Genomic DNA, 66,332 nt, shown 5'->3' on the forward strand with positions numbered 1-66,332 from the left:
CTGGCAAAAAATAGCCAGTTTCCTCTGCTTTAGTGTACAAAGAGGAGGAGAAGGAGGACAATGAGGAGGAGGAGTGCATACATTATTCAGGTTGAGCTTCTTTCACCTGGTGGAGAACGAAAATCCGAAGAAATCCAGGCTTTATTCATCTTGATAAGCGTCAGCCTGTCAGCACTGTCAGTCGACAGGCGTGTACGCTTATCGGTGATGATGCCACCAGCTGCACTGAAAACCCGCTCGGACAACACGCTAGCGGCAGGGCAGGCAAGAACCTCCAAGGCGTACAGCGCCAGTTCGTGCCACATGTCCAGCTTTGAAACCCAGTAGTTGTAGGGAGCTGTGTGATCATTTAGGACGATGGAATGGTCAGCTACGTACTCCCTCACCATCTTTCTGTAAAGATCAGCCCTACTCTGCCGAGACTGGGGACAGGTGACAGTGTCTTGCTGGGGTGACATAAAACTGGCAAAGGCCTTGTAAAGCGTACCCCTGCCAGTGCTGGAAAAGCTGCCTGCTCGCCTACTCTCCCTCGCTACTTGTCCCGCAGAAGTACGCCCTCTGCCGCTAGCGCTGTCAGAAGGGAAATACTGTTTCAGCTTGTGCACCAGGGCCTGCTGGTATTCATGCATTCTCACACTCCTTTCCTCTCCAGGGATGAGAGTGGAAAGATTTTGCTTGTACCGTGGGTCCAGGAGAGTGAATACCCAGCAATCGGTGCTGGAATAAATTCTTTGAACGCAAGGGTCACGGGATAGGCAGCCTAGCATGAAATCTGCCATATGCGCCAGAGTCCCAACGCGCAAGAATTCACTCCCCTCACTGGCCTGACTGCCCATTTCCTCCACCTCCAACTCCTCCAACTCCTCTTCTTCTGCCCATACACGCTGAACAGTGAAGGACTGAACAATGGTCCCCTCTTCTGTCTCGCCAACATTCTCCTCCTCTTCCTCCTCATCCTCCTCCACCTCCTCCGATATGCGCTGAGAAACAGACCTAAGGGTGCTTTGGCTACCAAAAAGGGAATTTTCTTCCCCCGTCTCTTGTGACGAGCGCAAAGCTTCCGACTTCATGCTGACCAGAGAGTTTTTCAACAGGCCAAGCAGCGGGATGGTGAGGCTGATGATGGCGGCATCGCCACTGACCATCTGTGTTGACTCCTCAAAGTTACTCAGCACCTGACAGATATCAGGCATCCACGTCCACTCCTCATTGTAGACTTGAGGAAGCTGACTGACCTGACTACCAGTTCTGGTGGAAGTTGACATCTGGCAGTCTACAATCGCTCTGCGCTGCAGGTAAACTCTGGATAACATGGTTAATGTTGAAATCCACCTCGTGGGCACGTCGCACAACAATCGGTGAGCGGGCAGTTGGAGGCGGCGCTGCGCTGCCCTGAGAGTGGCAGCATCTGTGCTGGACTTCCTGAAATGCACATAGATGCGGCGCACCTTCGTGAGCAAATCAGACAGATTGGGGTATGTCTTGAGGAAACGCTGAACTATGAGATTTAACACATGGGCCAGGCATGGCACATGTGTCAGTCTGCCGAGGTGCAGAGCCGCCACCAGATTACGGCCGTTGTCACACACAACCATGCCTGGCTTCTGATGCCCTGTAATAGCTCTTGGGCGGTGTGCCTTTTATCGCCTAGGCTCAGCAGTTTGAGCACCGCCTGCTGTCGCTTAGCGACGGCACTGCTGCTGTGCCTATAGCTACCGACTGATGGCGCCATGCCCACGGATGGTAATTCGGTGGAGGAGGGGTGGGAGGAGGAGGAGGCATAGTAGGCAGTATATGAGCAGCCCCAGGGTCAGACTCGGTCCCAGCCTCCACCAAGTTAACCCAATGTGCCGTCAGCGATATATAGTGGCCCTGCCCGGCAGCACTCGTCCACGTGTCCGTGGTCAGGTGGACCTTGTCAGAAACGGCATTGGTCAGGGCACGGATGATGTTCTCTGACACGTGCTTGTGCAGGGCTGGGACGGCACATCGGGAAAAGTAGTGGCGGCTGGAGACCGAATACCGAGGGGCGGCCGCCGCCATGAGGTTTCAAAAGGCCTCGGTCTCTACCAGCCTATAGGGCAGCATCTCTAGGCTAAGCAACTTGGAGATGTGGACGTTGAGGGCTTGTGGGTGGGTTGCACTATACTTCCTTTTGCGCTCCAGCGCCTGGGGTATGGAGAGCTGAACGCTGGTGGATGCTGTGGAGGATCGTGGAGGCGAAGATGGGGTTTTCGCACGCGAGGTGTTTGGGCCGTGGTCCTGGGCAGGGGGCTGACTATCAGATGACACAGGGGAAGGAGCAGTGGTGTGCCCGGCCGGAGGTGAACGGGCTTGGTGCCATTGAGTGGGGTGTTTAGCATTCATATGCCTGCGCATACTGGTGGTAGTTAAGCTAGTAGTGGTGGAACCCCTGCTGATCCTGGTTTGGCAAAGGTTGCACACCACAGTCCGTCGGTCATCCGGTGTTTCTTTAAAGAACCTCCAGACTTCTGAAAATCTAGCCCTCGCCACGGGAGCTTCACTACGGCAACATTTGGCGCTGATGCACCAGCTCTGGCCCTGCCTCTCCGTCTGGCCCCACCACTGCCTCTTCCAACCTGTTCTGCTCAGAAGCACTGTGTTCACCCGGCCTATCAACCCAGCTTGGGTCTGTCACCTCATCATCCTCTGATCCCTCAGTCTGCTCCCCCCTCGGACTTCCTGCCCTGACAACAACTTCACCACTGTCTGACAACCGTGTCTCCTCATCGTCCGACACCTCTTCACACACTTCTTCCACTACGTCAATAATGTCATCATCACCAACAGACTGCGACCGGTGGAAAACCTGGGCATCGGAAAATTGCTCAGCAGCAACCGGACAAGTGGTTTGTGACTGTGGGAAGGGTCCAGAAAACAGTTCCTCAGAGTATGCCGGTTCAAATGCCAAATTTTGCTGGGAGGGGGCAGACTGGGGGGAAGGAGGCTGAGGTGGAGGAGCTGGAGGAGTGCTGATTTCGGTGACATGGGTGGACTGCGTGGAAGACTGACTGGCGGACAAATGGCTAGAAGCATTGTCCGCAATCCACGACATCACCTCTTCGCACTGTTCTGGCCTCAACAGTGCTCTACCACGAGTCCCAGTAACTTGAGACATGATGAAACTAGGGAGTGTAGCTCTGCGACGTTCCCCTGCTCCCTCATCAGCAGGTGGTGTCTCACCCCGCCCAGGACCACGGCCTCTGACCCCTGCAGTAGTTGGACGCCCACGTCCATGCCCTCGTCCTCTACCCCTAGCCCTCGGGTTAAACATTTTCAAAATTAAAGTGTAAACTTCAATTTTTTTTTTTTTGTGTTTTTTTTTAAACAAAACAATGCTATCCTATTGCTATGGCTAGTTTCTAACCTACACTGACAGCACACAACTGGATTTTGTGCTGTGCCAGATGACTTTGAGTTATAAGAGAAATAAACGTAAAAAATAAATAAATCAGCAGACTCGGCGTAATTCAAATCAAACCCCTAATAAATTTTCCCACTTCGGTGTTTGAGGTGGATATGTGTGTCACTAAGATCTAAACACAACGGTCACAAGTCTCCCTGCAAATTCCTCACAATATGGTACTAGCTGCACTACTAATGCCAGCAAGCCCAGCCACAAGCAAACCAAAAAAAAAGGAAAATATAACGCTATTGTAGGCCTAAATAAGCCGTTGGGGTTCTCCTATGGCTATTTTCTAGCCCACACTCAAAGCACACTGCTTTGGCAGATTACTGTGAGTTCTAAAAAGAAATAAACGTAAAAAAAAAATAAATCAGCAGACTCAGCGTAATTCAAATCAAACCCCTAATAAATTGTCCCACTTCGGTGTTTGAGGTGGATATGTGTGTCACTAAGAGCTAAACACAATGGTCGCAAGTCTCCCTGCAAATTCCTCACAATATGGTACTAGCTGCACTACTAATGCCAGCAAGCCCAGCCACAAGCAAACCAAGAAAAAAGGAAAATATAATGCTATTGTACGCCTAAATAAGCCGTTGGGGTTCTCCTATGGCTATTTTCTAGCCCACACTCAAAGCACACTGCTTTGGCAGATTACTGTGAGTTCTAAAAAGAAATAAACGTAAAAAAAAATAAATCAGCAGATTCGGCGTAATTCAAATCAAACCCCTAATAAATTGTCCCACTTCGGTGTTTGAGGTGGATATGTGTGTCACTAAGAGCTAAACACAACGGTCGCAAGTCTCCCTGCAAATTCCTCACAATATGGTACTAGCTGCACTACTAGTGGCAGCAAGCCCAGCCACAAGCAAACCAAAAAAAGGAAAATATAACGCTATTGTAGGCCTAAATAAGCCGTTGGGGTTCTCCTATGGCTATTTTCTAGCCCACACTCAAAGCACACTGCTTTGGCAGATTACTGTGAGTTCTAAAAAGAAATAAATGTAAAAAAAAATAAATCAGCAGACTCTGCCTAATTCAAATCAAACCCCTAATAAATTGTCCCACTTCGGTGTTTGAGGTGGATATGTGTGTCACTAAGAGCTAAACACAAGTCTCCCAGCAAATTACTCACAATATGGTACTAGCTGCACTACTAATAGCAGCAAGCCCAGCCACAAGCAAACCATAAAAAAGGAAAAATAAAACGTTATTGTAGCCCTAAGAAGGGCTGTTGGGTTCTTGTAGAATCACTCCTGCCTAACACTATTCTAATAGAACACCCTAACGCTTTCCCTGACCAGCAGAAGCTCTCTCCCTAGCGGCATCCAGACAGAGAATGATCCGAGCAGCGCAGGCAGGGGCTAGTCTATTCCAGGGTCACCTGATCTGGCCAGCCAACCACTGCTATCGATGTGTAAGGGTACCACGTCATGCTGGGTGGAGTGCAGAGTCTCCTGGCTTGTGATTGGCTCTGTTTCTGGCCACCAAAAAGCAAAACGGCGGGAGATGCCATTTTCTCGAGCGGGCGAAGTATTCGTCCGAGCAACGAGCAGTTTCGAGTACGCTAATGCTCGAACGAGTATGTTCGCTCATCTCTATTGCTGACCATGTCCATCTCTTTAAGCAGCATAATGCGCCATGTTATAAAGCTGGAATCATCTCAGACTGGTTTCTTGAACATGACAATGAGTTCACTGTACTCAAATGGCCTCCACAGTCACCAGATCTCAATCCAATAGAGCATCTTTGGGATGTGGTGGAACGGGAGATTCGCATCATGGATGTGCAGCCGACAAATCTGCGGCAACTGTGTGATGCCATCATGTCAATATGGAGCAAAATCTCTGCGGAATCATTCCAGCACCTTGTTGAATCTATGCCACAAAGAATTGAGGCAGTTCTGAAGGCAAAAGGGGGTCCAACCCGTTACTAGCATGATGTACCTAATAAAGTGGCTGGTGAGTGTATATGTATAATGAAGGGATGTTTTATATGTGAGGAGAGTAAGGTCTGTTGTGTTGTTGTGTGCTGGAGAGGAGGAGGAGGCAGCCCCTCCTCCCTCCATAGAGAATAGCGGCGCATGGCCGCACACACGCCAAAAGATGTGTGGCACCGCATCTGCGCCGCGCCGCTATTGCCGTCTATGGGGACGTACATGCGGCCGCAAATATGCGGCCGCATGTACGTCCCCGCAGACGGCCATGTGAATGTGCCCTTAGGGAGCGGCCTGTGGGGATGTTAATTGTTAGTAAAGTTTTTAGAATTTACTGAACAGGAAGTGGCAGGGGGGGGTAGCATTTTAATATTCGACTCAGACAGCAAATATGCTAGAATCGGCCCTGGCTATCGGTTGCCATCACTTACTCGTGTCTTCCAAAGAGCCGAGTCTCGTTTTGAATCCCCATGTATTGCCACACTGTAGTATGGCATTATTTTGTTGGACCCATCAGACAACCTAGGGTTAAAGTCACATAAACAGTGAATATCATAAACACATTGGGGGTCATTTACTAAAGGCCCGATTCGCGTTTTCCCGACGTGTTACGCGAATATTTCCGATTTGCGCCGATTGTACCTGAATTGCCCCTGGATTGTGGCGCACGCGATCGGATTGTGGCGCATCGGCGCCGGCATGCGCGCGACGGAAATCGGGGGGCGTGGCCGAACGAAAACCCGACGTATTCGGAAAAACCGCCGCATTTAAAAACCGAAAAAGTGTCGCTTGGGGACCGCTTACCTTCACTTGGTCCGAGGTGGTGAATTCCGGCGCGATGAGATGACTTTCAGCGCAGCAGCGCCACCTGGTGGACGGCGGAAGAACTACATTCATAAATCCCGGCCGGACCCGAATGCAGAGCAGAGAACGCGCCGCTGGATCGCGACTGGACCGGGTAAGTAAATGTGCCCCATTAGGTAACACCGCGTCCGAAAATGTTTTTGTCCGAAAAAGTTTTTGTATAGTTGGTTTTAATTTTAGTAAATGTATGAAAACATTATAAAACCTATACAAATTTGTTATCCACGTGATCACACCGACCCAAAGAATAAGCTAAACATGTCATTTGAGTCACACAGTGAAAGCCGTAAAATCCAAGCCCACAAGAAATGTTGCAAATGTGTTTTTTCACCAATCTCACTGCATTTGGAATTTTTTCCTGCCTCCCAGTACACCAATTAAATACCGTCACTATGAAGCTCTTTACATGTAAAAGTAAAAAAAGTTATAGATTTTTGATGGTGGGGAATGAAAAGGGCCAGCTCGTTAAGGGGTTAAAACACATCACCTAACTATCTTGTATAACTTGATGCAATCTAGATACCAGGATTTTCACGTATATACACTAAAAATATTATAAAATCATTAAAATACAATCCAGCACAATACAATGCAAAACCAGGCTGGGATAATAGTGGCCGGTATATAAACATTCTTTGGGCCCCGGCTCACAGGACATAATACTCATATACTCGGCACATATACTCATATACTCATATTGGACCACAGTACAGGCAGTCCCCAGGTTACGTACAAAATAGGGTCCATAGGTTTGTTCTTAAGTTGAATTTGTATGTAAGTCGAAACAGTATATTTTAAAATTGTAGATCTAGACAAAATTTTTTTTTGTCCCAGTGACAATTGGAGTTTCAAATTTTTTTGCTGTAACGGGACCAAGGATTATCAATAAAACTTCATTACAGACACCTTACAGCTGATCATTGCAGTCTGGGACTATAGTAAAGCATCCAGAGAGCTTCACCAGAGGTCACAGGGGACAGAGGAGTCCGTCTGTAACTAGGGGTCGTCTGTAAGTCGGGTTGCGCATCCACTGCCTGTTGTCTCTGTTTTGTTTCTGCTTTGCTTCCACTTTTTGTCTGTGTCTACAAAAAAAATTAAGGTTTATCATTGGAAAAAAAATAGAAGTTTAAATTTTTTTTTCACAGATAAGATCAGTGGAAAACAACTGAAATATGAAAACACCTATTGAAAACAATGGGGCAAATTCACTTACCCGGTACTGTCGCGATCCCCAATTCAGACGGTCCGACGAAGATGAAGTCCTGCACGATTCACGTCCCAGTTCCTGCATCTGTCGCTTTCCCCGCTGTCGTCCGCCGGAGTTCACCTTCTTTTTCCCAGTGCTTGTAAGTGCACGTCTTGCGATACAAATTGCTACGTTAAATCCCGCGCGTAGTCCGAATCCGTCAGATCATCCGACGGCCCGCCACCGATTTGTGTTGCGTGAAAGCCGGCGCCGATGAGACAAAATCCGATCACGTGTGCCAAAAACCCTTTCTTAATGCAGTGCAACTGGGAAATCGCCGGGTATTCCGATGATAGTGCAATCCACGGATTGCGGATTAGTAAATGATCCCCAATATCTAAGCAAGGCATCCATGAAAGTCACTAAATCATGGACATGTAAAACACCAGTAAGAAAGGGCCTTTGAGTGTTACCAGATCTATGCAAGTATTTGATATGTTAGCTAGTACATAATAAATGTAGTCAGTTTTTGCCTGTGTTTACTGCAAGTTACATGGGTAATTCCAGAAAAGTATTAATGTCATTACACTCATTGGCCTACAAGTGTTTGCACCAGTTTTCTGTCTGACGTGGAATAAGAAACTACTTGCACACGTATTTATAAAGTGTCTGCGCCAGTTTTGTGTGGCGCCTGCACTGTGTCCGACAAGACAGAAAAAATGTGCACCTAAAGGGATGTGTTAGTGCTTCGTCGGAGTCTGTAGCACATTTATTGCCAAAATTCTGCATCATGAACAACGTGCACAAAAAAAATGGTGCACACTTCCAGAGCAGTGCAGGGGACACCAGATGAATTTGGTGCACTTCACACACTTCACTATTTTTGATAAATGCGGACCATTGGCTCCAATATATCATGCTCTGTGTGACAGTTTTCTGGTGTACAAGGCATGGAAAAAATTCCTTTTTTTACACTGTTTTGTGAAAAAACAGTCTAATTAGATCTGTTGCACTCCTGGGCTTGCATGCCATAGTTATCAGCTGTACTACAAATTGTTTAGTGTCATCCTAGCCTATAACACTTGCCATGTGAAGGGCAAAAACTAGTGTTCTGGAAATCTGCTCTTCACTATTAATTAGGACGGTCATCATAATTGCATCCAATTAGTTCAGCGTGAAGTGGATAACGAGCAGAACAAGCAGCAATGTACATCTTGTCACTCTGAAGGAGGATGAGCCAATTCACACACCCACCCCCTGTCCATTGGGCAACACACCTGGGCGAATATGACCTCTGTTGTCATACACACAACACTTTTATTTTACATTTGCAAATAGCCAATAAACATTCATTCAGTAGTTAAACAAATGTGCTCTTATGTGGCCTTCAGACTTACTGTTCTTCTTTCCCATCTGCTCTGGTGCTGTTACACACAACAGTTGGACTATGAGGAGCTACTTAATAGGTGAAATGTAAAAATAATAAATGCTGCTATTTATATATTTTTTTTAAGTTAATGGTATTTTCACTTAGAGTTCTCATAGAGATGAACAGATAAACAGAACAAAAAGTGGACTCCATGCATACTGGGAAGACATATTTGTCTAAACATCATAATGTTTTGGTACATTTGTTAGATTACTTTGACTGTATTGAAAATGTTAAAAGCTATAGAATTTATATTTTTACATGTATCAGCCCCCTCAAGTAGGGTATGAAATCTCCTTTCTAGATTTCACTCTTTTATGTGAAGTTTACCGATAAAAAAAAATCTCCTCCAAAGTCAATTGCCCAGATTTACCAAAACTAGTGCAATCTGTACTATGTGCAGTTTTCCTGTGGATTGTGTGAAGTGCGTCAGATTAATCAAACTGGTGCACGTTCTTCATAAATTTGGTGCACTGTGCCCTGCTCTGGAAGTGTGCACCATTTTTATGGTGCACTTTGTTCAAGCTGCAGAATTGTGCGCACATTAATAATCAATGTGGCGCAGACTCCGCTTATGCACTAATACGACCCTTCAGGTGCACATATTTCAGTCTTGTCGGACACAGTGCATCTTCAACACAAAACTGGCACAGACACTTCATAAATACATGTGCAAGCAGTTTGCACGTTCTTTCTTGTGCAAAGTCAGACAGAAAACTGTAGCAAACACTTAATAGATGTGGGCCCATGTACAGAGAAGATTAATTTTTGTCTAAGATGAGTCAAGTTTAGAGGCTGCAGGGGGGTGTAACTTCAGATGTCCCTATCTTCTGCTTGAAATGTCATCTTTCATATCACATCAGGCTTGTGGTTCTGTTTGCTCAACACCTTAAAGGGGTATTCCCGTTTGGGCATTCACATTCAGTTTCATTAATCTTCCATATATAAACATTTCTTCAATTAGATGTTATTAAAAAAAAATGTTCATGTGTGAAGATAATTTCTCATAAATGTCATGTCATGTTGTCCCTTAGAAACAAGATAGCTTCCTCGGATATGACCACCTCTGCTGGAGTGAGTGCACAAAGAAACAAAAAGTTTTTCTATATGAAATGTCTGGGAGTTAATGCAGATGCCACAGCCGTCCTGTGGTAATGATCGCTGAATCCTGGTGGTCCGCCAGGACTCAATACTGCATGTCTGGCCACCGCTGCCAAAATGTGACGTGGTCATATCCGAGGAAGATATCTCGTTTCTAAGGGACAACATGGCTACATTTATAGGAAATTATCTTCACACAGGAACATTTTTTTTATTAACATTTAATTGAAGAAATGTTTACATATGGCAAATGAATTTAATTAAATGTAAATCCTCTGATGGGACTACCCCTTTAACACTCTGCACCGTACATGTATGACGCAGAGGTGCAAGAGGTGCATGAAGAGGGCTCACAGTCTGAGCCCTCTTCATACAGAGGTGGGGTTGACCGTTCTGCTCCATTAATCTCTATGAAACTGATGGAAATTACCGAACACCAAGCTCACCGATCTCCGTCAGCTCCATAGAGAATAATGGAGTATAGCGGTCATGCGTGGCCGTCTGCTCCATTACTCTGACAGACCGATGAAGGGTCCAACGGAGGTACGTGGGACCCCATCGGACCTCTACTTTTCGTGATCTGAGGGGGTCTCATCACTGAGACACACGTGCGGCACCGTACCATTCCGTGCCCGGAAAAAGATAGAACATGTCCTATCTTTTCCTGGAATACGGCTCCGCGTGCCATATATCTCTATGGAGAGGGGCGAGCAGCGCTCACCCTCTTCTCCTCTACCGTGCGACGAAGTGTGCCAACCGTGCTACATTACAGCAGGCACACATTAGTGTGAATTCACCTTAAAGTTATGTGGAAATTGACAGGGGATTATTCCTCACCCCTACCCTTTCCATAGAAAGTCGTCTCGTTCACTTGTGTGCTGCTGCTTTATAGGAAGCCTACTGGATTTGCAAGAAATTTCAATTTCCAGCTTTCTCTGGCAATACTGTAGGGTTTTAAGTAAATCTATCATTTGATTTCATGCATTATGACCCAAACATACCTTGAGAATGCTGTAGCTACACTGATGCAGAAGCATATCTTGGTCAATCCCCGAGCTAAGTAGTTTTGATGAAAAAACAATTATAACATTCAGGATCTTGGATTCAGCCTGCCACATTACACAGAGTTTCCTGTACTGTCCAGACAGGACTATTCAACCTGAGCTGGATCTCTCATTCACAGCAGCTGGGTGATGGTGCAATGATTGATTACTTCTGACTGTCAGGCACAACACAGTGATTACATCATTCTCTCGTGCAGTGCATACTTAATGTGAGAGGAGAAGCGCTGAGCCCCATCACAGAAACGACAGAGCTTCATTATCATAATTTTATAATTGTTTTTACAGCAAACCCACTCAGCTCAGGGATTAAACAAGATATGTTTCTACATCGGTGTACCTACAGGTTTGTTTGGTTTGGTTCACAATGTATAAAATCAAATGGTAAATTTCCTTTAAATGAAATAGTGTAATATGTATGGCTACCCTAACCACTGCAATGGGAAGAATTTACAATATTTGCATACAAAACCAACATCAAGTAAATTATTATTCGCCTTGTGTGGTAGAAACAGAACATGCATAAAGATACAAGAACATAAGAAAGTCAATGCATTAATAAATAATTAAATAAAAGTTTTCTCCTTGTATTTACACCATACAATACAAATCCATTGATAACAATAAATAAGCAAAATAAATGCAGGAAGTTGTTCAGGTGAATGATGTCACCTTGTTTTTATTCCTTGGATTTACAAGCATATAGTCAATTATATTAACCTAGGGATGACTGTAAAAGTTCTACATATGGGTACAATCTCCAGGAACAGAAGTCATATAAAATTGATTGTAGAAATAAATTAAATTAAATCAAAAATTAAATTAAATTAAAATAAAAAATCATTTGGAACTTGGTAGTTAAGTTGTTAACCATACATGTATGCTGTTCACTGCTGAGTGAATATGTAATCTGTAAATAACAAATAAAACAGCTACAATGGCTACCATATTTGAGATTTTTTTAACTCTTTCATACACCTCAATTGTCATAAAAAGTGTAGCAGTCTTGATATGGCCAGTCCAGCTTGAATAAATTGTACAAGGCTGAATTTTACAAGTCACTGAGGAGTTTTCTAAGGATATAACATCATTCTGGCAAATGCACTGCATTAAATATTTACAATAGATGCTGCCTTTCCATTCACATTGTACACAGTAGATGTCAGGGTGCCACCACTTCTGATTAACCCCTTAAGGACAAGGCCCTTTTTCGTTTTTGCATATTTATTTTTCACTCCCCACCTTCAGAAATCTATATAAAACTATCTGAATACTTTTCTTTAGTCCCAGGCTGTAATGATTAGCAGTGAAAGGTCTGTAATGACATTTTATTTATAAACATCCTTCCCATGACAACACACAATTGGGAAAATCCAATTGTCACAAGGACAAAAAAGAATTTGTTTGGAGTTACAATTATAAAATATACAAGGTCCAACTCGCATACAAATTCAACTTAAGAACAAACCTAGGAAACCTATTTTGGGGGTTTAGGTACCAGTCCTGATAATATTGCTGACATATTTCTGCAGTCTTTAGAAAATGTATTATACAACTTTTTGGACTTATCTCCATAATTTTGGATGAGTACAGTATTTTTCGAACTATAAGGCGCACTGGAGTATAAGGCGCACCATCAATAAATGCCTGCTAAAATGTCTAGGTTCATATATAAGGCGCACTGGACTATAAGGCGCACTTTTGATTTCTGAGAAAATCAAAGGATTTTTTGTGCGCCTTATAGTCCGAAAAATACGGTAATGGATATGTTGCAGAAATAAAATATGCAGCAGATAAAAAGGTGAAGGTTTATCCTTCAACATGTGGGTGGGATTTGAGTACATTCCAACCACTAGGATGTGAGTGTGAGCTAGTCTCTGGTGATTTCACTTTGGAAAACACTCATGCTGTAATTATACCATGTGTGCCCCTGGCCTGAGAGGATTTTCCAACTCATACACATTGCTTCTTAACCCTACTGGACTTAAATGTCCAAGTACTTTCCTAGATTTTTTCACACTGACCTTCCAAAAATGTACTCTTGCTCTTTAACTCTTAGATGCCATATTTGCTGTGACCATGTATATAAGAGTTAACCATTTTCCCCAATCTCCTATGCAGCTTTCAGCTTGGACAAGGTGAGACCTCATTAAAATATGAAAATACCTGAATGGCCAATACAGGGATCTTTCAAATATCTAGGCTTGTGACTTAGATAAAAGACCTAAATAGACCTAGGCTTGTGACCAGGACAATGTGGAAACCTCTAGGTCTACAGGAGAGGTTCTACCATCGCCATAGACAGGGATTCTTTACTGTAAGAGCAGTGAGACGGTGGAACTTTCTGTCGCAGGAGGTTGATATGGCGGATACTTTGTACTTGTTGTAGAGAGGCCTGGATGCCTTTCCTTAGAACAAAAATATCATGTGTTATGGGAGCAAAACATTTAACGTTTAATTGTATAGGTTGGACTTGATGGACTTGTATCTTTTTCCAACCTTATCTACCATTATACTATGATTGTATGAGTTAGGAGGGCGCTAGGTAGGAGTGGGTTTACCGCAATATGGTAGATCGGGGTTTAATTCTGAATTCTTTTTATGTCCTGAATGGTTTCTGGCTCTCCAAGTAGGACATAATTGGCAGTGCAGCATGGAGTAACTATTAAGTGCACAATAGTGCCAATGTATTAAGACAGCCAAGTTTCACACCATTCTTAAACATCGGTCCATCAAGCATGCGACATGCCAGAATTGAGGTTTCGACCTTCACTCTGGATGAGATTTTAGCTTTAAACTGCATAAATTATTGTGTATTTGCCAAGCTAGTAGGCACAAAGGGGCAAAAAACATTTTCACGACTTGTATACCAGAAAATTGGCGCCCAAGGCCTGATGCATAAGGGGCAATATGTTACAGTTTAGAAAACCTTAATTCATCTATCCTTTTTCCCCCCAGGTCCACTGGTAATACCGTCTGCAGCTCATATGCTTCCGTCGTTAAGCGGTACATCATCCAGGGCAGGTTACCAATAAAGGAATCATTTGCCTTGTCAAATCAAATTGGTAAGAGTCCAACTACTGGTTTCTCCATTGATTAGTTATTTGGGACCCCTCTCCATTGTTAACCAGGCACAGAGCTGTAAATTCTGTGAATGGAAAGGGTAAAGATGCAGTAATCAGATAACTACCAATCTGATGTTGATTATCTATCCTAAGATAGGCCATCAATATAAAAGTACCCGAAAGTCCCTTTAATCATTTGGTTAAAAATTTAAGAATTTAATGCAGTGCTTGTCAGCTGTGTGAACTATAAGCCAAATTTTTCTTACACAACCCAAGTCTCGGCCCACTGACCAATCAAGCAAGTAAGATCAGGAGATGTAGTATTCTATCTTATTACATTAAAAAGTGGCTTATAATCCCATATTTTAGTCCCAATACCCCTGAGCATGCATTGGTGGGAAAAACATGTTGGATGGGTTACTTCTCAGCACTTAGTTTTTAATTCATCAACATCTGTGTGTGCTTGTGCTAATATGGTGTACTGCATAAACCATGAGAGTAAATAAGCAACTACTAGCCATTTAGAAGATAGCCAGAGTGACTGATAAAAGGGACACTACCACTAGGTTATCCACAGCTTACTCAGATAGGGGGCAATACAATATACCCCCCAGGGGGAAATACCAGAGATAGCAACGACCTACTATAAGGTGTATTGATAGTTGATCAAGCTCGGGCCTGAATACAGGTTATTAGGCTCCACCGGTTCCTATTGCAGCTAATTGTTATTAGACACACTCGGTGCCACAAGTTTTGAACTCAGCTTCCTGATTATTAATACTTTTGTAAGTAACACTGTGTATACAGTTTGCACATAACAGGCGGTACGTTAACTGGGAATAATTATTATTTTGTACTTGCAGAAATCTGTCTGATACTGATCCTCTATACTAAGAAAGGATATTTATTTAAGTGCATGTAGTTTTTAGCATGTCCCCTATGTACAATCATAGGCCCTGTTGATTATAAGACTTATTTCTTATTACACAACCCAAGTCTCAGCTCATTGACAAAACTAGCAAGTAGGATCGTAAGATGTATTATTCTTTCTTGTAACATTTAAAAGAAGTTTATAAACCCTATTTTAGGATCTGAAGTATAAAACCTAAACATTCAAATCCTCATGTAGTACTATTAAACCATATTTTGATTTCCACATAATTTATGATCATTTCAAACTGTCTCAAATACCAAATAGACACTGTCCCAAAGTAGTCCATGTAGACTCTCAGACTTTGGACTGTAAGCTGCATCATTGGGTTAACAATTTAGGAATTCAATCCAGTACTTAATATTTTTTAGCTTGTTCCCTGTGTACAATTGCCAACTCAACCCAAGACTTAACCCACTGGTAAGTAGCATTGCAGTATATTTTATTCTTTCCTGCATACTACAGAATTCCGAATTTTTGTATTAAACTGATACACACAGGCATATATCAATATAGACTATGATTATAAAATAAATCATAATCACAGGATGAATATCAGTGTAATGGCATTTTACTGCCTCACCACAATAAGGTTTATACGTGTATGAGTTGTATAGACTTAAAAGGGTTAGGTCTAATAAACCCTTAGCGTAGACTGAAATGAATCTGAGAGAGAAACATTAGCACTTAGATCAGGCTATTGACCATCCGAAGGCTCTAACTCTTCATTGTCATTGAAGTTAAATTGGCTACTAAGCACAACATTTACATTGAAATTCATTTTTAACTGTGTGTCTGAATAGTGTGCAAGTGTAAACGTGTATATAACATATATAGGAAATTGCATTGTTCACTTGTGTATATATAATTATGTGGGATTATACATCTCAGTTGGGGCCATACTGATTGAGGCTCTAATGGGATCGAAGTTCAGGTGTGTTGTGAGATCACTTCCTGATGAATAGGCAAAGATATTCTGTTAGCAAAGCCTAACACTAGTAAACAATACAAAATAGTGTATAGTAATTCAGACCAATCCAACCAAGTGAGTGAAGGCAATACACACAGGCATATATCAATATAGGCATGGATTTCAAGCGTCAATTAATAATAATAATAATCTATGACTCAATATCATCGTATTATGACCATGCAGTGGATGCATTGGACACTTCTTATAACTAGATTGAACCCCTGGAGAACGCAGCCAATGTTTGGTTTTAATATTCACATACCAAAAGCCTTAACAGAGCTGTATTAGGGATTGTTTTCTTTGGGACAAATAAGATACATACATTATACACAAAAGATGCACCCCTTCTTATAGTAAGGAAGAACACTCATATTGCTTAGGGTTTGTGATATGAACATGGCAGATAGTATAGATACTCAACTCCTCAGGCGGCATATCTAAAGTTGGGGGTGCTTTTTATGTATGGTATAAGATACCAATGACCCTAATTGACTACATATACCATAAACACAATGCAGGATCTGGTAAAGCCAATTTTCTGAATGATCCATTCCCTTTAGCAGAGAATGACCATAAATGTCATAAATGAGTATACATCTCAACATTTCAGAAATGAGGACTTGGTACCCCTTTCTTTGGCCCAGTGAGTGTTCTTGGCTAGTTAGTCAAGGAGCATGTAAAGCATACACCCTTGTTCGATTTATTGACAGATCTATAGTTAATAGGATTTATACTTTAGATTACTGTAATAAAATTCAGTCTATATAGTGCATTTTGTTTCCAATCCGCCTAAGTAAATTCATATATTTGGTATATATAGCAGTAATATTTTACAGTGTATAGCCTGAACGAATATTGTAAATGATGCGTGAACAAAGCTTTAGCTGAATATAGGGTAAAAAACTTATCAATCTGATGGATATTGTGCACAGCTAACAAATGTGGTTTAGACTGATGTAGTAATACATATTCCAAAATATTACAGTTTATGTTGGCAAGATTCCCAATATTACAACACATAGGGGTCCAATGCAACAGGATCATTATGAGTCAGAACCAATAAAAGATGATCACAGCAGCTCTGCCTGTCTCTTTATGTAGAATTTTGAGCCAAAAATAACATGTTTAATATTGACCTAAGGAGTTCTCACTGCTGCAATTTTACAATTAGGGCAGGATTTGTTGGGAATGGCCTGTTTCATAGACAGGACAGTACACCTCAAAATTTAGGAAACTTAAGGGAAAGATTCAGATTATTTTTTGTGAATACAGATATAGCATAGGCATGGGTTCAAAGCTTTCGGAAAGGATGAGTCTGTGTCCCTCAGTGGAATGACACTACAAAGAGCTGGGTCTCAGTGTGACCATTGCTATGTTAATGTGTGATAATGGACTTATTGTGTGGAGGTGTGCATCATTGACAGTGTGATTAGTGCTATTTCAGATGAGTGAATGATGGGGTGTGTATTGCTCAATGTGTTCCACAATGTATTCAGATGTATGTGAAAGTGCGTGTAACGGTGCTAAGTAACAGCAATTTGTGATAGAACTTGTGTTATTGTGTGATAATCAGAGTGATAATCAGCAATCAATCAGCAATCCACAATGACTGCTTAAGGTATTATTTGGTTATTGGAGATCTAAGTGTTTGATTGGTAAATTTTGATGATAGCATAATTATAATAATAAATAAATATAAAGTAACAATAAAATAACAATAGCTGCATAGCAACATCAATAAGGGGGGCATTTTAACTCAGACATAGGGAGTAGTTAGTGATGAAATTGCCATTCAAAATTTAACTTGGCTTAGCTAATTTCACTTTATAATGGATTGTGCATTAGTTATGTTAACAAATAATTTAGTTATGTTAACAGTATCATTAATTTTCTTAGATTACTTCTGATATCGCAGTATACTTTAACCATGATATCACATCTAGTGTTATTGCTATTATAATATGTTCTGTGACATCGCTGTGTGTATTATCCCTGTATTGTGACATCACTGTGTATATTATCCCTGTACTGTGACATCAATGTGTGTACTTGTAATGTGACATCACAGTGTATCCATGTATTGTGACATCACTGTGTGTATTATCCCTGTAATGAGACATCACTGTGTGTAGTATCCCTGTATTGTGACATCACTGTATGTGATTAGTCTTGTATTGTGACATCACTGTGTGTATTATTCCTGCACTGTGACATTACTGTGTATCTCTATACTGTGGCATTACGTTGTGTACCCCTATACTCTGGCATTAAGTTGTGTATTATCTCTGTACTGTGACATTATTTGTTTGTTTTATCCATTTATTGTGACATCCCTGTGTTTGTTACCCCTGTAATGTGATATTTTTCGTTATCCTTGTACTTTGACATCTCTATGTAGTATCCCTGTAGAATGGCATTACTGTGTGTATTAGCCATGTCCTGAGACATCAGCGTGGATCATCAAGGCCTTTTGAAAAGCAAAATTTGTTGTGTTGTGATGTGGCCCTCATTCTACATTATGCTATCGAAACCTTATGATTACTAGCTAGGTCCTACTATGACATATCCCTCATCTGCAAACCAGTTTGCTCTTATTCTACAGTTCATCTATGAATTCAAATACAATAATATGCCTTTCTTTCAACAGAAATTATTTTTATGCTCTTCACTCTGATATTATGAACATCCATAGAAAAATTCTTGGGAAAGTCAAGAAATGTATAATTGTATAATTATGGAAATCATTAAAAATAAAATAACAGAAAACCTTTTACTCCATTGTTAGTTCATTAGAGTATTGTCTAATAAACCTAATATCACAAAGTATCTATATAAATGTGTATGTATATATTCCTTACAAGATTAGAAACTGCAGCCAAAGTAATAGTTCCCAAAGCGATTGTGATTCCATTGTAACTAGAGGAATTTGAAGATCTCTGTTTCTGTGGATTTACAATTTAGATTCTGTAATTGGAAACATACAGATACATCTCTTAAGTACATGATGGAGTTTAGGTTGTATAGAATGTTTTTGTGTAGATTATGTTTTGTAACATACATGTTAATATTATACATTTTTAATAATAAGCTTACAAAGTAATGTTAGAATCATATTCCTCATTTTAGTATATAGACAGATATAGATATACAAAAATCCTACCTACAGAGGGTTACCATATCTGTCTTATTGATCCATGAGTAAGTCGGCATATGGATCACAGATTTCACTGAAAATCCATGGTGGAATCCTGACAGTGTGTATGCTGCCATAGACATATATTTTATGTAGCACATACAAAAGTGATTTACATGAAAATGGTTACTTCTCTACCTGGAAGTGACTACAGCACATGTACTCTTCTCTAAGTCATGTAACTTCCAGACAAGTCTGCCACCATAATTGCACTAATCCTTTATCCAAACACTTCCATATGTTTGTCACTATATAAAAGTCATGTTCTCATGCTACCATATAATTTATCACCCTATCTGTAGGTAATGTGGTTTCTTAATGTTTTACTGCCGCTACTTATATGAGATAATGTTTACATTATGCTTATACGAATTATTACTAGGAAACAATAAAAAATAAGAACGCAGATGAGAAATACAGAAACCAGTTCAGAAGATGCGGCCATGGACAGGGGGCAGTTAAAAAAGTTATTTAGTTCAATCCTGCCAGTTTTATGGCTCTAGACATTGAAGAATGTATTTAGAAAAATAAAGAGTCAAAAGTATATCAAAATAGTAAAAGTGTATGGGAAAAATTTGGTAGTTACTTTTAATTTATTATTATTGGAGGCTCGATTTTTTACGTTTACTCAATATCCGATTTATGGAGATTTAACTAATGGAAGCCATAGAACTTGAATTTATAAGGGTAGAATAAAATGAGCTCTGACGTTTTATGTCATAAATAATAATGTAGAAACACTTCTTATGGGCAAATAGTGATACTTATGTCACGTAGCAATGCAGAATATGTTGGGGCTATATACACATTATTAAAAAGATGTATGTCTCCATTATTATATTGTGCCCTTGTCATTTTCCCTGCTGCACGTGTAAGTCTGTATAGTTTGATGACTATTTTCACATACATGTGAACTCCCCAGTCTATTTATTTCCTCTCTCTGTCTCTAAGTATCCCTCTTTTCCCTCTGTGCTCATCCTCTTCCCTCTCTCCTGGGTGGGTCCAGGCTGAGTCAGGATGCTGTGTCTGAGTGTGTCAGCTTGGGGGGGAGCCCAGAGTCCCCGCTGGGCTATTCAGTGTTGTTAACAGACACTTTCCTCAGGCTGAGACCCTGCTGAGCGACTCATCAACTCTGAGAGTGAGTGCAATATACAGTACTTCAACAAGATTGCAAAGGGGGCCGGGGCTGGCGGGGGGCTTTGTTTGCTAGCTGTGTCCTCCCCTATAAATCCAGCTCTTGACCCTCTCAGCTATTAGAAGATACTTCAGCAACTGGACTGAACTGTGCCCTCTGGATAGTGACCTGGCACAGAAAGAGTGATAAGGGCACAGGCATAGCTGGATCACAGATTACAAAGAGAAGACGTGTCCCATACATTGCTGACTGGGTACAGGGTGCTGGACACTGGAGGGGCACCTCCACTGATTGTAGTGGGGGAAAATGGAGATATTTTACGCACGCCTCCTGCCACTACTCATTTTCTGGATACTGGCTGCTGATGCTTCACGGCGTAAAGTTTTTTTGCCTATTAAACCCGAGCAGGATCCTCTACCATTCAAGTCAGACATTGGTGAGTAGCAATACAAGCTCCTATCATGCTAAGTATATAGTGTCTACATGGCAAAGCAGGTGATTTTGGTTCCTTTTTGATTCAGATTTATTGTACAGGAAAAAAGCTATCCACTGAGTTTAGCAGAGCTACATTTTTTATGTGCAAAATTCTTTCTAATGTCGTGCTGCTCTAGATATGGTTTTACATCGCACTGCAGGAAAACCTAATAAGTTATGTTACCTCACACACAATGCACATGGGGAACATTCAGCTCAGCTCTATCTATAGTACGGTAGTTTTGCTATTATCATTATGATTGTTGGGGAATGATTATTATTCCTATTCTATACTGCTGTGGATCGAGGGAAATTTTCTGTTACAGTAATAGTATGAAAAGAGCACTGCTTATTAGTTGCTATGAGGGAATGTTTATGTAACTAAGCCCCATTACACAGAGCTTTCCAGTTGCCAGAGCTTCATTCAGTCATGTCCCAGTCGGATATTTGGGGTTCTGCACCTTGTGATACATTTTTCCCTTAAATTTCACACAATCTTTTGTAACATAACTACAGACAAAGAATTATACTCGATATCTGTCACAAACTGCAACAACTCTGCACTTTCTCGTTTAGCAGCAATTTTAGCTGTATATATTGTGGAACTACAAGTCTCATCTTACTGTTCCAACTTAGGGAGACTTATAGGATACATATAGAGAAACTATTAACCCCCTGTTTTAAAAAAGAATCTATGTTGATGTTAATTTTGGTGAATTTTTGTAGGGTTTTGCAGGGGATAGCATACATTGTTTGTGGGTTGCAGTAGGAGCAGAATTGTGTTTTGTTTTATTTGGTTACGGACCCTCAGAGGCAGAGCCTGGTTCCGGCATGTTCTTTCACATATCTGCAAACTCTGCCAGGAATAAGTGTGCGCAGAGCAGCCAATATTAATATATTCCAGAAGAGGGAAGAGGAAAGCTACTTATTCTCTGGAATTGCATTGTGTGCAACTATCCTATTGTGATCAAGCCAGCGATTGAAATGATTAATCACTGTGAAACATATTTAATTCTTTATTTCCTTAGGCTGTAGTCTTGGTGAAAGATTATACTCCCCCGAAGATACATGGCACCCAGACCTGGGAAAACCATTTGGAATTGCCTACTGTGTAGTATGTCGTTGCGAAGTGGTAAGGAATGGTTTACTGGGAAGATTTCCTACAAGCTGCATGTCAAATAAAAAAAAAATCATAGTAGCATGAGGTGGAATATAAAAATCTAAGGGTTTATTTGTTTAGAGGAGATCCTTAGCATGAATGGCCAAAGGTAGTTATAGGTAAAGACATAAGTAGCCACTCCGAAAGTTGTAACTAACATCCATTAGCTGGAATGATGCAGTAATGTGTTGTGAAAGTCGTTTTAAGTTGTATTTTGGAAGGCTCAGTTTGCTGCAATTAGTGAGTAGTAATAGGAAGATGTAGTTGGCCATTATTCTGTGGCAGAATTTGGTGTCAATTTGCATCTAGTTTTTAGGCATTTTTGTTAGTGGTGCGTAGTGGTCTCGGTGAAAAGGAAGGGGCCCCAATTTAACGGGACGTGGTCTAAATTGTGACAAAAAATTAGACTAGTTAGACTACATTGTCTTAAACCTAACCAGGCTAAACATCTAGCATCAGGCACTGAAGAAGTGGAGCAGTAAATGACTTTGAGACACTTTTGATAAATCCGCCCCTTTATCTCCCAAAGGTATTCTGGAAGACATTTAGTAATGCTTTAGGGCAAAAGACAACTCTACAACACTATTCTTTCAGGTCTCAGTTTGTGTCAAAAGCATATACATTGGTACTCCTGTAAACCTTTGTCCAATTAATGTTCATTTTTATTTTTAAATTGAAGAATCGAAACCAGAAGGAAAAATCCAAACATTCTGGAAAGATCAGCTGCAATAGTATTAAGCCCCACTGCCCTACACCCACCTGTGCTCATCCCATTGAAATTCCTGGGCAGTGCTGTCGTGTTTGTCCTAAAAGTAAGTCAATTTTTGGCATTCTCTCCTCGTACTTTTTTCTTCCCACTCTATCTTTTGAGTTTATGTCCCACATTCTTGTTTTTTTTCTCCAAAACTATGTACTAGTCTCTTCCTAAACCAGTGTTAACCTTATTTTCCTGTTTTTATGCAGCTCTTCCTCCCCTGCCTTCTCTGAAAAAATCTGAATTTATTTTCGATGAATTTGAGTATTTCCAAGAGAAAGATGATGATCTTTATAATGATCGCTCCTACCTAAGCTCTGATGATGTCAGTGTGGAAGACAGCCGCACAGGTAATTGCTGGATAGATATATAAGCGATTTCAGTTCAGTTTGATAGGAAACGTATAGCTATCAATGTGCTCTTGAATACTTGAATACATATTTAATACAGCTTTAGCTTATTAAGAAATGCAGTGTGGCCTAGGGAGAACAGCCAAATGTGCACAATGGTTTGTGAATAGAGATCAGATCTCCAATATTAACTCTATCAGTACTTTTTAAGAAAACAATTTCCAGCTTTTTTAGGATTTCATTTTATGTATGAGTTTTTACATTACAGGAAATCTACCTCCAAAATCAAGCATGATAGACTCATAGATACAAGCACCGTGACTATGGTTGTCTTCTTTTATTTCTTTTCCATGGCCTACTTTCTTTTAAAATCCCCTGTTATAATTATGCTAGTGAGTCTGAAGGCCTCTTGTGGGTGTTTCCAGAGCCCCTCAGTGATGTATCTTCACAGGCTGTTACAATGATCTCCCCTTCCCCTGCACTTTCTGCTGCTGCTAGTTTACACAGGCAGAGGGAGGAAGGAGAGAGCAGGGAGAGGGTGGGACATGTTCTACTTATTGTAACAGCATGTGAATCTGCAGCACTAAGGGGCTCTAGTAACACCCCCAGAGTCCTTCTTGCTCATTAGCATAATTGTAATAGTTGATTTCAGAAGGAAGGAGGCCACGGATAACAAACATAAGAAGATTACTATAGTCAGGATGCCTGGATATATGAGTATGCATCCCTAGTTTATCATGATGGGTTTCAGTGGTAGATTTTCTTCATTGTGTATACATTTTATATACAATTAATATATTTTTGACAGCTTCAGCATGCACCTCTGTAATGCTTCTTAGATTTTTCCAGTTATCTAGTAACACAATACCAACCTATTTATTCAGTTGTTCTAAGCTATTAGCAGTTGTGTTGAATTCATGCCTGTGTTTATTTTGACAGAGTATGTGGCATTTTTGACTGCCTCCAGTCGTGTGTGGCCTCCGGTTAACAGTGGTCTTGCTAAGGCTAAATTTAATTTACAGCGTGCCAATTTACTCTTCTCCATCACCTATAAAGGGTATGTGCTAGTATATCCATCCTGTATATATTTGTATTTTTATGGTTTCCATTATTTGGATGTTACTTGTCATGTTTATTGGCCAAATCTCAATAGTAAGGAAATTCTCCACCTTTAGTTATTCAAAAATAATACTTAGGTGACTGTAAGAGAAAAACCTGAGTTTTGTTATACTGTACCTGCATAATATGAGACTGATTGCTAGGTGCATGCTACTTGACAACCTTATGAAGAGGGTTCTGGTCGTTTGGGAGTGCATCCTTACCACCTGGCCGTCAGCTAGAATTTAAGATACTTTTACATTTCTATGACTTGTGTTGCTAACAAGCACTGACTGAAGATATAGCCTACTGATCGGTGCTTGTTTAGCAAGCAAGGAAATATGTCTTGCAAAAACCAATGATTTTTAGCTGACTAAAATTGAGGAAACTCATTGTTATTTTTATTAAACTTTTGTTTAGGATGGATAGTCTTTCCCGTGTTCGTTTCTCTGATTCTGATGGTAATGTGCTGTTTGAGCATCCTGTACATAGAGTAGGATACCCAAAAAGTGATACAGTAAGTATTAAGCTTTTTATTTTTGTTTCATTTCATTTTTTTCTCTACCCTGCATCACTTTGAGTAATAATATTGTTTTTAACTAGATCTGCGGTATATGGAGGTCAATTTCTCGATCTTCCCTACATCTTCTGCGTTTGGGACAGATGCATGTTTCTTTAGTGACAGCGACTCTTTCTGATTCTGAAATTTCTGGCAAGATTATTCGTCATAAGGCTTTGTTTACAGGTAATTTGCCATTATGCAGTCTCATATGATAAAATAAATTACAGGTTATAAAATATTGACCCAATAGTCCAGTTTGGAAATGGATCTCTACAAAGTTCTTTTTGCTTTCTCCAAAGATCTTTTTATACGATCTCTACAAAGATCTGTTTATACCCAGGCCTGTGAGCAGGACAAGGGGGCATCCTCTACGCCTAGTAGTGAGGTGCTTCTACCATCAACCTAGACAAAGGTTCTTTACTGTACGAGCAGTGAGATTATGGAACTCTCTGCCGCAGGAGGTTGTTATGGCAGACTCTATGTACATGTTCAAGAGAGGCCTGGATGACTTTCTGGAGAGCAAAAATATCACGGGTTATGGGGAAAAAACATTTATTCAATTCTTAAAGGTTGGACTTGATGGACTTGTGTCTTTTTCCAACCTTATATACTATGATACTAAAATGTTTTTGGATAAAGACAAAAGGAGAAAGTATATTTATGTTAATTAAACTTACTTATTTCTAACAGAGTCTTTTAGCGCCCTCTTAACACCAGACTCCCCAGTGGAAGCAAATGAAAGAGGTCTTGCTATGCTGACACTTAGTGATGTGGATGATAATTTGCACTTTATTCTTATGCTCAGAGGAATACAAGGAGGAGAACGAGGTGAGAACTTCTATGTATTATGCATTAGACATGTAAAGAGGAGTTAAAGGCAGATGCCAGCAATGTACTTGGGTTTAAATATTCTTCTTGATTTAACCAGGAGCTTCTAAAATAATAAGCTGTACTGTCAATCCTATACATAACAATGAACTAAATTATGAAGCATTTTGATATTTTACATGGAACTCAAAATAAGTACTGTGATGGACTGTGTGCAGGGTGCGGGCCTTTGAGGGAGAAAATGTGTATTGTTCTGAAGCTTCATGATTTTTCTTTTCCATTTCAGAGAGGATTCCTATAACTGTGCAAATCATTCATCAGAATCATGTCATACGAGAGCTCTATGCTAATATTACTTCACAAGTAAGACACATGCAATGTCTATTTAGAAAATGCATATAATATATGTATAAAAGTCACATATATGTAGTATATAATATAAATAAGACCACTATATATTGTTGATCACATAAATATTATAATTGATTTAATGTTTTCATCAATGACCACTCTAGGAGCCAGACTTTGCAGAGATTTTACCAGATCTCTCCAGCCGTGAAATGCAGTGGCTTGCCCAGGGTCATTTAAAGATTGCTGTACAGACAGAGAGAAGACATGGACACCGAATATCAGGCCCTATCACTGTCAGAAAGTCATGTGACAGTAAGTAAAGTAGCCTCAAATGATAATTTCTTGTTTTTATCGTAAAAGTGAAACATTAGGTTTCACAGACTTGGAGATATTTTTCAATCTTTTCAAATGAAACAACCACAATTTTTCATGCATAACAATCACAATTCTGAAGGTGATATCCTTCACCCTTTGGTACAGGAACTAATTTGATTAGTGCAGGATTCACTTTCAGAAGACCATCTAATTTCTGGACTTGTTTTATACTGATGATGTTATAAATATTATCTTATTGTACACGCATGATCTTCTCTCACAGCGCTGCAGAGCGTATTATCAGGAGGGGATGCATTGAATCCTACAAAGACAGGATCGGTAGGCTCAGCAACCATTACATTGCATGAAAATGGGACACTAGAATATCAGGTAAGCTGTATAGATATGTCAATGAGGAGTTATTTAACTGTACTTAAATTTATGTTCTAATCTTAAAAAATAAGTGTTTCAAACAGTATTATCCATTTTTTACATTGTCAATGTACAGCTTCAAGTTGCTGGCATCATGAGTGTGGTGACAGCAGTGACCTTGGAGACTAAACCTCGAAGAAAGATTAAAAGAAACATTCTACACGACCTGACAAGGGACTTCCATGAAGGAAAGGTAAAATGAATGATCATATGACAATTATTATTATTGTTTTAATATTATTATAAATTTGTAATGTGTTTAATTATCACAAAACACATACGTTTAGGATAATTAAAGGAAACATTAATTCAGAACAACTATGCATACGTTTCTTTTCTTTACAAACAGGCTTGGGGATACTGGACAGAAGCCAATGCCAGGGATCTGCATATGCTGCTTCAAAGTGAGCTATTCCTTAATATAGCCACAAAGGATTTCCCAGAGGGTGAACTAAGGGGGCAGATTACACCATTGATGTACAGCGGATTGTGGGCAAGACATGAAGGTGAGTTTAATATTTGTCAGTTTTTCCCTTCCTTGTTCATTTTATCTCAAGATGGGCAAACCAACTAGTGCACCAATTTTCTTTTTTATATTCTATTTAACACAAAGATTGCCATTCCCAAAGAAAGAAGTCAAAGAAAGAAGAAACCAGTGCACTAGTAGTTATGACGAAACCCCTGGTGCACTGATAGAAATAGATTATTATTTTAAGTGACAGATCATTGAAAAAATTGAAAGGTTATGTGCTATACACAATCTGGTTACAGCTGGGATGAAACATCCAACTTATTAAATTTTCGCAGATTGCACCACCTGTCTGTGATATGAGTCAGCCTATTGTTGATTATAAGCTCTTACAAGCATGACTCAACCTATTGTTTTAATTGTTAATAAGTTTGTTACTCTTTAAAGTTTGCTACAATTAAAATATATTTAATTTTATTTATTTGTAGTGTACCATGTTGGTACATTAGTAAAGGTAACCTGTCAGAGGCTTTTAGGACACTATACCACTCATAATTCGTGATGGACCAATGGTTTAGCATCTCGAATAACCCTATCCTCACTCTATGGAAAATAAAATTTAAAAATCCTTTCCTTATCTTCTCAGATAATGAGAGTGATAATATATTTTAATATTGTTTGTTGATAATATATTGCATGTTTTTGTTACTGCAGAGCTACCAATACCTTTGGCTGGTCAATTTGTGTCACCACCTCTAAAGACAGGATCAGCAGGCCATGCATGGGTATCTCTGGATGAGCACTGCCACCTGCATTATCAGATTGTAGTGACTGGCCTGGGGCGTGCAGAGGATGCAGCACTAAATGCACACCTACATGGATTTGCTGAACTGGGTGAGGTCAGCGAGAGCTCCCACGGTCACAAGAGACTACTCAAAGGCTTCTATGGTTCAGAGGTGAGATTAAAGGGGTTAATTTCAGCTATGACAATTGTTAATTATTTGTCAAATTTTACAAATGCAAACAAAGTCATAGAGGAACATTTATTATACACCAACACTTATGATATATCCGGAGGGGAGGCTGCGCCAATCATGAAAGTTTGCAGGCTGTAGATAGTACTCAGGCATGGTGCAGAAATGCCCTACTCCGGCCCTCTCCACCGCCAGCCATACCCCTCCACGTCCTTACATGCCCACTTGATGTGGAGGTGGCATGGAGGGGATAATAATCGCTATTAGTGGCATTTCTCAAGTAATTGTGATTATTTCAGGACTTGTACGCCAAAAAAACTGGAATATAAGTTCTAATAAATGTTCCCTATAGTTTCTAGAAACTCTCTACTTTAAAATAATTCATTATAACATATGGATTAAAAGGAATGGCAAGAACAAATGTTGTGAACTAGAATCTTTTATGTGTTATAGCTAACAACAAAAAAATATAAACAAATTCCAACATTTCCCCTTTCTAGGCACAGGGTAGTGTTAAAGACCTTGATCTACAGCTATTTAGACACCTGAATGACGGAACAGCTTTTATTCAAGTCAGCACAAAACTAAACCCACGTGGAGAAATTCGGGGTCGGGTGAGTAGCACATATATATATACAGCTCTGCAGTAACTAACATTAGAGAAGTAGACTTCATAAGCATTTGAGTTTATTTAAATACGTTCCCTCTTTTAACAACAGGTGCATATTCCAAACAGTTGTGAATCAGGAGGTGTAACACAGACTCCAGAGGACATTGAGCATGAGTTATCTGAGAAGGAGAATATTCGTGACCCTGAAGAATTACGTAAAGACCCACGATCTTGCTACTTTGAAGGAAAATTAAGGGCACATGGAAGTCGTTGGGCCCCTGACTATGATAGGAAGTGCTCTGTGTGCAGCTGTCAGGTGAGGATATCTAAGAATTGTATACAGGCAGTCCCCGGGTTACGTACAAGATAGGGTCTGGAGGTTTGTTCTTAAGTTGAATTTGTATGCAAGTCGAAACTGTATATTTTATTATTGTAGATCCAGACTAAAAAAAATTTTGGCCCCAGTGACAATTGGAGTTAAAACATTTTTTGCTGTAATGGGACCAAGGATTATCAATAAAGCTGCATTACAGACACCTTACAGCTGATCATTACAGTCTGGGACTATAGTAAAGCATTCAGAGAGCTTCACCAGAGGTCAGAGGGGTCTGTCTGCAACTATGGGTTGTCTGTAAGTCGAGTGTTCTTAAGTAGGGGACCGTCTTTATTATATAAGCAAGTCTGCTATGTTGTGAATGTAAACACAAGTCTTGTATTTTAATACATTTGTGGTATACATCTATAATTTACTGTTATGATTTATAGTTCAATGTATTCAAAAGTCATATTCAGTGAACTAGACAGTATCCTGAGGGAACCCTGTCAAATGTTTGCAAAACAAGTATTCTGTATGCTTGATGGATGGGCCAAACATGCTAGTAGGAATTTGAGTGCGAACATCTGGTTGTGAAGTCCATGTGATTATATATTTTAGCCACCTTATTTCACCACGCCAGATTACAGTTACGGTTATGGTTATTACAGTTATGGTATAGCCATAAGGTATCTATGTTCCTTGTCTAAATATGTAGATGAAATCTGCAACTTTTTTGAAAGGTAACTTGGTGTCTTTTTATTGCATGCTGTTATTAGAAATGAGCTGTGTGATCTACAACATCTTTGTTATTCATTTTTCTACATGCCCAATCACTTAGGTCAGCAGAGCCATCTGGCTTACATTAAACTTGCTGTACTGTAATTAAATAATATTTGCCCTGTCTTAATATAAATATATAATATTATATAGGACCAGTCCCAAAAGAAGAGAGAATATGTGTATACTTGTCCATTCCTGTAGATGCTAAATTAGAAACTTAGATCATATGTAATGCAATGTGTAAGCTTAACTTTTATTATACATTATTCTAACTTCCTATGACATGTCACAACCTTATTAAATGTATTTTTGTACTTTTTCAGAAACGCACAGTTATTTGTGACCCCATTGTTTGTCAACCAGCAAACTGCACTCAGCCAATTCAGCTGCCTGATCAGTGCTGTCCAGTGTGTGAAGGTAAGTGATCGCATTAATAAAAGACATTAGGTGAAAAGCAGTATATTCACAATAAACAATTTTGTTAAACGTTTACGTCACCTGAGCACCACCAGGCTCTGGGGGCTGATAATATATTCACGCCCCCCTTCTCCTAAATACAGCCGGGTCCCCCTTCTGCTCACACAGACTGCTGGTAACGTCAGCCGGCAGTATGAAAATCTTGCGGAGGCTGACCTTGCATGCAGCCAGCATGCAGCAATGGCTGACATGACCGGCAGTCTGTGTGAGCGGAAATTGGGACCCGGCTGTATTTAGAAGAATGGGAGCATGAATATATTATCAGCCCCCAGAGCCTGGTGGTGCTCAGGTGACGTAAACCTAAGCACCTCTGGTACAACAGCATATTTGATCAAACTCTTTTTTTAGGGAAATCGCCCTGTCGTTATAGGAGCCTACCATTAGTATTTATGATGGTAGATGTCTTTAAATAAATATCCATATTCTTAGCCCATTTTTTAAATCAAATTATCTTTTTCTTTCTGTTTTACATCACAGTGTATTTGGTTTTACAACATATCTTCTTTATATTTTACAGAGAAAAAAGAAAACAAAGAAGTGAAGAAAGCAGGAAGACCTCAAAATGAAGGTGGGACTTTTCTGCAATTACTTTTCCCCTCTTTTTTCGCATATTTAATAAATTAAATTGCCTCACCTGCTCATCCCACATTTAATTTATTACCTTTCAGGTTGCTATTTTAATGGTGTGTGGAGGGCAGCTGGCACACGTTGGCATCCTGTTGTTGAACCTTTTGGCCTAGTATTATGTGCAACATGTTCTTGCAAGGTATGATTTTATATCTTATCACTCTATCACATTGTCACCAGTCTCTTTCACGCATCCACTAACTATTTCTGTTCTTTATAACAGAGCTCCTCACAAGACTTGCACTGTGTACGAGAAACTTGTCCACGTCTGACTTGTGCCAATCCTATCCGTGCCAATCCAATGGACTGCTGCAAGAAATGTCCAGGTTAGAATAAAATGAAAAACAGATCTTTATTGTAATCACTGTTTGTGGGGGGAAGAGAGAAAATTACAACAAGGAATACAGGTAGTATAGTCGGGATTACATACTATGATACCTACTGTAAGCCCTTCTAACAGCTACAGAACAAGTTCTGATAATTTTTCATCAAAGATTCTTACTTTATGAAGGCGATCGGTAATGTATACCTATTCTGAATATGTGGGACTAATGTACTGTTTTCTCACATAGTTGAAGAGAAAAACCCCTTGGATTTGGCTGACAGAATGCAATCTGATGAGCCGCGACAGTGCAAAGTTATGGGTCAACTCTATTCAAATAATGAAAAGTGGCATCCCACAGTGCCTACATATGGAGTGGTGAAGTGTGTCACCTGCGTTTGTGTGGTAAGTGGGCTAAATGACAGAAACTTTATAACATAAAAGAAAAAGTGAAGGCAGGGGAAAGGATATCCCTGATATGATAAAAATGTGTGCATGCAGTCAAGTAGCAATGTACAGGATTCAATCTTGTATTATCTTTATAGGATGGGGTTCCACAATGTGAAAAACAGAAGCTGAACTGCACCGATGCTGAATGTAGTGAAAATCCAGACAGCATTTGCTGCAATGACTGCCAAGGTTAGTCTTTTTTACTTAAGGAATTGCTGTTCTTTCACTAGCGCAATCTTTAATGAGATTTATTAGTTACTTGAAGGGCACATTGTTGTTTTTGCCAATAGCAATATTATTTAATGAAGGTTTGGGTTGCCATTCTTAACAAATTGCATTCATCAAATGGTTTAATATGTTTCTTCTACAGTTGACAGTGTGAATGAAGAAGTGCCTGTGAGTACATGGAGCTTCTAGATCCTGTAAATAAGAAGATTACCATTTTGAGTTCGATGAGGAAATCTCTAGCTGGACTTCGATGCTCATGGATAGAAGAACAATGTAAAGTAGTGATGTGTAATGCCATATCTACCCAACCTTTACAGAACTCTGAGATTGTAACAAATTTGCCATGACAATTGAAGAAGTAGCCTACCTTTGGTAAACCTCAAGACAATTTCCAGACTGTGAAGTCAGTGGTTACTGTGTGTCATGGTATCTCCATGGAATCTAGGACACAACTTGATTCAACTTTTGGTATTTTGTGCCAAGACTACTACATGGCTGAGGTGATATCTGACAGTGGCAATGTTCTTCAGATAAAAAAAACTCTGTGAAAGCGTCTCAAGACAACTACAGATTTTGTGGAAACTTTCAAGACTATTTCTGATGCCAAAGACTTTGACAATTCCATTTCCAGACAACTGCGGGACTGTAATATTATAACTATAACTATGGCTTTTCTGGGCGATTTTGTGCTATAATAACTGCAGAACTAGAGGACTTTATAACCCCCAGTATTGTGTTATGCTTATCATTGTGAAGACACGGGATGCATAAGATGCCTTCCAAGAACAAGATAGGTTAATTCCTAAACTTAGCCGGGAAGTAGCACACACTTTTTTTGAGACACTGCATATGTGCAATGCTCAACATGCCTAGTTTCAGAGACATTAACAATTGTGCAGACCTGGATGAGAATATGTGTGATACTAATGTGGATGCAGGATAAAAAATATGTACATATGTACATACATAGTGTGGGTATATATGGTGAATGTATGATCATACACATGTATCTATTCTATTTACCCACGTCTTTTGAGGAATATGTATTATTTATAAGTGCTTCTGGTGGATGCAACCACCGTGCAATTTAATTATTAATGTTCAATGTATTTATTAAACTGAAATAAACAGCGGGAATTGTTTCATCCATAATTCAGCGTCTTTTTAAGTTTATTAAATGCTACAAGGAGCATCAGAATAGTTTTATACAGATTTTCCAGGTTTACCATAATATCCAGCTTTGTTGAAACTTTTATCTATATATAGAGATTGTAAATTTTCCCTATAGTGATATAAAAAAACACAATTGTGATAAAGTAGTATTAAACAAAATACTACACTAATACTTTAATAGCAATTTTGATGAGATTTTACACCATGTTCCAAACTATTATGCAAATTATATTATCTCTGGTTCTCCTAAATGGTCCATGCAAATGAGTATGAATTGAATTTTACTGAACAAACCTCCCAATGATAACAGTATATTCTTTAAAATTAAAAAAAACCTTAAAGTGCACAGTTCCAAATTATTAAGCATAGCAAAGTTTCAAAACATTTAATATGTTGTAAAGAACTGAAAATGGTCATTTGTTGAATTTGCAGCATTAGGAGGTACAAATTCACTGAAATCAATAGCTAATTCAATCCAAATCATCCTAACAGCATTTACTGAAACTGTAAATCCATAGCATATAAATTCTGCTGCAGAGTTTCTATAGATTGCACCCCTCTTGTAAAGGTGCGGTCACATGTACCACTAGTGCTGCATTTACAAACGATAGTGTACAGCAGCATGTTTTTTTAATGCAAGACCCTGGGTTCCGGTTAACAATCTTGTTGCTTCCATAGAAACGCATATGGAACAGGCCGAGGCCCGTCCCCTTCTGCTAGCGTTGCGTTTGTAAATCAGTTGGATAATGCGGTTATTGGTGGCAATTTGGTTTGAAACCATATTCAAATTAAGAGTTTTATTTGCACACTTAAGCAAAACAACAAAAATTGAGCCTTAGCAAAGGTAAAATAAAACATGCTGGGCTGAGCACTGAATATTACAATGCAAGTCCCTATCAATATGTGTACCTGGATGCCAGGCACACATACTTGAAACACAAGATATGGTGACACTCAGTTACCTTGTTGCTGTATGTTACACACTGCAGCCGTCAGATCTCCAGGTGGTGCCACACTTACTATTTACACTTACTCACCTGTGGGCTATACAAAACCAAAGCCCGGAAGGACTAGTCCCTCTACCAGTCTACCCCTACTCCATAGTAAGCAGGCAAGGGACTATGCTGGCTAAGCCAACATGAACAATAAGACTACTTCTGCTTTAACCCTTATGTTCCTGCAGACCAATCCAGGGCTTTTATAAACATACTTAAAATACCGGTATGGCAAATACCTGTCCTCCTAGACTACACCTTTCACTTATTCACAATTTAAGTTTTATTCAATCAGTGCTGTAGTTAACTCTGTTGTAGCTTTGTACTACAATATGTGAAGAAACCATACCTGCTCTCCATTCTAGCTCTAGCTATGTGATGCCACATCTGTTGCAGCCTCTTTTCTGGTGTTGTCTTATGATGTGCTGTTTGAGGGTTGTTTTCTACCAAAATCCATTTCCAAAATATATCACATCCCCTGATTCTCACTTTGCAATGACTAAACAAGTGTGAACATTTATGTAGGCTTGTTATTTTCTTGGCCACAGTGTGTCCTGCAACACAGAAAACTCAGACCAAGGCAATATTCCAGACATCTTCTGAAAATATTTCAACACCCAGAGACTAGAAATCTGAGATGTTGCAACTGCATGTAAGTAATCCAGAAGCCTTCCCATGAGTTATGTAATCTAGCAGAAGTTCTTGAACTCAGAAAAAGTCAGAAAAATAATAGCTTTTATGGAACCTGTAAATGGTGAATTTATGAGAAAATTATAATTATTATTATATAAACCTTTCTTTTTTTATTAACACTTATTTCTACTAGTTATCTTTTTTAAGAAAAGAAAATGTAACTGAAGGAATATCAGACAAGAGACTCACAACTCAGAAGCAGTACTCACACCTGTGATAACCTACCAACAATATCACTTCTACTTAAGTTGCCAGATAAATCTTAAGAGTGTGCCCACAACCAGATCAAAAATGCTGACAACTTGTAAATGTAACCATAGGTATCATTGAAATCCAACCGCTGCAGGTTGTTTGTTTTAGCCCTGAGGCTGCAGTCATGCGACCGTTGGGGGACGTAAATACGGCCATAAGCTTACCATATGTCCCACCTAGGTCGGCAGTGGCTGCATGGAGCTGTATTGTACAGCACACGTGCAGCACTGTACCGCTCCATACATGTCCTATCTTTCCCTGTGTTACGGCGCCGTGGGCCATGCATCACTATGGAGGGGGTCATCCCTCCTCCTCTCCATCGCAGCAAACATGCGCCCACCCGGCTACAGCCTAATACTGTGAAAAACACTCAGATTTACTTACCCGGTCCAGTGGTGATCCAGTGGCGCATTCTCCGACGCTGTTTCGGGTTCTGCCGGGATTCACTAAGGTCGTGCGCCCAATTTCCACTAGGTGTCGCTGCTGCGCAAATCGGAAAAATTCGGGAAACCTGGTGGAAAAACGTGATTCGGACCCTTATTAAATGCCTTATTTACCCCACATAACTACCTACACCAGGGTAGGATTATAAGGAGGCTCCAGGGGTGCACACCCTGGGGCACCCACCACTTTACTCATAAGGGGGTCCCCACCAACAATGTCTGACAGTCAGCTCACAGCTGTCTTTGGGAGTGATACGCAGCAGCAGTAGCACCCCACCACACATACGCCTACCTCCAAGCTGTGACAGTGACTCACTGGCTCTGTCAGTGAGAGCATGCCCGTCCAGGTAAAGTCAAGGGAGTTGCGCTGCATGCATAGTGATACCTGATTCCCCTACTTTTTCGTATCTAACACTGGTTGGCTGAACTGGTTGGCAGCCAAGTCTTAGCCAATCAGTGTAAGATTTACTTCCTCACAGTTCACCCGCCGCTATCTATGAGAGAAGAAAGAACTTTTAAGGAAAGCAATGGCATGTGGGACTGGTGTGGCGACTAGGACTAGTAGTCAATACTACTGCCACTGTGCCTGCTCAGCCAACAGCTACGCTAACACCCCTGCCACTTTGCCAGATAAGCCAGCGGCTAGGCTAACATGTAAGTAGAAAAACATTTTTGAATATTAAAGGAAACCTACCATTTGATTTGATGCATTATGAAGCAAACATACCTTGAGAATGCTGTAGCTACACTGATGCAGGATCATATCTTGTTCAATCCCTGTGCTGAGTGGTTTTGCTGATAAAACAGATATAGCATTATGATAATGATGCTCTGTCGCTTCTATGGCTGGTTCAGCGTTTCTCCTAGCATGTGAGTTTTTCACTGCAGGAGAGAATAATGTAATCCCTGGGTTGTGCCTGATGGCAGAATAATCAATTGCTGCACCATCCCCAAGCTGCTGTGTATTAGTGATCCAGCTCAGGTTGATTAATCATGTCTTGACTAACCTTCATTTGTCTGACATGCATGTCTGACATGCATACAATTGATTCACATCACCTCTTCACAGTCTACGGACCCTCGTCCATCGCTGGACTTGGCCACCGTCGCACCTGCTGCAACCATGATCATTACGCCACTGGTAATAAGTGCTTCCCATGAAAGAGGTCATGGAAAGCAGAAGGCTTTTACTTTTTTCCTGTCTTGGCTTGTCTAACCCAGATAGTTTCTGGTTCTGTATCTATATAGTAAGCTTGCATCTCGTGTTGTTTCTATGAAGTCAGCTTGGACTGAGGTGTCTAAGTGGGTGCACAGGAGTAAGCTCGGCATTCAGCAGCAGCAACAATTGCAGGGTGCCAATCATGTCACAGGCAGCTCGGGTGTCCTTTGAGGGTCACCCTTGGCTGCCTGTAGCAGCTTTCTATTTGGCCAAGCCAGAGGTATGGCCAAATAGAAACCATATCAGTAATAAAAAAAAGTTTATGTTAAAGAAAAGTTAAAGAAAAAAGTTTTAACAAACTCCAAAAGCACACCAAAATTGCCCGCCCTTCTAAAATACAAATTTAAAATCAAACATATTGGGGCACATTTACTTACCCAGTCCTGTCACGATCCCCGATCCGGACTGTCCGACGAGGATGAAGTCCAGCGCGATTCACCAAGATCGTGTGCCTGATATCCTGCATGTGTAGCTTCCCCACTGAGGTCCGCCGGAGTTCACCTTCTTCTTCCTGGTGAATGTGCATGTCTTGCATCATAATTTGGATTTTAAATCTCGTGCTTAGTCCGAATCAGTTGGTTTGTCCGATGGACATGCCCCCCCCCCCCCGATTTGTGTCACATGACACTCGGCGCAATTGCGCCAAAATCCGATTGCGTGCGCCAAAAACCCCTGTTAAATGCGACACAAATCAGAAATAGCTAGGAAAACCGACGGAAATGCGGTCTGCGGACCCTTAGTAAATGTGCCCCATTTTGTACTTCCACATCCATATCAACCCTGACTAAAAATCCATAATAGTATTTAAGTAAATTAAGGAAAAATTATTCCCACTTTTTTTAATCACCCATGACACAATTATTTTAAAAGCAATCAAAATGCTTTAAGCTTTATGAAATGCGAACAAATAAAAACTATAGGTCTTTACGCAAAATAAGCCCTCATACAGCCACATTGACAAAAAATTTCAAAAAGTCATGGCAGTTGGAAAGTGATGATGGATATTTTTTTTAGTCCAAAAGGTTTTCATTATACAAGTGAAGGTAAATTAAAACTTTTTTTTAATAAATTTGGTATTTCTGTGTGTATTGACGATTTTATGTTATTTAGCTTCCACAATAAATGCAGAGACTTTACATTACAAAAATATATATATATATACATTTGCATTCTATTTTAAATATGCTGCACAGAAAGGGTTGATAAAAGTTCAACATGAAATCCCAAACTGTTTTATTAAAAACTATATTTCATCCCCCAAAGCACACTAAACCCCCAGCTATGGTGACCAGAAAATACCATGGTTAAAAATACCAGATTCTCGGACAGTGGTGGCATACCTATGGCACTGCTGCCTGAAGTGTTACTCAGAGCCCTCTCTAACCACACCTGAGAAGTCAGGTGTGGATAGCGCTGGATTATCATTGGAGCCCTTGCTTTGGGCCTGCAATTCTACCTGTTAAAATGACCCTAGACAGAAGCTGCAATGATAATCCAAAATTATCCTTCCTTGTACTGTATTGGTGTTCTTTGGCCACCAATATGATTGAAAGCTGTGACAGAGCAAGGAGCAGTAAGTTGCTGCTTCTTAAATTGTCGTGTGGACACATTAAGAAAAATAATTGGGTTTTGGTTGTAGTTTTGGCACCCGGTCTCTAAAAGGGTCACCATCACAGCTCTAGGACATAAACAGATAATTTTCCTTTTCTACAACATCACTAACAGCAATTTTATAATGAATACCAAAGAATGCCTGCGTTGCCTTTCTGCCTTTATGTGTAAACAACATAAAATACATTTTTGTAAGCAATAAAAATTAAAAACCACAATAGACAATGCCAGACCAGGGGAAAGGTATTAAACCAAATGTACTGGAAAAACACATATATAAAAGTGTTAGGTTATCAATATGAATAATCAAATACAAAATACATATGGAATAAAGATATAAAAATACAATTGCAGATTTAAAAGTATGGAGGCTAACAACACCGAGGGCTGTAAACAGCGGATCTGTAGTCCAGATCTCCCTGAACAAGCGTGGAACCATAGCCCTGTGTGTTAGACCATAGAAATGAATTTTTCTTTGGGCTATACATTCATCAATATCAACCGATAGTATACAGATAACAACAACATTTGTTTGCATGAGGACTCCGACATGAAGTGGCCTTATGAGGCAGTTTGATAATTAGAGGGTTATTACAAGTCTCTGGCGATTGGTCCGGCTGACCCCACCAATCTGACATTGATGAACCATTCTCAGAATATATATTGTAGTTTTCTAGTCCATATGTACTACAATGTTATACAGTATACATGGTATTAGGTATGACAATAACACCACCTAATGGATGAGAATGTTACTACATAACACATTTTACACAGGAAATTAAATGTTCAGTATGGTAGAATCTGCAATAGTACGTTAATCTGCAATGTTACCTTGCAATAAAAAGATATACCCTGTGCAGGGCTAGGTAAAAAATGAAGAGAGATTCTGCAAGTGTTCTTTAAATGTTGACTTTTTCCTTACCCAGCACTTTTCAATTTTTACTCCCATTTTTCCACAAGAAACATGTTTTCAGTTTACAGAAACACCATTTTATAGTTTATTCATTGTACTGGGAAGCTGGAAAAAAAATGTTGTAGAATTGCCAAAAAAAACACAGTTGCGCGATATTCCTAGACACTTTGGGGCAGATTTACTTACCCAGTCCATTCGCGATCCAGCGGTGCATTCTCTGCGCTGGATTCGGGTTCGGCCGGGATTCAATAAGGTAGTTCCTCCGCCGTCCACCAGGTGGCGCTGCTGCGCTGAAAATCATCTGAATGCGCTGGAGTTCACCGGCTCGGGCTGAGTGAAGGTGAGCGCGTCCCGAGCGACACATTTTCCGTTCTTAAATGCAGCGGTTTTTCCGAATCCGTCGGGTTTTCGTTCGGCCACGCCCCCCGATTTCCGTCGCGCATACCGGCGCCAATGCGCCACAATCCGATCGCGTGCGCCAAAATCCCGGGGCAATTCAGGTACAGTCGGCCTGAATTCAGGTAACACGTCGGGAAAACGCGAATCGGCCCCTTAGTAAATGACCCCCTTTGTTTTTACATCTTTTCCTGTGTGGTCCAAAAAACACCTCACCTTTGCTCATTGTGTTGGTACGATCAAAGAAATACAGAATTTATGTAGGTTTTATTATGTTTATTATTTATTTATTCCGCCTCTGAGCCCTCTGTCACAGCTACTAGCTTTCTCTTTGATTTGGAGGGGATGTCTTGGCTAGAGTTTGTGTGAAACGCGCATTGGAGTGCTGCAGTGAGGTGACAAAGAGCGGGTACATGGGTACAAGATACTATGGCAGTTCAGCATCTTGAAGAATCAGTATGCTTATATTAACTTCTGGTAGGGAGTAACACCTGACTGATTTTAAAGAAGAGGCCGAACCACCGAAGGGAGGGAACGTAGTCAGGGGGTGTCAGGGCTTTGTCAAGGGGAGTTGTCGGGAGTTGTCAAGGGGAGGGACAGTGAATTACGTTGGTTAGGAGAGGGCAGTTAGCCATTTTAAGCCAACAGGAAAAGTCCCGCCCTAAGTTATTCCGGGGGTAGGGGGTTGTCAGCTGGAGGGGCGCTAAGGGAAGAACAAGGTCCTTGTAGTTGGAGTGGTGGTAAAAGGATGCTTGGTGGATAGGGTTTACCTATTTAATTTAGGAGGCGCTTGGGTATTGCGGTTTCAGGCTCCTGCTGGGTGGTGGAGTTTGCCTTTGCAGAAATTAAAACAGTCCCCTGTTCCCTAAAATATTTCCTAGTTTATCATACCAAACAGCCCCCTCATGGTTATTTTATATACAGCCCCCCTCACCCCCTATGGAGTTATTAGATACAGTACCCTCACCCCATGGTTTCCTTATGTACAGCCTCATGTGGGCCCTGGCATTTGCTCAGGTTTGCCCAGTGCTGGCGCCGGCCCTGAGTGGTGATTTAAGGTAAAGATAGTAAGTGGAGGTTTAGTCGTTTCGGTGGTCCAAGGAGCTTACTTCCCTTAGAAAAGAGGGTTGTTTTCACGTGGCTGTTTTGATGTTGTATTGATTAATAAAAGGCGGCTGTGGCCAATTTTATCCAAGCAAGTGTGTGTGAGAAATGTTTGTGATTTGTTACTAACATTACCCTATGAACCATTTAACCCCTGTTAAAGATATTACACTGGACTCAGGCGCCATCTTACATACTGTCAGACATTTTAAAGACTCAGCATTCATTTCATATAACTTTGTGTAGTGATAACTAAATTTGGGTGTTTCCCTCTGCACACAAAGACTTAGTGCTCACTAGCACCACCTAGAGGAAGGTATCCAGGCGAGCACCTGGGAAGTTTCAGTATTTGCATGTAGCCAATAGTATTAGACTCCTTTGTGTGCTTACATCCAATAGTGTTACATTTCCTGGGTGAGAGCACCCAATTATAGTTGCTGCTTTCCTAATTACACGCCGTATGTAAAGTGCCTTATGGTTTTCTATAAATGTCGGTCCCTCAATAAACTTATCAGTCTTGTTTGCTAACTTCCTGCAAGGACAGGTCTTGTCTTTTCTTTCAAGTTAGTCAAATTCCAGCGCTGGACACAGACTCATTTAATTTGAAAGTCACCTTACAATGATTAGGGGTTTGAGCCCCAGATAAAAATCTATAAGAATTGGCGTCCCTTAGGGTGGCCATACTTTTATGGACATCTAACCATCGAGGTGACCTCCGCAAGAGTCCAGGCGGCCAGTGACCAGAACTGACAATGAGCGCTCGTCGAGGTAAGTCAAGTCTATTTTTGTCTACCTTGACTGTAGTTCTGTTTCACTGGCTGAAAGGGACTGGGTAAGGTCATCTCCTTGTGTGATAATATGTACTTTGCCTTACATGTCCATATATAATAGTATGTTCACTATAATTTCGGCAAAGGATATCTTGTAAGGTGATTGACAGAGACTGGACGTGACAATGTATGTTGTAGAAAAAGGTCTGCAGTGCCCTCTTGTGAATTGTTGATGTAGTTCAGAAAGTTTGCGATGGTGGAGATTTTTGTTCATGTAAGCGCGGATAGAATCTGGAAGTTTGCAGAGACAAATTCTGGCCAAATTTATGTATCGTTCCTTCGGGATTGATGCGGCCCCGTGATGCGGAAAGGACAGTAGAGGCAGGAAGGACACTGACGGGAATTTTACAGTTGAGCGTTCTCCTTGATTTCTGAAATATTGTGTGAAGGTCTCAAATTTGTACTTAATGATAGTTAGCGGGTAGTCTGGAGCTGTATGTACGGAGGATATCTATAGCCCTTGAACAAAATCAGGTAATCCACAGATTCCACAAAATGGGTAGTGAGCAAAGTAAGACTGTAGCTGGACACTGCAGACCTTAAAAGGCGACTGACATAGTGTCACACAGGAAAGGTAAAGAGGAAGTTATGAGGTATTGAAGTTTTTGGGTATGTTAGATGATCCCCTGAGTGTGCAAAGGTAGGAGACAGCACTTGATGAAAATGGTGGCTGGCTCAAGGACAAAAAGTGGCACACCCAGGCAGAAGGTTGTTTTGATGTAAGTAGAGAGTTAATGACAAAGGAAAGTGGCTGGGGTTGATTACTGGAGACTTAGACCAGTGACTACGGACGGACCAGGACAGAGGGACAGGAATCCTAGAGAGTGCTCATTTAAAAAAAAAAAAAAGAAAGAAAAATCTTTTGGAATGCAGACCAGCACCCTCTTAGACTCCACCCCCGTATCTGGGGGTTAGAGAAGATGACACGCCCTACCATTTTTCAGTGGCGGCCATCTTAATTCTTTTCAAGTCCCTGAAAGTTAATTGCCTATGATTCTACACTGTAGGCTGGTTGTAGGATAGCAGCTGAGTCACCCTTGAGGCATCCTGGCGGACGTTTGAAATAAAATGCCGGCAGGTGAATATTTTCACCAATTTCAAACATTTGCTAGGGGTCTTGAGTGTGCAACGCTGTTTGTTTATTTTATTTTAAAACTTATTTGATCTTGACAATTGCAGAAAAATTACTAGAAAAAGTGTTGCAATGTCTCAGGTACCTGCTTTCTGGAGTTGAAAGAGCTAATCGGGATGGAGATCTGTGGGCAGCTGTGCAGCTGGGCTTTGCTTTGTCTTATGTGTGTCTGTGAGAAGTGGCCTTGAAGCACACAGAAAGCATCTGTGTTGAGTGGGGGAGACAGAGCTGACAGCCTAAAAAATTTAGAGGAATTTGCTTGTGATAAGAATACAAAAAGACAGTATGATGTGACGTCCTCCTGTGTACGCCACGAACAGACTAAGCAAGAACAAGCCCCTAACTGTATTACAGAGCCTATGACTGACTTTTGTTCCTTTTTGATTAAAAACCAACACAATTGTACCTGACTTCTGTTTGAGACTTGGAGTCTGGCCAGAACTTTATAGAGAGCACAGTACACTGAACTAGAGATGGTTGAGAGAATCTTAGATGTCTAGATGAGATAAAACGGAGACCGGTGTTAGCAGACTAGAGACGTCTCTGCCAGACTTGTGACAGAAAGCCAGGAAGAACAGAGACTAGTTTCACAGACCGCGCCAAAGAGAGACTGAGAGAAAGTTGGGTTCCGACGACACCCCGACCCAAGTGGGCGTTACGGGGAGGAGACATTACTGAAGTGACTTCCCACACTCTAGGAAACGTAGACGGCCCCAACAGGGCGGGACAAGGGGGGTGGTAATGGACAAGGATGTCAGCAAGAACAGTCCCCCTCTTCTGAAGCCCCCACCCCCAAATAGAGTTAGTGCCTTTCATTGTAGAACTTTTCCCTGTTGGCAAATGTTTTTCTCTCTGTGCCCCTACATGAGGATTACCAGGACCTATTTGCCTTTACCAGTGTAGTATTCCAGTATACCTGATGCAGATTCCCACAAGGGGGGTAAAACTCCCCCAGCCAGTAGTCCATACTACACGGCCCTACAGGGAGTAGACTGGCAGACTAGCCCCTTACTGGATGTTCTCCTTTTCAGTATGCGGAGGACCTACTGTTTTTGTTTGCCAGGATGCATTTATTGACCTTATGTGTTTTCTGTTCCAGAAGGGTTGCAAGGTTTCCAGAGACAAGCTCCAGTACTGCCAGGAGAAGGTGGTCTTCCTAGGCCACTGCTTCTCAGCCACAGGGAGATACCAGGAAGAAAGCTGGCAGTCCAGAATATGCCCCTGCCCTGAGGCCCTAAACCTCTGCACATGTTTCTAGGACTGGCCAGTTCCTACAGGCCTGGGATAAGGTCTGCTGCCTGCAGTCTGATGTTGCCCCTCTGACTGCATTGCCTCTTCCCCATTTGCCCTTAGTCAGGAGGCAATTGATGCATTTCATAGCCTTAAGCTGAGAAATCCTGTCTGCCCCGGCCCTAGGCACATCCCACTGGATCAAACTTTTGTTTTATTTTGCACTGAGTATCTAGGTCACGCCACAGGTGTCTAGTCCAGGAACGTGGTGGCCTTACCAGTGGCCCACTATTAGGCCCGGTTAGACTCAGTCGGGAGGGGAGCCCCTCATGTGTCACTAGCTACAGCAGCAAGGCCAGTGAGTTGATCCTAGATTACTCAGTTACTGTGTAAACCCCACATACCTTGCACAGTGTCCTCACCCAAGTACAGCCCAAGCATCTGAGCAAAGGCCAGACAGTTCAGACTCCAGTGTGCACTCCTGATCCCCCATCACACTGATAAGGTGCACAGCTCTGAATCCTTCATTCTATCGCCAGTCTTCCAGGATTCAGAGAGGGGGGAGAGAAGGGTGAGTAACGCAGATGTTGAGTTTTTTCTCATAGGTGGCTCCAGGTCTGCAGGAGAAGACAGACGGTTCTACACTGGATATGCAGTGGTCAGTGGCGCACATGAGGTAGTACAAGCAGAACCACTCCCTCCACACAGGTCAGCACAGGAGGTGAAGTGATGGCACTCAGGGAAGTGCTACAGCTGGTGGAAGGTAAAAGGGCAAACATCTATACTCAAGGTATAGTTCTGGGGTCTAAACACGACTATGAACCCATATGGAAGGCTAGAGATTTCCTCACCTCTGCAGGGGCCCCCTTTAAGCATGGCACGCTGGTTAAAGAGTTCATGGATGCTCTCTTACTTCCAAAAGAGGTGGGGATAGTAAAAGTAAAAGCACACACAATTTGGTAACTCCACAAGCCAAGGGCAAGTATGTGGCTGACGGGATGGCGAAGGCAGCTGCACAGATGGAGCCCGGAGACTGTCCTGAAGTCTCAGCGGTGAGTTCTGAGCTAAAAGTTTGATCCACAGGTGTTCCAGTCCCTGGTGGCCCGAGAGTCATCAGAAGTGAAGGGAGTGTGGAGGAAAGCTGGAGCCCAGATGCCGATGGGACCTGGATGCTGGGAGAGAGGGTGTGCCTGCCCAGAGCCCTGCACCCAACAGTAAGTCAAGTAGCCTACGGACACATACACATCCAAAATGGCCATGCTAGTGCTCATAAACCATAAGTGGTTTGCCCCGGGCATTACTACCCCTGTCACTAGACTAGTGAAAGCCTGTATAGTCTGTGCCCGCCACAACCCGGGTAAGGTGGTAAAGACCCCACGGAAGGTGACACCAAAGCCGCTGTATCCCTTCCAAAGACTGCAGATGGATTTTATCCAGCTACCAAAAGTGGCACGTAGGAGTACGTGCTTGTGTGCATTGATCTCTTTCCAGGGTGGCCAGAAGCTTCTCCCATGACCAAGGCTACTGCCAGAGCTGCAGCCAAGAAGTTGGTGAGTGAGATTTTTCTGCAGGTTTGGACTTCCAGAGACCATAGAGTCCGGTCGCAGAACCCACTTCACTGGACAGGTAAAAACCTAAAGCCTTGTCCCTCCTGGGTGTAGAAGAGGCCCTGCACACCCCTTCCCGAATTAGTTGTGGGTTTGAGAGAATAAACGGCACTCTTAAGTTAGAGATCCGGGAGACCATGGAAGTAACAGGGAAACCATGGAGCGAATGCTTTCCTGCTGCCCACTATTCAGTTGATGGGATTGTTCCCCTTTGAAGTATTTTTTGGCTGTGCACCCAGACTAGACCCCTACTAGGAAACCAAGTGGAATATGCCATGCAGTTGAGCCAGGCCTTGGAAAAGGTCCGCAAAAGTGTTTCTGATTACTTTTTTAGATCCAGTCAGAGACCTCAGGACGCATAACCTGAAGCCCGGAGACTACGTGGTGGTAAAGAGACACCAGAGAGAGAGTCTGAAGCCTTGCTAAGATGGTCCTTTCCAAGTCCTGCTGACCAGTGCCACGTCTGTGAAGCTAGAGGGAAGTCAGCACGCTTCCCACACTTACTGTTGCAAACTTACTTATTCTTCTTGCTAGCTGGTCTCTTCTGACTGACTGTCTGCTCAGGGACACCCCAACCATCACTGTAACTATAGGGCTGACCAGGATGCACCCAGGGTAGGAGACTTTACCTACGGTTGGTGCAACAAGACAATGACCTTCTAGAACACTGACAGCACAGATAACCCTGTATTAGCAGTGTCTGATGTGTACAGGATTTGTGGGGATAGGAGAGTGAGGTCAGGCCTAGAGGTTGGGAAGGTGAGTGTACAGTGATAAGGTTTGTGCATTCCTTCCCCGTGATCCCCAGGGATAAGTTTGATCAGACACATAAAGTAAAGATAGAGAATCCCAAAGGATTCTGAAGGTCTGGGAGAGAAGCACCTAGATGACAACATTTATATAGATACAGTGGGGGCACCAAGGGGGGGGGGTCCCAGATGAGTACAAGGCCCATAATCAGATATGGGCAGGTCTAGAGTCCATTATTCCCCAGATAGCTATGAGCAAAGATGTTGGTTGGGTTAACTGGTTGTATTGTAATCAACAGAGATTTGTGATTGTATCCGAGATGCTTCCCAGAACCGCGCGGCTTTGGACATGATCCTTGCTGAGAAGGGAGGAGTCTGTAAGATGGTGGGAGTGGCTTGTCGTGTATACATCCCAGATGACATCGCCCCCTATGGATCCATTACCCTTGCACTTGAAGAGATTGAAGGACTGTCCAGGGAACTCGAGAGTAACTCTGGGGTGGACACTTTGTCCTTCACTTTGTCGTTGGGGGATTGGAAGGGTTTCCTTTAAGTGGGGGTGATATTGGGGATTGTGATTTTGCTCTCGTCACTTATTGTGTGTTGTGTGGTCCCCCTCATCAAGTCCACCATGTCCCAGATGGCCGTCCAGGTGGTAAGAACCATGACAGGAGAAGTCCCGGTGTGGAGGATACCGTCTTGTTGAAGAACCAGCTTGTTAATAAACCCATAAACTATGGAAACACAATTATGTAATTTGAGTATGCAGGCCTGTAACCCCCGAGTGACTGGCCTCCAGGAGATCTGGTGAAGAGTTAACAAGTCCAGCAGGTAAGGGTTTAGCCTACCTGTGGGTACCTGGAGTTTGAGGAGGTCACCCTGGACAAAGTTACAGGCCATGCAAAGCTCAAAAGGGGGGAAATGTTAAAGATATTACACTGGACTCAGACGCCATCTTACATACTGTCAGACATTTTAAAGACTCAGCATTCATTTCATATAACTTTGTGTAGTGATAACTAAGTTTGGGTGTTTTCCTCTGCACACAAAGACTTAGTGCTCACTAGCACCACCTAGAGGAAGGTATCCAGGCGAGCATCTGGGAAGTTTCAGTATTTGCATGTAGCTAATAGTATTAGACTCCTTTGTGTGCTTACATCCAATAGTGTTACATTTCCTGGGTGAGAACACCCAATTATAGTTGCTGCTTTCCTAATTACACGCCTTATGTAAAGTGCCTTATGGTTTTCTATAAATGTCGGTCCCTCAATAAACTTATCAGTCTTTTTTGCTAACTTCCTGCAAGGACAGGTCTTGTCTTTTCTTTCAAGTTAGTCAAATTCCAGCGCTGGACACAGACTCATTTAATTTGAAAGTCACCTTACAATGATTAGGGGTTTGAGCCCCAGATAAAAATCTATAAGACCCCTTATGAGTGTAAGATCTCAGGACAACATATTGTAAAAGGGTTACTTGCATACTTACCGGCATACATGTATTTAATATTTGCCCCCCAGCATATAAGTTCAGTAAATCAGATCATAACTCTTTGTGCTGCGTCCCCTCACAGTCATCTTATTTTAAAGTTGTCTTTTGTGTACATATTATTTAATATGTGTGCCAATTGGATTCCATTCATGTAATAATAAAGGTTGTTCTATTTTTGCATATAGAATTGTTTTTATCTAATTGACTTCAATGATATCTTCAACTCTATCTGTGCCTGGAGAAAGTGTTGAAAACAATCATTGTCTCCCTGTATTATCATTGTTCCTTTGCCACTACTGTGTGCCAGCATAGACTGCCAGACACAATGGAAGAGATTTATCGATGTGCCTATACCAGAAAACTCAAGTAATTTGCACTTGAAATGCTGTGTGCCACATTTACAGAAGGTTTTAGACCAGTTTTAGGCTCCAACTCCTATTAAAAAGAGGTGTGTCCTTGGTAAGAGAAGGTGTCCGCTCCAGAAATAACCTGTGCGCCCGAAAATTCAGTCTTGTACATTCAATATTGTTATGTACAAAACTAGACCAACTAAAAGGAGGTGCAAAGTGCGACTTGCCAGTCTTATACGGCACCAGATTAATCATCCAGCATAAGACACAATGATAAATCTGGTGCAGCAGAGAAATGTCTAGTTGTGCTCTGCACTGGTTTAAAGACCGATACATTAATACATCTGCCCCACTGTAATGATGCATAGTTGTGGCAAGGCGGAAGCAATACTGCTGTGTTGGAATGGAGAGAGGTAAGTATCTGGTGTTTTCACTGATGACAGATGCCCAGCACTTATGCTGGGAGCTAGGAGCGGCCGGTGACGTCACGGAGTGGGGTGGAAGCAGGTGGTACAGTGCGGGTCATACACAAATTAAAACCCAGCGATGCAGAGAGGTGCTCAGGTGACATCGCCCTGAATGCCTCTGTCTAATTTACATATTTTTAAATAGTCTTTAATAGTCAATAAAACCGATGGTATACACTTAATATACTTTCACCGGCCACTGTGCGTTCAGAGATGCTCTTCTGCCAGCCTTGGTTGTAACGGGTTGCGATTTGAGTCACTGTTACCTTTCTATCAGCTCGAACCAGTCTGCCCATTCTCCTCTGACCTCTGGCCTCAACAAGGCATTTCCGCCCACAGAACTGCCGCTCACTGGATGTTTTTTCTTTTTCGGACCATTCTCTGTAAACCCTAGAGATGGTTGTGCGTGAAAATCCCAGTAGATCAGCAGTTTCTGAAATACTCAGACCAGCCCTTCTGGCACCAACAACCATGCCACGTTCAAAGGCACTCAAATCACCTTTCTTCCCCATACTGATGCTCGGTTTGAACTGCAGGAGATTGTCTTGACTATGCCTACATGCACTGAGTTGCCGCCATGTGATTGGCTGATTAGAAATTAAGTGTTAACAAGCAGTTGGACAGGTGTACCTAATAAAGTGGCCGGTGAGGGTATAAGTGCAGGAGGGGGTCCCAACGTGCGAAGGACAGAGGCTACATTGTGATGGGGAGAAGAAGAGGGTCAGCAATGTGATGGAGAAGGAAAACAATGTGATAGGGAAGAGTAGAGGTGAATGTTGAATAAACAATTTAAAAAACCTGGAATTATTCAGATGCATCACAAAAGTATAATATAAATCAACATACCAGAGGCTTTTGGAATCTGTCATAATATAAAAATGACCTATATCAGGTAAGGAATGAATTCCTTCTTTTATGTTAAAACTAACCTGCCTACCCATAAAAAGCTGCAAAGTCAAATGAGATGAAAAGAGCTGTAGGGAGCACGGTCAGTCTTAGGGTATCTGCACATGGTGCTACAGGGCATTGTTGTGCAGCAACTCTGCTGTGTACTACATTAGGATTGTAGACTTGGAAATCATGTGATCAAAATGACCTGAATTTACTATAATGCAATAACAACAGTCTGGCCACTAGATGGTAGCGCATCACCACAAAAGTATACATCTTTAAAGAGACAATGTCACCAGATTATATCCCATAAAAATACTACACACCTTTTGGTTGGATATAAAATGATTTTTCTAGAATCTCCTTTGGTGCTAATTCGTTTACTTAAAAAAAAAAAAAGGTTAGAGAGGCATGAGAAAGAAGGTGCAATGGGGCTTTATTAGTGAAGACTACAGGAAAGGGGACATTTAAGATTCTGGACCAAATTAGGGGATCATCATATGTGAAAGGGGCAGTGAGGGAGTTGTGGGGGCCCACAGGACACAAGGCATTCGGCCATGAAGTTGCTAATACACTAAATTATTAGGTATTAGGTATTATTTCACACTATGATAGTGGTTAGGGGCTGGAGTTACGGGGCATGGCTAAGAACATGAAAATTCTCAGGAGCAACCACATTTGTCCCTCTTTCAACATTACAGAAGTTTGATCAGAAGTTTGAATATTTGTTTTGAGAAGTAATTCTCTTCAGGGATGTCCAGAACTTAGTTGTGTAGAATAGTCAACATTTATAACGTGGCTAATTATTCTAAGTGGACAAGTCATTGCTTCCATTGAACCTTTATTTCTCCACTTCAGAAAGGATGCTTAAACAGGATTGTGTCATAATGACAGCTATGTTCCACACTGTGCTCCTAAATGAAGTAATGCACTGTTTCCCTGCATGGATGAAATAACACACTGTGACCTTCTCTGTTTATCCTAATATATACTTTACTACCCAAATATAATATATATTTAATATGATATATATTTAACCTTAAAAAAGGCAAAATAGCATTCTAGTGCCCATAGTGTTTGGAGCATTGGTGTGCATTCCTAATCCTTTTCCCATACAAACAATCTCTTGTCACCCAAGGGCAATGCTCTTAGTGTATGTTTGTGATGTTGATTGGTCTTGGAACTTTCATTGTATCACAATAGATAAGGTTGAAAAAAGACGTTGGTCCTTCATGTTCCAAGAGGCATGTAAGGCTAAAGCAAATTGGCCTGTAGTAAGGAAAAAATCCTATGGCAGTGAGAGTAACTCCCTAGATCAACATCGACTATTAAAAAAAAATTTTCCTACCATATCCTTTGATTTTGCCCTCAAGAAAGGCATCAAAATTAGAGATGAGCGAACATGCTCGTCCGAGCTTGATGCTCGGTCGAGCATTAGGGTACTCGAAACTGCTCGTTGCTCGGACGAATACTTCGCCCGCTCGAGAAAATGGCAGCTCCCGCCGTTTTGCTTTTTGGCGGCCAGAAACAGAGCCAATCACAAGCCAGGAGACTCTGCACTCCACCCAGCATGACGTGGTACCCTTACACGTCGATAGCAGTGGTTGGCTGGCCAGATCAGGTGACCCTGGGATAGACTAGCCGCTGCCCGCGCTGCTCGGATCATTCTGTGTCTGGATGCCGCTAGGGAGAGAGCTGCTGCTGGTCAGGGAAAGCGTTAGGGTGTTCTATTAGCTTACTGTTAGGCAGGAGTGATTCTCAAAGAACCCAACAGCCCTTCTTAGGGCTACAATAACGTTCTACTTTTTTTATTTTAATTTGCATCTAGTACCATTTTGTGAGGAATTAGCAGGGGGACTTGCTACCGTTGTGTTTAGCTCTTAGTGGCACACATATCCATAGCAAAGACCGAAGTGGGAAAATTTAGTAGGGGTTGGATTTCAATTAGGCACTAACTCAGTGTCATCTCATCTGGCATAGTAGTGTGCTTTGATACTTGGCTAGAAAATAGCCATAGGAGAATACAAAGAGCTTACTTACGCCTACAGTAGCGTTCTATATATTTGATTTCTGGTTGATCTGCTGGTGGCTGTACTTTCTGCAGTGCATGTACTAGCCAATTCTGAGCAATTTGTAGTGAGACTTGCGACCGCTGTGTTCTGCGCTTAGTGACGCACATATCCATAGCAAAGACCGAAGTGGGAAAATTTAGTAGGGGTTGGATTTCAATTAGGCACTAACTCAGTGTCATCTCATCTGGCATAGTAGTGTGCTTTGATACTTGGCTAGAAAATAGCCATAGGAGAATACAAAGAGCTTACTTACGCCTACAGTAGCGTTCTATATATTTGATTTCTGGTTGATCTGCTGGTGGCTGTACTTTCTGCAGTGCATGTACTAGCCAATTCTGAGCAATTTGTAGTGAGACTTGCGACCGCTGTGTTCTGCGCTTAGTGACGCACATATCCATAGCAAAGACCGAAGTGGGAAAATTTAGTAGGGGTTGGATTTCAATTAGGCACTAACTCAGTGTCATCTCATCTGGCATAGTAGTGTGCTTTGATACTTGGCTAGAAAATAGCCATAGGAGAATACAAAGAGCTTACTTACGCCTACAGTAGCGTTCTATATATTTGATTTCTGGTTGATCTGCTGGTGGCTGTACTTTCTGCAGTGCATGTACTAGCCAATTCTGAGCAATTTGTAGTGAGACTTGCGACCGCTGTGTTCTGCGCTTAGTGACGCACATATCCATAGCAAAGACCGAAGTGGGAAAATTTAGTAGGGGTTGGATTTCAATTAGGCACTAACTCAGTGTCATCTCATCTGGCATAGTAGTGTGCTTTGATACTTGGCTAGAAAATAGCCATAGCAATAGGATAGCATTGTTTGGTTTTAAAAACTCAAAAAAAAACAAAAAACACAAAAAAAAACAAAAAACACAAAAAAAAACAAAAAACACAAAAAAAAAACCAAAAAAAGTTAAAAAAAAAAAAAAGTTATAACTCTCATTTTAAAAATGTTTAACCCGAGGGCTAGGGGTAGAGGACGAGGGCGGGGACGTGGGCGTCCAACTACTGCAGGGGTCAGAGGCCGTGGTCCTGGGCGGGGTGAGACACCACCTGCTGATGAGGGAGCAGGGGAACGCCGCAGAGCTACACTCCCTAGGTTCATGTCTGAAGTTACTGGGACTCGTGGTAGAGCACTGTTGAGGCCAGAACAGTGCGAACAGGTGATGTCGTGGATTGCTGACAATGCTTCGAGCAATTTGTCCACCACCAGTCAGTCTTCCACGCAGTCCACCCATGTCACCGAAATCGCCACTCCTCCAGCTCCTGCACCTCAGCCTCCTCCCCCCCAGTCTGCCCCCTCCCAGGAAAATTTGGCATTTGAACCGGCATACTCTGAGGAACTGTTTTCTGGACCCTTCCCACAGTCACAAACCACTTGTCCGGTTGCTGCTGAGCAATTTTCCGATGCCCAGGTTTTCCACCAGTCACAGTCTGTGGGTGATGATGACCTTCTTGACGTAGTGGAAGTGTGTAAAGAGGTGTCCGACGATGAGGAGACACGGTTGTCAGACAGTGGGGAAGTTGTTGTCAGGGCAGGAAGTCCGAGGGGGGAGCAGACTGAGGGCTCGGAGGATGATGAGGTGACAGACCCAAGCTGGGTTGAGAGGCCGGGTGAACACAGTGCTTCTGAGACGGAGGAGAGTCCTCGACCAGAACAGGTTGGAAGAGGCAGTGGTGGGGCCAGACGGAGAGGCAGGGCCAGAGCTGGTGCATCAGCGCCAAATGTGTCAACTAGTGAAGCTCCCGTGGCGAGGGCTCTTGCGGCGAGGGCTAGATCTTCAGAAGTCTGGAGGTTCTTTAAGGAAACACCGGATGACCGACGGACTGTGGTGTGCAACATTTGCCAAACCAGGCTCAGCAGGGGTTCCACCACTACTAGCTTAACTACCACCAGTATGCGCAGGCATATGAATGCTAAACACCCCACTCAGTGGCAACAAGCCCGTTCACCTCCGGCCGTGCACACCACTGCTCCTTCCCCTGTGTCAGCTGCTAGTCAGCCCCCTGCCCAGGACCCTGCCACAAAAACCCCATCGTCGCCTCCACGATCCTCCACAGCATCCACCAGCGTTCAGCTCTCCATACCCCAGACGCTGGAGCGGAAACGCAAATATAGTGCAACCCACCCGCACGCCCAAGCCCTTAATGTGCACATCTCCAGATTGCTTAGCCTGGAGATGCTGCCCTATAGGCTAGTAGAGACCGAGGCCTTTCGCAACCTCATGGCGGCGGCCGCCCCTCGGTATTCGGTCCCCAGCCGCCACTACTTTTCCCGATGTGCCGTCCCAGCCCTGCACCAGCACGTGTCAGACAACATCATCCGTGCCCTGACCAACGCCGTTTCTGACAAGGTCCCCCTGACCACGGACACGTGGACGAGTGCTGCCGGGCAGGGCCACTATATATCGCTGACGGCACATTGGGTTAACTTGGTGGAGGCTGGGACCGAGTCTGACCCTGGGGCTGGTCATATACTGCCGACGCAGAGAATTGCGGGGCCTACCTCGGTCCAGGTCTCAAAGGCCTACTATACCTCCTCCCACCCCTCCTCCACCTCCTCCTCCTCCGAATTACCATCCGTGGGCATGGCGCCATCAGTCGGTAGCTCTAGGCACAGCAGCAGTGCCGTCGCTAAGCAACAGCAGGCGGTGCTGAAACTGCTGAGCCTAGGCGATAAAAGGCACACCGCCCAAGAGCTATTACAGGGCATTCCACATCAAAGTTGTTAACTTTGTCGCCACCCTGCTGTGTAATCCACAAAATATACTTGCAAACTTTTACCATTTAGGGATATTATTTCAGCGCTTCTTGCGCATCTGTTTACATTCCCCTCACCCGCCATATCCTAAACTTATAAGAACGCTACTACACTTGATCTTATACAAAAGGTTCTTAGAAGTGCTGTTTGGGGAGTAGCCTAGAGACAGGGGCTTGGATTGGCGAAAGCTCGCCTGGCTGCAGAGCGCCAGCTCCATCCCAAGATCCAACTAACATAGTTGCAGCACCTTTAATCTACTACTAGTTCACTGCCTCCATAATAATAATAATAATAATCTTTATTTATATAGCGTCATCATATTCTGTAGCGCTTTACAAATCATAGGAAACAAATACAAATGTAATGTAACAGAGCACAACATTTGTATGGAACAACAGGAGTGAGGTCCCTGCTCGCCAGAGCTTACGGTTTATGAAGATGATGGGGTAACACGAGGTAAAAGAATATTTAATGGTCAAGCCATTCTTCTTAGGGAATAGAAAAAAATATAATAAATGGAATTGCTGTCGCTTGAACCACTCAGCCGTCATCTTATATACCAGGTCCAGGGTGAATGGGACTGCAGAGAAGTCTGGTGCCTGTTGGTTGCTGGATAACAGATGGGAGGACGACACAGGACGGGTTAGTAGAAGAGTTAAAACTTCATGCAGTTAATGAGTGTTATAGGCTTGCCTAAAGAAATGGGTTTTAAGAGCACGTTTGAAACTTTGGAGGTTAGGTATTAGTCTGATAGTCCGGGGCAGAGCATTCCATAGAATTGGTGCAGCTCTAGAGAAGTCTTGGAGACGCGAGTGGGAGGTCCGCACTAGGGTAGAGGTTAATCTAAGATCACTGGCGGATCTAAGAGCACGGGTTGGGCGATAGACTGAGATAAGAGAGGAGAGGTAGGGGGGTGCAGCATTATACAGAGCTTTATGGATGAGGGTTATTATTATTTTAAACTGTATTCGAAAGGAGACTGGCAGCCAGTGCAGCGACTGGCATGAACTGTAAGCATACATGGTCCCCTTATCAAACGAGCTGTGTCAGGCAGAATTTTGGGTTGTTTTCATGGCTTCCATGTTAACTTTGTCGCCACCCTGCTGTGTAATCCACAAAATATACTGGCAAACTTTTATCATGTACCGATATTATTTGAGCGCTTCTTGCTCACCTCCTTTGGTTCCTCTCTGACACCCATTGGTTTGAAGCCTGAGTCCAATTAGGGTATGTCGCATTGCCACTCTCTAGCCTGCTGCCGCTGCCTCTGCATGCCGTCCCCTATAGTGTCAGGGTCAATTATTGGATGTTTTAGATGCTATCTAGCTTCATTCTGTCACTCTGTCATGGCCATGCTGTTGCCCATAATTTTGGCATAATGGTGCGATTAGGCAGCCTCAGAGGCATCCATGCATGCTGCCCCTGCTGTTTCCTGTCCATTTCCGTGGTGTTTCCATCCTTTTCTGAGGTTCCCAGGTGTTTGGCCAAGCTTCCCTGTGCAGAGCCTTGGTCCCCTTGAAAAATGCTCGAGTCTCCCATTGACTTCAATGGGGTTCGTTATTCGAGACGAGCACTCGAGCATCGGGAAAAGTTCGTCTCGAATAACGAGTACCCGAGCATTTTAGTGTTCGCTCATCTCTAATCAAAATCCCTCTTGAACATGTACAAATTATCAATCATCATAAAATCGTGAAGAAGAGAGTTTGAAAGTCTAACTGCAGTTACACTAACTGGTGTAGAGGATGCCCCTTTGCCTTAGCCACTGGCCTAGATATATAAAGATCATTAGAAAGATCTCTGAACTGCCCATTCAGATATTTGTACATTGCCATAAAGTCACCAAATAGAAACTGTATAATCACAAATGTAATACATACAATTGTTATCTGTCATTACATTCTAGTCCACTCATTCCCTTAAGACCTTCACGACTGCCATACGGCTATACACTGTCAGGCTCCATTGGTAATGAACCTACTGGACCACCGCGGACGATGACGTAAGCCGACACCTAGGACCGGAATCTACGTGGCACCCGGTTTTCACCAGAGCTCACCGCAAAGCGGGTTGGACTTGCTGCGGCGTGGTACCACCAGGAAGTGCAGGAGCCCAAAAAATCCTGTACATACTTGACCAGATCTGGCCACCAGTAGAAACGGGAATTGAGGGTGCCAAAGCGTTGCACCCCAGGGTGCCCAACCACACAAGAGCAATGTCACCAAGTCAATATCCTTTTCCGAAGGGCAGGTTGGATGTAAGTCTGGCCAGGAAGACGTTGCCGAAGGTCCACTGGAGCAGCAAGAACCAGCCATTCAGGAGGAACAATATGCCTGGAAGCAGGATCTTCCCCAACAAAATCCGAGGCACGAGAGAGAGCCTTAATATTCTTCTCTGCAGGACGGAAATGTATCAGGAAGTTGAAACGGGAGACGAAGAGAGACCAACTAGCCTTTCTTGGATTGAGACACTGGGCAGTCTAGAGGTACAGGAGGTTTTTGTGATCAGTATAGATATTGACTGGATGCTGAGCACCCTCCAGAAGATAACGCCATTCTTTCAAACCAAGTTTAATAGCCAGAAGATCCCGATCACCAATAGAGTAGTTCCTTTCTGCGGCTGAAAAGGTCTTAGAGAAGAACCCACAGGTGAGAGTTCGGGATTTGGGCCCCTTCTGGGTGAGAACGGCTCCAGCACCAAGGCATGAGGCATCGACCTCTAACAGGAACGGTTTTTCAGTATCAGGCCGGGTGAGAACTGGAGCAGATGTAAAGGCAGACTTCAGCTTAGTGAAAGCTTCTTCAGCTGCCGGAGGCCAGAGCTTAGGGTTGGCGTTGTCCCTGGTCAGCGCCACAATGGGAGATACCAGGGAGGAGAAATGTCCAAAGGGCAACATTGGAGAATCCCATCCTATTGACATCCAAGAATGTGAATAAATCTAATCCACATTTTTATCCCATCAATGCTCGTACCAGTTTTATAGATGATTTCCAGACAGCAGTGATTAATGATCTCACTCAACTATCAAGCACTTGCGATGTGTATCTTTCCTCTTCCAATTTGTCCAAAGGCCAAAAACGAGCCTTAAAAAACCTTCAAAATAATCCAAATATAGTAATTAGAGCCGCCGATAAAGGCGGCTCCATAGTCGTTTTGGACAAATTCCTTTATGCCAAAGGGATACACCAACTCCTATCTGATAATACTACGTATTGTGTATTAACATTGAATACTATTCATAACTTCAAGAACACTTTGACTCGGATTATTGCAGAAGGTATTTCTTTGGCATTTTTCAAGAAGACGATTCCAAACTTCTTATTCCTGACTATTCTTTGACCCCAGTGATGTATGCTCTTCCGAAAACCCACAAACGAACATTTCCTCCACCATTTCGTCCTATTATATCGGGTATTGGCTCCCTAACAGTAAATCTGGGTAAATGGCTCGACTTTCTACTCCAACCTCTGGTATATCGCATCCCCGGGTACATTCAAGACAGTAAACAACTTTTGAAAACTTTTTCCAATTTTCCTTGGACTGATAACAATAGTTGGGTTTCTGTAGACGTACATAGACGTAGACGTTGGGTTTCTGTATACTTGTATTCCTCATGAACTAGCACTACAAGCTGTGTCACACCATCTACTCAGATATAGCAATTATGACAAAGTTTTATGTGAATACATAGTATCTGTGTTACATTTCCTTTTACAGAGCAATTATTTTTCTTTTGACCAAACATATTATCTTCAATTGTGTGGATGCCCGATGGGTGCTAAATTCTCCCCGTCCCTCGCCAATCTATACATGGCTTGGTGGTAAGAATTTTTTCTTTTCTCAGCCAATAACCCTTTCTTGTCATGTATTAAATGGTACGGAAGGTACATTGACGATTGCCTGCTTATTTGGCAGAGTTCACACGTCAATGTAACTTCCTTTATTGATTATCTCAATAATCAATACAACAAGTCATGCTTACCTTTTCTTGACATTTTGCTCACAGGAAACATTCACTCTAAGAAAATTGACACAGCTCTTTACAGAAAACCCACTACTGGAAACTCGACATTACATGCTACTAGTTGTCATAATAAACATACTATCTGTAATCTTCCAATCGGCGAGTATGTTCGAGCTAAACGCTCTTGTATTACTACCAGTGCATACAACACTGAAATTAAACGCATTGACACCAGGTTAGAAACCAGAGGATATCAAAAATCCACCTTACATAGAGCTAAATCTATAGTAGCTAATAAATCCCGTGAAGATTATTTATCCTACAACCCTGATATTTCTAATACATCTCGGACAAATTCCATCAATAAGTCCCTATCCCATAAATCAGTGACTTTTAGTACCATTTTTAGCACTGAATACAATAAAATAGTATCCATTGTATGAGATCGTTTACCTATACTTAAACAAGACCCTATCACAGCCCAAATATTACATGACAATTGCAAATTTGTGGCAAACGCACCACTACCCTAGGCAACATTCTTTCGCCTAATGTTTTTTCCTCCCAGCATGTCCCTGTCCACACCTGGTTACAACATAAGGGCAATTTCCTGCGTTACCTGCAAATATATATGTCCAGGCACCTCTTTTTGCTCACAGGCCAACTCCGTGGAGCATCCCATTAAAAGGTACTTCAATTGTAACACCACTCATGTGGTTTACTTTATAACTTGCAATATTTTCAATGTCCAATATGTTGGTAGTACCCCACGCAAGTTTAAACAAAGAATCATGGAACACATAAACGGTGCCCGCATTAACCCTACCGCTCTATCTAGGAATAAAATATCTAGCGTTTCCAGGCATTTCAGGGACACACATTCTGCCTCCTTCAACTCCATGTCTATCCAAGGCATTGAAAGGGTTGATTGCCCTCGGCGAGGTGGAGATTGGAGAAAACTTTTATTATCTCGTGAAGGGTTTTGGATACTTACTTTACAAACCTCTTTCCCATCTGGGTTAAATCATAAAACGAACTTACTCTATTTATACTAGCTACTAAGGTTTCCTCAAATATGTATTTCCAAATTTGTTTAAACATATTTCTTTGTTCATTTGCTTCATTAGTTTGCTGCCTTTCCTCACCCCCCCTTCCTCCCCCATTCCCCTCCCTCCCTCGTCATTTCCTATTGTTTGTATAAACATGTGTTATGCTCAATCAATATATGGTTACGACTAAGGACGGTTGTCCGTCCAAAAAACGTCAACTTTTTTGATCTATGTGCACTTTTTCCCCATGATTTTAAGCATTTATATGGAATAAACTACTGATTTTATTTTACTTGGAGCAACCTCCTCTTTTTTTCTACAAAGGGCAACAAGTTATTCAAAGTGCCCGCCTTGAGTATAGAAGGCGGTTTTCCATTCCTCACCTTCTCGTATGCGGATGAGTTTATATGCCCCCTGCAGGTTCAACTTAGTGAAAACCTAGGCACCACGTAGACGATTAAACATTAGGGTTAGCGGGTAGCGTTTTTTCACCGTGACCTTATTGAGGCCACTGTAATCGATACAAGGATGGAGAGAAGCATCCTTCTTGTCCATGAAGAAGAATCCTGCACCAGCACTGGATGAGGACTTGCATATAAAGCCCTTCTGCAGGTTCTCTTTCACATAGGCTGAGATGGCCACGGTTTTGAGAACAGATAGGGAATACACACGACCCTGTGGAGGAGATGCACCCGGCATCAAGTCTATTGGACAGTTATAGGGTCGATGTTGTGGCAGAGTCTCTGCTTTCTTCTCTGAAAAGATATCAGCAAAGTCCACATATGGAACAGGGAGACCCACCAGAGGCTTAGGGACTTCGGAAGCAAGACGGCGCAGAAGGGACAAGGCAGTTCCAGACAATGGCATTCAGGTCCCCAGCAGAGAACTTCACCCTTCAGCCAGTCGAGCGTGGCACTGCAACCACAGAAGGCCCAGAAGAACTGAAAATGTGCACCGGGTTAGCACATAAAAGGAAAGTCTCTCCTTGTGCAAGACCTTGCTTGAAGGCATAGGGGTTCAGTGCAGTATCGGATTGGGTCTTAGAGAATCTGCCCACTGACTGAAGAGATGACGAGCGGCTTCTCGAGACAGACCACAGGAAGATGTTACTGAGAGACCAGGGCAGCATCCACAAAGTTTCTTGCCGAACCGGAATCCAAAAAGGCAGTGGCTGGAAATGGATTACCCTTCCCAGAGCAGAGTAAGACAGGTATGTTGAGACATGGAGAAGCTTTTTTTCTCACCTAGGGACGCTTCTCCCAAGAACCCTTAGTGCATGCATTTCCCGGATGCTGAGGAGGGAGTGGACAGGTCTGAAAGAATTGTTCTGGGCTGGCACAGTAGAGACAGAGGTTTTCCTGACGTTGCCTGGGACACTCCTGGGAAGACAGCCGAGCTCTGTCCACCTGCATTGTTTCCTTTGCAGCTGTCACAGCAGGGGGCTGAAGCAGTCTTTGGAAGGCAGGAGCCAAATGAGGCAAACGGACCCGGACTTGCGCTTGCTCAAGACGTTGCTCCTCAGAGTGTTCCATAAACCAGATATAAATCCAAGTGGCAAGAGAAATGAGATTGCTCAGAGTAGACGGCAAGCCACATGCAGACAATGCATCTTTAACTTGTCCCGAAAGTCCCTTTTTAAAGGTCGCGATCAGGGCTGCATCGTTCCACGCTAGCTCAGAGGCCAAGGTATGGAAGCGGACGGTATAGTCACCAACAGATGAGTGCCCTTGACGCAGGCTCAGCAGTGCAGTCTCCTCTGAAGACGCCCGTGCAGGTTCTTCAGAGATGGACCGTAACTCAGAGAAAAAGGAGGTGATGTCAGCTGTAACCAGGTCTTTTCTGTCCCAGAGGGGAGTAGCTCACGTCAGGGCTTTCCCGGAGAGGAGGCTGATAATGAATGCCACCATAGACCATGACGAACTGAATGAGCATAAGCTCAATGTGCAGGGAGCACTGGGTGATGAAGCTCCTACACAACTTAGGATCTCCTTCATACTTAGACGAAGTCAAGCTAACCGGAGTAGCAGGAGCTTGACATTGTTGCTGAGTTGCCATCAATTGCTGCAACATGGCGGTAATTTAAGTGTTAGGAAAACCCACGACTGGAATACTGTACACAAAAAGAATTACCATGCAAGTCTTGGTTCAGGCTGACAGAGACCAAGACACGCGCTCCGCACCACCGGAGTCAGCGCTGGATCCCGGCAAGGCAAGTGAGCAAGTGACCGAAGCAGCAGAGAAGGGCAGGGGTTTGCCTATCCGGGAGGTGGGGCGCCCGAGTACCCGTGACATACATGTCCTATTTGCAAAAAGGACGCTTATAAACATCATGACAGTGACCAACTTCAAATCTCCTGAATCATGGCATTTAGAAACAGAGTTATCCACCCTCATAAATGTACTAAAAAAATTTGATTTTTAGGTACAGCTTTCTATATCCGATTGTAACTTTAAGAGTGGATATCTCAGTTTCTGTGAAGCACTCAAACACAATCCATATATCATATAAAAGGGGAGACTCTCCTGCTTAATATAATACTGAATGTGTTTCTAATATAATACTGAATGTGTTTTAGCCTGTTAGCTAAAGTCAAAATGTAGAAGCAGCTGCAGGAAAGACTTTTGCTTTGACTTTGCAGAAGTACATGTACCCTCTTCATATGTAGCTGAATCTAGAAAAGGGTGATGGAATAATGCAGTACATATTTACAACATATTTTGGTAAAAGTTACTACTTTACTGACCTTAATCAGAAAAATTACAAAAAGCTTATTTTGTTTGTTGTTTTATGTTGTTTTTTTTAATGTGTCTTATATATCATAAGATATAATTTAAATTTAATTTAAAGTTCCACTGACTGAATACCATACCCAGGTCTGTAAAGTGTTGCATTTCTTGGGTGGCCCATCGCTTGAGCGGCATCCAGGGTCTCCATTGAAACTCTCATGTGACAAGTCTTCTGGCTCTGGTTGCTGTATTCCGGACCTTTTATTGAGCATTCGATTATTTTATGGCATTACGATTTTGTACCTCGCGCCATCTTGATTTTGGTTTGTCGGTTTGCCTAATGTTATTTGTGTACCTGTCTCTCAGATTTTTTTTACTTACTGTTCTGTGCTCAAATGATGTTAGGGACTGTAGTCCAGTTGTCAGCTGCGCAAGGCCGGCAAGTAGTAAGGGACAGGCATTGTGCGGAGCACAACACTTTAACCTCTTTCCTGTCTTGACAAATACCTACCATAAGACTTTTTCTGCTGCAGCCTTACTATGTAATTCCCTATTTAGAATTTCTAAACTACTCAAAGATTCTGTGAGCGCTATTGGAGTCATAATCAGAAAAGAACATTATTTTCCCCAAAACTGACTATGTCAAGGTGCACCCCTGCAAGATATCAGACATAATTGGGAAAAGAATAATCAAATGAGTTGTCCAAGAGCCAAGGATCACCTGCTACAGAAAAACCTGGAATCAGCAGGTACAGTTGATTCAGTCTGTTTTTGGTCTTTTTGCACGTGGGCAAAAAACATGTGCAAGCAAGTTTAAAATTTTCTCAATAGCATTTAGATACGCCTTTCAAATACTGAGAGAATACAGTCTACTCAGATGAGACTAAAATGTGGGTACCATAATACTCACCACGTTCAGATGAAAAAGGCATGGCAGAATACCCCCACAACACAATGCCAACAAGGAAGTTTGGAGGTGGGAATATCATGGTGTGAGGCTTCTTTTGAGCACACAGCATTGGTAAACTATATATGAATGAAGGAAGGATGAATGGAAAAATGTACTGAAACATTCTTGATAAAAATCTGCTGCTATCTATAAGGATGATGACAATGAAACTAAAGGGTGGATATTTTACTATGAAAATGATCCTGAACACACAGAAAAGGAAACTCTCAATATGTTTCAGAGAAAAATAAATAAATGTACTAGAATGGCAGAACCAATCCCCTGACCTGAATCTGTGGAAGGAACTAAAGCTCAGAGTTCATACAAGGACGCGACGGAACCAAAATCTCACAAGGGCAATGCTTATTGGTTTCTCCATAAAGGAGGCATCTTGAAGAGGTCATTACCAACAAAGGCTTTTGTACTAAGTATTACATAAATTTTAACAAGCATGTTCAATACTTTTTCCCAGTGTCACTGCTCATTATTACACATAACTTAATTTATAGACATCTATGATTTGATTGATTTGCCATTGTGGATTAGATTGCTTGCAACCAACAACTGTTTAGAATTATAGTTACGAAACACCTTTAGAAAATTGTTGACATGCTCAATACCCGTTTCACCGACTATATTTGGCTAGAGGCAAAGGACATGTAGGTTGTCAACACAAAAATCAACAGTTGCCATCAGTCCCCCAAAGGCCAATTCTGATAAAGAAAAAGACAAACCTAAAATGAGAAAGCAAAAATAATTTTGTTAGAGGGGCTGTATTATTATTCAGTATGCCACAAGCACGCATTTCGGTAAACTTTGCTCCTTAAGGAAGTTGTTGACTATTGAATTTACTATTATAAAGCATTATTCTCTGCCACCTTTGGAACAAGATATACCAGAACGAGGGAAAATGCCAAGGGGGATATTACGTTCCTACTGGCTCCTTTTAAAGGAAAGCTACCATCAAAATCCCTAATGATAAACTAGGGGCATCTTAGTAATCTTCTTATATTTGTTAGCTATGGCCTCCTTCATCCTAAAATCAACTAGTATAATTATGCTAATGGACCGGATGGACTTTGGGGGTGTTTCCAGAGCCCCTCAGTGATTTCTTTTCACTGGTTGTTACAATGAGCAAAGCAGGTCTTCCCTCCTTGTGTGCTTCTGCTAGATTTCACAGGGAGGGGGAGGAGGGAGAGAGCAGGGGAAGGGGAGACTAGTTCTGTGCATTGTAGCAGACTGTGACATTGCAGCACTGAAGGACTCTGGAAACAACCACCAGAGCCCCTCGGACTCATTAGCATAATTTTATAAGTTTTACAAAACTTAGCAAGAAGGAGTCTACGGGAAGAAAACTCCTCTGCAGAATATGCTGCAGGATCCAGATGAAAGAACTTTATATTTCTATGTACTATATGCAGGTTTCCATCCACATTTAAATGTGTATTGTTTGCTCTCTATACCAATTTAAATTAAGTTATACCAAAGTGTTAAACATGGATAGTAAAGTAAAAACAAGGATATGCATCTAGTCACATTGGGGCAGATTTACTTACCCGGCCCATTCGCGATCCAGCGGCGCGTTCTCTGCACAGGATTCGGGTCCGGCCGGGATTTATGAAGGTAGTTCCTCCGCCGTCCACCAGGTGGCGCTGCTGCGCTCAAAATCATCTCAACGCGCCGGAATGCACCACCTTGGACCAGGTGAAGGTAAGCGCTCCCCAAGCGACACTTTTTCGGTTTTTAAATGCGGCGGTTTTTCCGAATACGTCGGGTTTTCGTTCGGCCACGCCCCCCGATTTCCGTCGCGTGCATGCCGGCGCCGATGCGCCACAATCCCGGGGCAATTCAGGTACAATCGGCGCAAATCGGAAATATTCGGGTAACCCGTCGGGAAAACGCGAATCGGGCCCTTAGTAAATGAACCCCATTGTTCTTTTGGACTATATTCCTCAGCCGTATATCACATCCTTTTCAAAGCTGTGGCTGTTTTTGAGATTACTGAACTGGGCCACAAGGCCAAAAGTGTAGATATCTAGGGTTCAGGAAGGTACAGGAAATTTCTATGAGTTTATGTGAAAGAAGTAAAGGATTGTTTCAGCACAGAAATATTGGTCACCCACCTAGGTCAGGTAGTCAATGTCATATTGGCAGGGGTTTGACACTTGATGGTTTATCAATATTTAAATGGCCATTTGATGCGCAAATCATATCTTTATGGAGTGTGGTGTGGATAACTGTAACAATAAGACTGCAATTTTGAAGAAAAAGGAGTAATTTACTGTACTCTATTTCATGTTTGCCAGCAGGTAAGCATCTTGTTGAGGGACATAGTCACACTACACTGCAGAATCTGTCAAGGTCCCTGAATGAAATGTTGTCAGTATTAGTGAAGCAGGTCACCCAGTCTCTAATATTTCTAGAACATTTCTTGGAAACAGGTGCACTTGTCATCACTATACAATTTATTATTTGTAGTAAATCTTGAGTAAAGTAAACTACTATTTTCTTCACTTTTATAACAGGGAAGGATTAATGCCACACTGTGCTGCCAGCAATGCTACATTTCCATGGGCATGACATTGTGCAGTAATAAAATCACTGTTAAAATGAATGTGGTTTAATGCAGATTTTTATTTTACAGATTAGCATGCCTTTTGGAATGAGCACCACACATTTTGCATTATTTGTAGGCAAAACATGTGGTTCTCATTCCAGAATGCATGCGGCTCAGTGGATGTGTTTAGAACCCAGAGATCTCGGTGCCTTTGTGTTGCAGCAAGTGAAGATAGCGCAGTACACCCAAGGTTCTGTGCGCATGCACAATGAAGCCAGGTTTTATCATCTTCAGATGTGAGTCCAATGTGCATATGAATGTTTGTTTTTTAATTTCTGCCCACAGACAGCTGTAATACAAGTCAATTTGACACATAAGGACCTGTAGTTGGTTTGGGGTCCCAAATGGACTGGACAGGTCCTCTTCAAACCTGCGTTCACTCTACAGTTGTTCAGAAAGGCACAAAGGTACAATTAGCACTTCCTAAGCCACATACCATGGACATGATGGCAGTATGACAGCTAAATAGACGTAAACCTCTATATTTAAAAATGTGTCACTTAATCCATTAACTTTAGAACACTTTAACTTACCAAGGTGATTTTGTGTGATGTTGTATTTCAACTTAATGGTGTATATTGTTGATATGTTTTTCATTTATTTTGAAAAAAGGAAATTTGTCATTTTCTAAATTTTAACCCCTTAACGCTCTGTGCCGTAGCTCTATGGCAAAAATGCCATACATTGCAATACAGAAGTATTGCAGTATATGGTAGGAACGATCTGACCATCTAGGGTTAATGTACCCTAAAAAACTTAATAAAATATAAAAAATTAAA

At 42.0% G+C, this 66,332-nt stretch overlaps 1 protein-coding gene across 2 annotated transcripts; it reads left to right on the top strand.

Moving 5' to 3' along the window:
* Positions 1–7,422: 7,422 nt before the first annotated feature.
* Positions 7,423–33,016, top strand: CHRD (chordin). Of its 2 annotated transcripts, XM_072142366.1 has the most exons (24): positions 7,423–7,570; positions 13,960–14,066; positions 21,801–21,904; positions 22,611–22,743; positions 22,895–23,035; positions 23,975–24,092; positions 24,554–24,650; positions 24,737–24,878; positions 25,386–25,523; positions 25,810–25,886; positions 26,039–26,186; positions 26,473–26,579; positions 26,698–26,814; positions 26,971–27,127; positions 27,805–28,046; positions 28,565–28,678; positions 28,784–28,990; positions 30,094–30,187; positions 30,765–30,815; positions 30,916–31,013; positions 31,098–31,200; positions 31,447–31,601; positions 31,742–31,835; positions 32,017–33,016. In XM_072142366.1, exons 1-24 carry the CDS (start codon positions 7,479–7,481, stop codon positions 32,061–32,063), a joined length of 2,883 nt encoding a protein of 960 aa, XP_071998467.1. In that variant the 5' UTR covers positions 7,423–7,478; the 3' UTR covers positions 32,064–33,016. The 2 variants fall into 2 exon arrangements, with proteins under 2 accessions (XP_071998467.1, XP_071998468.1); XM_072142367.1 differs by lacking the exons at positions 7,423–7,570; positions 13,960–14,066 and adding an exon at positions 20,178–20,734.
* The last annotated feature ends 33,316 nt before the right edge of the window (positions 33,017–66,332 follow it).

Source organism: Engystomops pustulosus, chromosome 3 (genome assembly GCF_040894005.1).
Source record: "Engystomops pustulosus chromosome 3, aEngPut4.maternal, whole genome shotgun sequence".
NCBI classification, from domain to species: domain Eukaryota; kingdom Metazoa; phylum Chordata; class Amphibia; order Anura; family Leptodactylidae; genus Engystomops; species Engystomops pustulosus.

Excerpts from the sequence above, each read along its gene's own strand:
- CHRD (XM_072142366.1), top strand. The coding sequence starts at position 7,479 with ATGAAGTCCTGCACGATTCACGTCCCAGTTCCTGCATCTGTCGCTTTC. Across the intron at positions 25,524-25,809 it reads AATACAAGGAGGAGAACGAG|AGAGGATTCCTATAACTGTG; the intron begins GTGAGAACTTCT and ends TTTCCATTTCAG. Across the intron at positions 26,580-26,697 it reads ATGGGACACTAGAATATCAG|CTTCAAGTTGCTGGCATCAT; the intron begins GTAAGCTGTATA and ends GTCAATGTACAG.